This window comes from Mytilus edulis, chromosome 1 (assembly GCF_963676685.1).
Source record: "Mytilus edulis chromosome 1, xbMytEdul2.2, whole genome shotgun sequence".
Taxonomy (NCBI): domain Eukaryota; kingdom Metazoa; phylum Mollusca; class Bivalvia; order Mytilida; family Mytilidae; genus Mytilus; species Mytilus edulis.
Window position 1 is genome coordinate 113654021 of NC_092344.1, and position 72089 is coordinate 113726109.

General features: G+C 31.4%; 2 protein-coding genes and 1 long non-coding RNA gene across 3 annotated transcripts; 2 read left to right on the top strand and 1 right to left on the bottom strand.

Annotated features, from left to right (window-relative positions):
• Positions 1-10049: 10049 nt before the first annotated feature.
• Positions 10050-59240, bottom strand: LOC139500374 (prostaglandin E2 receptor EP3 subtype-like). Its single transcript, XM_071289120.1, has 2 exons — positions 58226-59240; positions 10050-11596 (listed from the first exon to the last, which is right to left on the bottom strand). The coding sequence occupies exons 1-2, from the start codon at positions 59081-59083 to the stop codon at positions 11339-11341; spliced, it is 1116 nt and encodes a 371-aa protein (XP_071145221.1). The 5' UTR covers positions 59084-59240; the 3' UTR covers positions 10050-11338.
• LOC139500380 (uncharacterized) lies at positions 24184-31251 on the top strand. The gene is made up of 2 exons (XR_011658302.1): positions 24184-25665; positions 30396-31251. It is a non-coding gene; the product is annotated as an uncharacterized lncRNA (long non-coding RNA).
• Positions 59241-67644: 8404 nt separating the features above from the next.
• LOC139500311 (uncharacterized) lies at positions 67645-68199 on the top strand. Its single transcript, XM_071289082.1, has one exon. The coding sequence runs from the start codon at positions 67645-67647 to the stop codon at positions 68197-68199; it is 555 nt and encodes a 184-aa protein (XP_071145183.1).
• Positions 68200-72089: the final 3890 nt, after the last annotated feature.

A 72089-nucleotide genomic window follows, 5' to 3' on the forward strand; every position in this document is an offset into this window, starting at 1 on the left:
TATTTTAATAATGGATCAATTCGCATTGGAGTAAAATTATAAAATACTTCAAATACATACAATACAATGTTTTATAACGTAACGGTACCCACATTGCACCGAGTACCCAAATTGCACCTATTTAGCAAAACTAGCAGCGAAAATCTTACAAGATTTTCTAGAGACTAAACAATTTGTTTTTTATGATTTGATACTAAGCACATCATTCAACATAGGGAAAACTATTTAGATATGCACAAAACGTTCACAGTATCTATCAACAGATGAAGTATTTACTGAAAAAGCAAAATGTACTGAAACGTCGCCATGCGACGTCATCAAAACGTCATCTTTTTAAAATGAGCAAATACAATATGTTACAAGTATCCATTTAAAAAATAATGAAGAGTAAGCATGGACTAATATCCAATTGTTCAAAATATTTAAAGAAATTAAACAAAAGCTCTGTTATTAGACTTTTGACTATGTGAATTTAAGCATGGAAGCAATTTGGGTACTCCTAATTTCAGAATCATTGATGGTTTGGAGGTCAGTTTAGACCAATTTTTCTATGATTCCATATGAAATAAAAATCAAATTGGTGTGCCTTTATAATAAAGAAGGATAGGGCTACAAAATAAACACATAATGGACATTTTTGTCTTCATCATAAAAAAACGTAGATGAAAAAACTGTCAAAATAGGTGCAATTTGGGTACCGTCACGTTAGATTTTGAAACGGATATATTTGTCATAATTATCATACTTATGAATGTTTTTAATGCAGACCTCAAATAACTTTTGTAAATTATTAATATCTTGTTGAATATCAATTTTATGAACTAATTTATCTGGTTTACAGATATGATACAAGATAGATATTTGTTGTATCCATGAAAATATTGTTCTAGGTTGATTCAATGTATAAGGTCAATATCGAAAATTATCGAGCAAGTTGGTAAACTTGGCCTGTTTTCCTAACATCATACCGTAAAACAGACGGGAACAATAGATTTGAACAGTAAGATTCATTAACATAACCAAATCGATTTGTGTTTTTCGTCGAATTTGCGAGAATAGGCGAGAATCTTTTGGGTAGTCGAAAATAAACTGACAACGCCATGGCCAAAAATGAAAAAGACAAACAGACAATAGCACACACAACATAGAAAACTAAAGAATAACTGAATTTTTCGAAAAACTAAGGATTTTCTTATCCCAGGAATAAATTACCTTAGCCGTATTTGCACAACTTTTTTTGGAATTTTGGGTCCTCAATGCAACTTTGTACTTGTTTGGCTATACAACTATTTTGATCTGAGCGTCACTATTGAGTCTTGTGTAGACGAAACGCGCGTCTGGCGTATTAAATTATAATCCTGGTACCTTTGATAACTATATTGATAACTTACTGAATGTTTTCACTTTTCATTTTGATACATTTTAATCCGTTTTGCCTGTTATTGAAGAGGATTTTGTTTGGTCATTTTTATCAAATAGGAAATTTAAATGCTTTGCGTTTCATGTAGATTTTGTTTGAAAAATAAAATGTCAGATTACAAAAACTAGTAAAAAAACGACAATTGCAGCACTCATGGTTGTATCATGGCGGCTACTATTGTATTGGTGGAGGAAGCCAAAGTATCCATAGAGAACAAGCGACCATCGAAAAGAAAACAGGCAACTCTGGTCACTTAAAATCAGAGTTTAATGCAACTGCAACATTTGAGGTCCGAGCTTACAATCTCAGTGTTAATATGCTTTTGATCGATACTGTTCATGAACTACCATGCTTTCCTGTATAAAGAACACAATTTACCATGACTTATATTTGGCCACGAGCATCACTGAAGAGACATGTATTGTCGAAATGCGCATCTGGTGCAAGAAAATTGATACCGTTAATTTTATTTTAACTGCAGCTTTACGGATTTTGCATTCCATTTTTTCTCCGAAAAGTTTGGTGTGCAAATTATATATGCTCGCAAGTTGATGAGACTGAAATTAAGATGATAACGGAAATTAGCATTGCGTCTCTATTGATGACTCACGATCTGTAGGAATGGACAAAACATGTCATCAATGTTGTTAAAATGTTTGGTACGATACTATTACAGAGTTATTGCACTTATATCGTAAATTGTATAAAATGAAATATACTGCTCGGGGATATCAATGCAATAATCATATAATACCCTGCAAGGATATCAGTATAACAATATATATGTAGAACATTGTATTTACAATCATTTTATACAAAATTGTCAGGGTAACAATGAGAGGAGTATACATAAAATTGTTTTAAGCATGTTTCGTTTTTGTTTGAATTTGTCAACTTCTTAATCCTCAACTACTGTACAGGCACATCTCTAGGAAATACACAACAAATAAAAAATATAAATATAAAATTGTGTGATTTGTTCCAAATGTGATAGCTTTAATCATTTTTTCTTTGAATGTAAATGGGTAAAAACATCTTGGTCAATAATTTATGAAATAATTATGTATTTTAATATTGATCAACAGGTATTCTGTCTTTAAAATCTTGTACTTGGATATAAAATTAAAGATGTGGAATATAATCCACTTAATCATGTCATAACAATGATTTGTTTTGTCATTTATAAATGTTTTTATTTATCAGAAAAGAGAACTAAATTTGTTCTAAAAATTGAAATTGAAACACAAATGTTATATCATTCAGATAGTCTTTTTTTGAGAAAATTTCAGAGGAAAATATCAAAATTTGATTATATTTATTGTTTTATGAGAATTATACCTTGAATAATACTAAAGTATCTAAATAACAAAGAATCAATCAATCAATAATTTAACAAATCAGGGGTAAATAGTTCCTTCTTTGATCTCTTCTATATACTTCATTTTTACTTGCCTAAAATATTCGATTATTCTTAGTTTAAAAATTTACACATTTGATAAGTGACTTGATGACTGTAATAAATTACTCACCATTTCATGAATTATTTGTCAAGCCATGATGCCATCCATGCTTGATTTTTTATATCAAAACAAATGTTTTTATTTCTTTCTTATATGATTGTTTGTATATGATCTAGGATCACTGAATAATGTATATGTATTGTGTGCTCGTATGAAAACTTTGTAAATTGCAACTAACACATATAAATATAAGATATATTTTGCTTATCAAATCCCCCTGGTTTCATTAGCAATTAATAACACAGGGAGGAACCTTAGCGTCATTGTTGTAGCGCTAATGGACATTGTTCACAACCAGAAGTGAAATAAAATATTCATAGTTGAAAAAAACAGAAAAAAACGAAAACTCTTTGCTTTTAATTGCATAATTGTTCATCAGATAATCTGCAAAAGTCTTGTTGTTATGTTGCTGAATGTGAGGTGTAATTTGTGTTTACAAAATACTCCAAGGTAAATTGAAAAAGAGAGTGGAACATAAAATTTGAAAACATCAAACGTTACATTTGATCAACAAACGGAGCGAATGACAACAATTGTTTTAAAGACCGTCAGCAATGAAGAACACCGCACAGAGAGTTATCAAAATCAAATTCAAAACAATTTAAACAAGAGGACTAACAGCTTAATTTAAGTACAAAACAATAGACAAAAAACAAATATGATACCCATAAATAAACGGTGACCACTTAATCACAGGGTCCTGTATAGGCATATTCAGAATGTGGTGATGTTCTACAAGTTTGCTGCCATCAAATTCCCCCTCTCCCTTTACGGGCAAATTTTCTGTCTCAAGCTTGAACAAAACGAATAAAGAATCATGTATCGTAAACTAAAATATCAATCTGTTCACTTCCGATATCAAATTTATGTAGCGTAAAATAGGCATTTACTGTCAGAGAAAAACATGACCAAGAGACACTATAGATAGCGACCAATTATTAGACCGTGAATGTACATATGTATATAACAATAATGTTTAATTTGAATTGATTAACTGAGAATAAAATCTTAATATATACCGTTAAAACAATATCAAAAATGTAATTACATTTTCCAATTGGTGACCTTCCAGAATAAGTTATTTGAATGTTCAATAAGTTTACCCAGATTGGTTAAGATAACTACAGTAAAAATTACCATGTGCATTATAAACTGTCTATTCAATCATTTGAGTCTAAAACGTCATTTTTGAACATATATTGATTAACTGCAAGCAACTCATCTAACAATTGACTTAAAGTCTGAAGATGGCGTACTATTGTTCAGTTATGACTGTTGAATTCAAAATTTGTTTACTAATGTACGATTAGTCCATTTGTTTTAGACTCGTTAGTTCGATTAGTTCGGTTCCTTTTTAAACTTTGTTGTTTGTTTAAACACTAATTTCTGACTTTGTTTTATCCGTTTTAAATACTTTTTGCGATTTATATCTTACCGTTTGAACTTTAACGCCCCCACTAGAGGCTTACAGAACACTACAAAGACAAAATATCATGATATGCAGTTCTTAATCAATATGTTAGAGTGACCTGTGACTATCTTAAAGCCTTCAACAATTTTTCCCTTGGATGCTTTCTTCGATTTATTATCAAATTCTAAAACCGTGTTATAGTTCTAATTATTAGAATCAATGAGCAGTTATCGGTTTACATGTTCTGGTAAAAGTTTAATGTACCTCTTACCATGAATCAAGATATGTTAAGTGTAGGAACTCTGGAGAAAATATCGTTAAAATGTCAGATATCAATTAGTTTTCATATTTATTCAGAATATACAACTACACTGTTTTATTGAGAAATCATTCTAGGGGAACGGAAACGTTATTCTTTTTTATTTAGAATATATAGTTACCATGTTTCCAACACATGTAAACATTAAATACATCTGAAACGTTATTTCTTTTATTCCATTAGCCTTCTGTCGTCTCCGTTACGTAAATAGTCTCGTTTTGTCGAGTTTATTGTCTATAACGAACAAAATGTATATGCGTATGTTCACTATAACTGCTATATAGGAATACGGCTTGTCATTACAGTATAGATATACAGACGCATCAATGCTACCAGGCTTATAATGAAAGAGCCAGAACTATGGTAGTGAAATGTATGAACTAGAAAACAGGCAATGGCTTCTGCATTACATGTTTTAAAAAATGGTTATATCAAATGTATGAATATGTTGAGCTTTCTTCAAGTCAAATCATCAAACTTTATTAATAAAGGACATTTATAGATGTCAAATGGTTTTTAATTCAAAGACAGGAAATAGTATAATACATATGAAATAAACAATATGAACAAATTGACTTTCATCAAAAAGTAACCTCTATAAAATTTGCACATGGTATTTTTAACAAATTGTTTCCTTAAACAATCTTCAAATGATTATTGTTCTTTTGGATAAGGGGTTTGATAGCCGTTTTGTAATCTTTTCCTGTAGTTTTGTTAACAGTTTCTTTATAATTATAACATATCTCTGTCTACAAGTCGTAAAACGTTATTGGGTTATTGAGGTTTTTTTTCCCTTCAAATGTCCTGTACCAAGTCAAAAAAATGGCCATTGTTACATTATAGTTTTGTTCTATGCGTGTGACATTTTAGTGTTGTGTTTCTGTTGTGTCATAGTTCTTCTCTTATATTTGATGTGTTTCCCTCAGTTTTAGTTTGTAACCCGAATTTGCTTTTTCTAAATCGATTTATGAATTTTGAACAGCGGTATACTACTGTTGCCTTTATTAAAATGACCTGCATTTACATCAAACTACCTCTGGAAATAAATTACCTGAAATCTTTTTGAATGTCTAAATAAAAAAGAAAATCTTATTGAGCGTATAATTTAATAAAATTAGAAGGATCGTGTGTAATATTGTAGCATTGAATCCATTAACCACTTGTTGATTGAAACCCTTAAGATTTATATATCCGGCAAAGACCAAATTTGCAAGCAAGTAAAACGTGTTTAAGATTAAACTCATAAATCCTGGTTAAATATTTGAGTCATAGTGAGTGAAAGTACCATTCCTTCTGGTTTATTTCTACTGATACATAGAACCAATTACTACTTCTAGTTAAAGTTATTGATAACAGTCACAGTGAAAATCATAGCAATATACTTACTTAGAACATCAATAAATTAATTACGTGGTAAAATCCAAGATACCTTAAGTATGTGTTACTCCATGATGAATGAGTATTACATGTACTTCTAATCAGTTGTGATATTTGCTAAATACATATAAGTGGTGCATTCTTTTTCGTGCGATGTTACTACTCTTATCAATACAGACACATTAAAAAATCAGATTTGGTCATATTTCGATAAATTTATATTGGATAAATACATTTGGGTGTTGAGTTTTTATCTGATATCTTTACAGACTTACTACGATTATTGATAAAAGTAAAACAAAACAATTCGCAGTGTACACTTTACACAAACATAGTCTTATGTTGATTATCTTTTTGTTCAAGATGTCTCTTCATTCATTTTTAGGCGGAAAACATTTAAAGCCCACTCATGATGAAGTAATAACAGTACAAAGACTCTCGGGAATTTAAGGTTACTACAGCTTTTTTACATATACAATAACATATGTACTTTTTAGATGAAAGGCCCCATTTGGAATTAGGCGGAAGTACATCAATTCCTTAATTTGATATTTATGTTTCACTTCAACTGTAAAATATCTGTTATTGATTACTATTGTTTACATACTTGATGTATTTAATACACAGATGACATTTCAGATGAACTCGAGGGAATGAGAATATAATTTCCTATTTAATAAAAGTGAAAAATTAACAGTTTCATTATATATTTATTTTGGTAGCTCGTATAATTGGAGCAATATTCAAAACAAAATAAAATTTATTAAAAACAGACCAAATTCTTATGATGCATAAAATATCATTTGAAAAGGGAATATTATAAACCTTTCAATTTTTTCTGTGAATCACCGAATATTCAACTTATGCTTCTTTTAGGTATTAATTGTCTACAAATTAGTGGTATCGACCTAATTTTATAATGTGGAAAAAAAATCTTTTTAAAAAAATTACTTGCAACTGACGCGCTTTTCTAGATATTCTTAGTCATATACGTTTAAAAATCAAAATTTGAAAGCCAAGGAAGTACCGAAACACGTAGAGAGCTATACAATAAGTATCATTATGGTGCTTGTCAAAATAATATATAACAAATATCTGTAATTTTACAAATTTCAAACTGTCTGATTGAATTTTTCGTTAAGCATTGTAGGGTCTTTCAAAACGTAAACCTTAATAAACAAATGATACGCCTTTTAATGACTTGTACATGATTGGATAATCTATATTGCTAAGTAATATTATTTTGAAAACAAATAGTTCTTACTATACATCAAAAATGAATAATCATAAATAGTTCTCTTTACATAAATTTATTTCTAGTTTGTAAACATTAATATATATATTTATTAAGTTATCCATCAAGTCTTTATTTGTATCGTATTTCAAAATAGGTATCAGTAAAGCAATATATTTCCATAGGAATATTCTACCTGACGTGTTTTTCATCATCGTGCTTGTTATTAAGAGCTGTGTAAATGTACAGGATTGATACCGACTACAGAGCGCACAAAAAGTGCTCTTGAAATAAGTTTATCATTTTTTATAGTTCCCTTGATCAAATCCGACAAGTTTGAATAAAAAGGAAGTATTATGAAAAGGAAAGCCGACGTTACATATGAATTGTGTTGATTTTACGGTTTTGTCATAGTTTGAAAAAAAAGTGTTATCTTTTTTCTCATGTTTAGTTAAGATATCCGCTATATACATTGGCAATATTACTAATCAACTATATATGTCGTTTCAAGGTTCAATCCACCGTTTTCTCCATAATGCCTGTACCAAGTCAGGATTATGACTGTTGTTTTCCTTTCGTCACATGTGTTTAAACTAATGAATTCGCCATGTTATGAAGGACTTTCCGTTTAAATTTCCCTTGTTGTTGGTTACTTTTGTTATTATGCTTTTTCCAGGATTGAAATTTAGCATTATCAAAAATATTAAGAGCATTTTTTTAAATTTTTTTCGAGTCATGAATTTGTTTATTGAAACCAATTAATGGCAGCTACTAGTGTGTTTGATTGTAGTTTCCAGTAACTAGTAATCTTTACGTTGAATGAAAATTTAACATTCTCCGAAAAATTGAATGGAATTAAAGCCGCTAACTCTATTTTGCAAGACCTGCATACATGATGGATCATGATGAGTTTCCAATTTTCGCTTTTTAAAATAACCAACCAGGTCAAACCAGGGTCTTTAGTTGAAAAACTTATCACAAATTATCGTGATGAGTAGATAATTTCATTGTGACTTCAAATATTCCAGGAAAAAGCACTTCTTGGTAAAATATAGTGCCCCTGGCTATGTAACATAAAAACTGCTTATCATTTTTGAATGCGTATGATGTTCCTTGGTTATATTTTAAGTGGTTCGTGTTGCCTAGTGTTATCCTGGATTTGTTTTCGCTTTATCGATTATTAAAGATCGGTATGCTACTGTTGCCTTTATTCAGTCCAATATGTTGTATTTGTGTAACCTTATTTGTCATTGTCAGTGTAGTTGTAAGCGTTTTGTCTTACATTTGTATAAACATCTATCAGTTTCTATGGGGTTGCTATGAATCATGGTGTATAAAACAAGTGCTGTTTGATTCCTGGTCATTGCACAATGATTGATAAAGTTTTAAAACTCTAACTCAAGTCATCATTTGATGTTAAATTTGACAAAACCCTAAACCATACAGCACGAAATCAACTGAAACAAGGGAAATGGTAAAACATAAAACAACTAGACCGAAATTAATTCAAACACAAAGTGTAAAAACATAGAATCCCAATAAATAGATTTAAGAAAATAGTTTCAATAACAGTTTATCAAACTATTCTGATTATCTTTATCACAGAGAGAAATTTGCATTTAGATAAAGATAAATAAATTCTATCTCGTCTAGTTTTACAATGACTTATTATATACTAAATTAAAACCCAAGTAATCCAATTTACCTTAAAATCTGCATTGAAACTTCCTTCAATATGAATCAAACTTAAGTTAAGACATACATGTATATAGCTTTTCCTGTGAGGTATCTTGTAATGTTTTACACTTAAAGTATTTTGGCCCAGTAAGGACATCGGTTGTTGTCTTCTCTTTGGTCGGGTTGTCGTCTCTTTGATATATTCCCCATTCCTATTCTCAATTTTATTTAATTGCTCAATGCTCTTCAACTTTATAATTGTTTGGCTGTTTAACTGTTTTGATATGAGCGTCAGTGATGAGTCTTATGAAGATGAAACGCGCGTCTGGTACCTTTGATAACTATAAAGTATATTTTATTCTGTTATTGCATCCGCTTGCGGATAAACTATTCAGATTTGACAGGCTAAGATAAGTGGCACATGCTTATTTTAAATGTATGACCATTATGAACTGACCCTTGGATTTCGGTTGCAATGTTATGTTTACATCATTTTCTTTATCATTTTATAACTTATTTCGACAGTCCTCAATTCAGTTATGTAGACATGAGAAATATACACAAAGAGTAATATTACACACACTGCATTAATTGTTCAACTATTTAGAAATTATATGTTAACCACTGTTGTGCCAAAGCTATTAAACTTAATTTTCTTTCGTGATAGAAGTAATTACGTTGTTTAATGCAAATAGTTTGCATAATTCCCGCAATATTTTTGTAACGATTTTACCGGGAGTTCGTAGCACATTTTATGTTGTCATTCGCGACTCAGATGTTATGCGGAGTAATTTTCATAGGAACCGCATAACAAATCATTTACGTTAAAGTTGTATGGAATTACCTTTTACACATTCATTTATAACGATGATCTTTCATAATTGTAGTCTTTTACTACACAGCGTCTATGTCTACATTGTAACCGTTAACCGGAAGTAGGGAATATCTATTTTTGTGTATTCACTTTGTAAACTAAATCGACTATAAGAGTTTAAAATTTGGATTGCAAACGATCAGCTGCTTTTAAAAACGAACTTCAAAATATATATCACTTCACAGATTAGTTATTTAATAGGTAATTGAACACAGTGTTAGAGAATATTTAACTACTATTTATTGTAAATTGCAATACATTTCACATTTATTTCTGTTATAATAAACGGAATATATTTTACACCAGTTTTCATTCATTGATTTGAAATTGGTAAACTTAATAAACAGTCGGCGCTACAACCACTTAATTAAGGTGGTACCCAACACCTTGACTAATATCAATTTGGCTCGTTTAATTTTCATGAAATTTTGACAAAATGTTTACTTTGACCCTTTAACAAAAATTGTAAAATTTTAAAAATTTGATCAAACCACTTTATCAGAAAATTGCATTGTTTATATAGCAGTTTGATAAACACTTATTTTGATCATTGAGAAGCCTAATATTTTCTAAAACAATACAACGTGATTAAAACGTTTAGCTGATTTTTAAAGAGACATCTCCCTGTAGTGTTAGGTACCACCTTAAGGGAGTTCGCTTCTCAGTTTCAAAATAAATAACTTTTCAAAACACTAGTTTATATATTGATAGGGGATTGATAAAGGAATTCAAAGAGCAAAAAAAATATAGGTCACCGTGCTTGTTTTCGAGATAATAGCCATTCAAATTTTTGCGGGAAAATATTCTCTCTTCAGTTTTCATAGCTTTATCATTGACAAGTTGAAATTTTCAAAAACAGTTAAAAAATAATTAAAATTCTATTATCTGACAAAAATCTCAAAACATGACAAGCGAACTTTCTTCACTGGCGATAATCTTATTGAAAAAATTTCATCACAGCTACCAAAATCTTGTTTGATATGGATTGCTGCATTCTCTATAAACAACTGATTAAGCCAGATATCAAATTGAAATAACTTGTTTATTCAGTCAACAATGTATACGTTTGTTGAGTGTGTTGAAAATGACCTTTTCAACACTTCCGATAAGAACCGGTCCTTTTTTCTATTTTGAATTCGAGCAAAACATAAAAAGATTTATTCGTTTCAATCTGTTGTTTTTGTCATTGTTCTTTTCTTATATAAATAAATTAGTCATTCATATCTTGTAATGCTCAATAATGACACACGTTTGATAAGGTTATTGTCCACATTGCACTAACAGTTTTAAATTAAATTAAATGTGTTAATAATTTTAATAATTGAAATATCCTTCCAAGTTTTTCATTTGCACTTCTGTGCATTAATATCTCATAGAAATGCCTTATCGGTTACAACTCAGACAAAACGATGTTAGAACTATCTCGTCAATATATGTGCAAGTCCAGCTTGGAATGAGAGATGAACTAATTCTAAGTAAACAGGGAACATTACACATATGAATATGTTACAATCCGGATTGAGATATGGAATGAGACTCTAAACTTGTATGTAAACAAGGAGCTTTGATAAAGTTTAGATTGTTACATTTGCAGTGTCTGTCTTTAGTACTGATACAAAACTTTTGAAATTTCATTAAGTTTTCCTTTCGTAACAGAATATAAACCCATGGGTCTATTATTTGGTTCAGTGACACTATCCTGATTATAATCAATTCTGTTTGTCCATTCCAATGCACTCCACTCTGTCGGACGTAGATATATACCTAAAAAATAGTACAGAGATTTGATTCAATGCAATATTTATATGTAGACTCATGGGTAGATGTATACCTGAAAAACAATACAGAGGATTTGAATCAATACAACAACTTACGTATAAATTAAAATCACAAAAATACTGAACTCCGGGGAAAATTCAAAAACGGAAGGTCCCTAATCAAATGTCAATATCAAATGATAAAACACATCAAACGAATGGACAACATCTGTCATATTCCTGACTTAGTACAGGCATTTGAAATGTAGACAATGTATATGATTTGTTATCTATAATGTGGATTGGTTCTAATGAATGACTATTTTTTGCAAATTTGAAAATAAGGTAAATGAGATCTGTACAACATCCAATGTTGGTTTGTTTAGTGCGAGGTATCTTGTGAGTGTTGTTTTGAATGAGGCTATCTTATCCATCTGAATATGTAATCATTAATACTAATTTTCTTTGGTGTGAATACAATGGCAAAAACTTACAAATTAATGTGAAATTGAAATTTCCTGACAAACGGAACACTGCATTATACAGGATCTGCCAAGTATTTCAGAAGTTTCGTTGATCGTCAATTTGATGACAAAAGGTTTCAGTAATGTTGCATTAAATCATACTGAATGGCTTGCATAAGGCGTGATTACTTCACAATTCTAAAGATTTACTTTTAAAGTGGTCAATTCTAATAAACTGACTTTTCTGTAGTTGTACCAAAAAGGGAGGGACATTTATTTGGTGAGGTTACCATTCACATTGATACCTTCTTTATTTACATTTAAACAGAAGAGAGAAATAACATAAAACATATTTAAATTCCCTAAAACCACCTTTTAAGAATCTGTGTATTACATCTGTGTCTTATAAGAATCACATTAAGCCTACCATACAGGTCAATGTTTAAATGTAAAAAGGGGCCCTTTATAGCTTGTTGTTCGGTGTGAGCCAAGGCTCCGTGTTGAAGGCCGTACTTTAACCTATAATGGTTTACTTTTTAATTTGTTTTTTGTATGGAGAGTTGTCTCATTGGCACTCACACCACATCTTCCTATATCTATACACTTTAGACCTCTAGGGCTCTTTGCTATTTGACCTTGGTTATCACGACGTCATATTACTATGTGTATTTGTAGCTGAAAATGTCTTATTGATATATAATATCTAATAAGATTAAGATTATGCGTATGTGGTTTTCCTTTGAGTAATTCTATATCAAAGTCGGCTTTCTTATTAGTTCCTGTATTTTAGACTCAAAGTTCTTATCAGTCCCTTCATTTTAGAGTCGGTTAGTTAGAACCTCCATTTAAAAATTGATTTTGCCTATTTATAAAAATATTATATTCGTAAGAAGATACAATTATTAGTCAGATGCAAAATAGTACTCGTTTTTTTATTTAGACTTTATTAATTACTCTGTATTAAAAAAAAAATCATGGATGAACCGAAACGTTATCCTGTTGTCTCAGACACTAGATATAGAGTAAATGGTCTTGTTTTGTCGAGTTTATTTTCCGTTACGAAGCAAATGTATGTTTCTACAATTATCTACTGATAAAAAGACTTGTCATTATAGCTTAGACGTAAACAATCATCAAAGCAAACAGGTCTATAATAAATAAGTCATAACTGTGCTAGTTGAAAGTATGAACTAGAAAACCTACAGTGTCGTGTGCTTTACATCAAAGATATTAAATGTTGGGAGATATTGTGATTGTTAGAGTGACATAATCAAGCTATTATGAAAGAGACATTTATAGACTGATCAATTGGTTTGAATTTGAATACATGAAAAAGTACATTTTATGGAATAACAAATATTAATTTGAACGAATTGACATTCAAGGAAGAGTGGAATGAAAAAGTGTACACTTTGAAATTTAAGCATCTGCTTTTTTAACGTATCACTGTTCTTTAGAAAAAATTAATACTAATGTTATAAAATGGTGTCTAGAACAATGAAAGACTAAGGTCACAAGTCCCTTAACTATTATTAAGTAGCTATTTCTACCAGTCGTAATGCAGAAGTTAATTAGTGGGTGTTTATGGACATGGATTCATACCAAACTATTATCAGTAAAAAGGTATTTGGGCTCTCTCTATATATCTAAAATAAAATTAGCAATATATCATAGTAGTCATATAATACAATACAATTGGCCTGAGTACCCTGTAGCATCAAGCATTTAAACTTGTTTATTGAAATCTGTCAGATATATATCTAGTCAAGACTTAATTTGCATACAAAGTATCTTTTTTTAAAACCAAAACCATACCAAAACCATACCAAAACCATATTCAAGTAAAGTAATTACACCATTCCTTCTGATTCTATTTTTCTTGAAATAGTAAAAATGACTTCTCTCTCTTTTCATTCAAATCTTAAATACGTGAATAATTCTAAAAAAACACTTTAAATTGACTTCGAACAATAATAAATCAATGATTTCGTGATAGCTCAGATACCATTAGTGTGTCTTATATGATGAATGAGTATTCCGTGTACTTCTAGTCAACAACTATTCTTATACAATATGTAAGGTGTGATTTCTTTTCCGTTTTGTATACTCTAACATGTCTGCTACACTAAAAATTGTCTGCAGATATGGTGGCATATTGATATACTTATATTGGATATACGCATTTCAAGTGTGAAGCATTTATCTAACATTTTCACAAAAATGACATATAAATAAAGCATCTCTTGTTGAGTTCATAAAAACATGTTTTATTCAAATTTAGACGGACAGTATTCAAAATTCACTGATGAAAGGATAAACAGATAGATACTTTATTCTATAAAAACTATTAATCAACTTATAAGACCACAAAAGCTTTTAGGATTTTTCAAGTTGCAATATAAGTAATACATATACAATAACATATATACTTTTTAGATGAAAGTCCCATTTGGCATTAAGTAATAACTACATCAATTCTTTAGTTTGATATTTATGTTTCACTACAGCTGTGAAATGTCTGTCATTGATTACTGTTTCTGCATACTTAAACCATTAAACACACAAATGATATTTTAGTTGGTCACGAGGGTAAACAAACCTAATTTGCCTTTGCATTAAGTGGAACAATAACAGTTTCATCATATTTTATACATTGGAGCAGTATTCAGAATGTAATAAAATCAAATAAAACCCTATCGACTCATTATGTTAAACAAATTTATTGTTATATCATTAGGAGATTATTTTTCATAAAACATGCTACAGCCGAAAATTGGAGTGAAAGAAGGAATTTCTTCTACAACGGTTGATATTTGTGTTTATTTTTGATAATGCATTAAGTATTCAGTATATGCGAGAAACAGTTTTTGTAGGATATTAGTGCATATTGCTTCCCTGTACATGGTATATAACGTCGTTTGTTTGGAACTGGTGAACAGAAAAACTAGCTGTTCCGATTTAATCTACGACTCTTAAAGATCAAATGCTTTTAAACCAATTCTCATTATTTAAACTTGACATAACAACTTAAAGTTTTGAAACTAAGTTTTGAAATCCCTCAGCCAAAGTCATCCTGAAATGGAATTGGTTATCTTTTTGTATATTGTAATTTTATATATCTTTACAACTGTTTCCGGTACTGATACATTTTTGGCTTAAATTAAAACGTGTTGTTTCTATTTCATTCAGTCCTTACGGTATCTGTTCACGTTTGAGGGGATAGATGCGTTCGGCATATTCAACAAATTTGGATTATTTAGTGAGAAGATATCATCTTTTTTGCAGGACGTTCAGTAGGAAGATAATGCTTTCTTATCTTGATTCTTCTTGAGAAATATCTGTTTATAGTCAGCCTCATATGAATAAAAGAAACAAGTCGGCAAGACTCTCTTATATATTATCTCGTGGGATTTTGTCTATGTGTGTTACATTTTAGTGTTATGTCGTTGTTCTCCTCTTATATTTAATGCGTTTCCCTCGGTTTGAGTTTGTTATCCCGATTTTGTTTTTTGTCCATGGATTTATGAGTTTTGAACAGCGGTATACTACTGTTGCCTTATTTATTTAAGTACATTTTATATATTCTGTCTTTCTCAAGTGTTATTAATGACGTGTTTTAAAGTAATCTGTTCAAATCGCTTTCAAAATTAATGTTTCCTATTTCCTCATTATTTTTTTTATTAGGAAACCCATATTAAGTAGAAAAATGCAAGTGTCAGTAGTGCCAAATAATGTGGATATCCGCAAAACCTCAAACAACCTACACTTGTTTAAACTGCATATAAATAACAACTAGTTCAATAAATTAAGGTTTAGGTTAGATTTAGTGTCTACCACTTTCTTGGATTGTGAAATAGCAAAAACTAATCGGTCTCGATTTCAAATGAAATATGCAAATTTGGAGTGATGAATATAGTTCACTTGATAGACTTTCATTTTATTTGAACTGATAAAACAAAGTTTTGTGTTATTTTTTTATTATTATGATTAATTCAAAATCAAAACTCAACTATCAATTGAATCAGAAATAGTTCTACCTTTTATTATGATGTGTTGTAATTTTACCTTAAGTCAGATAACCCCAAGGTTTTGTTTAATTTTCTGAAAGTATGAATTAACTTGTTTTATTTTCTTTCTATGACAAAAAATACTTTTCCCATGATTAATCTATGTTAAATCTTTAAATTTTACACAATATGTAGTTTGAAAAAGATATAACATAGAAACAAACCAGTCTAATGATAATTGAAGAGTTGTTAACTTAAGATATAACATAGACACAAGCCAGTCTAAGGAAGATTCTAGATTGTCTGAAATTTTATTACATTTTTGAAAATCAATCGATTGTTATTGAGAAACAATGAATAATTATACATAAAACAATAAAATCACGTGGGAATAGAACGTAAAACCTAGCTTCACATATATCTTATCACATTCAAAACTTATAAATTCATTAACAAGAATTTATTGCTTAAAATGTTTTGATTTAGAACAAATTATCTGTTAAAAGCACGGTTTAACTATCTTCCGTATCTGTCATATTCTCTTCGCCTGTGGTGTTAAAAGTCACAAAATATTTGTCTGTTTGGCGTAGAAGATGTTAAGGATGGTCATTATAATCGTCAAAGGAAAACTTAACTTCAATTACTCTGGCACAGGATATAATTTCAATCAATTTAAGTCGAAACGTTAAAAGCGTCGGCAATAATATTAATTAATGCCGATGCAAAAAGACAACAGTGAATACTGATTCAACATTAGACACAGAGACTGTCAGAATTATGAAGTATTATGGGTTCTACCTTCTTAGTTTTAATGGTATTAACGTCATCTTATAGCGGATCAACTATTCTTTGAGAGAATTTGTAACATTTTATTTATATCAGTAAGATCAAAATTATTTCTCGTAGATCTGGCCTTGCGGTCATAAAACTTTCGAGTCAGTTTTTTGTACTCATACTCGAAAATAAACCAATCAAAATAACACTTAGAAAAACACTTTTTTCGAAAAGATATCCTGTGTTAGAGTATCTACAATTTAGTTGAACTTTTTTTTAACATATTTAGACCAGGCAAATGACCATCACTAACTTAACGCTATTGATTGATATTGAACATATATGCGGCATACTTTTTTTAGTTTTCTATAAATACATGTACTTGAGCCAAAAACTCCTTAAACTATTCAGAAAATACTGGCAGGTTATTCGTATGCAAAGATGTTAAGGGAGTCTGTAGTCTCCTAAAAGAACTTGCGTTCATGTAAAAAACGAAACTTTTCCTAAAAAAGTGAACTTTAGTTTTCAAGTTGTAAATTTTCCAACATTAATATAATAATAATCGTAGAACCTCTATATGTATATATATCTAATGATTTGAAACGGTATTCGAGACAATGTTTTCCTACCATAATATTGATGACAGAAGCTTGCCAGAAATAAAGCTAGGCAATGCATATGAGTATCCGTCCCTGTGACACTAAAAACGCTTTAATGAATAAGGTTCCAACTCTCTCACCTTATTTGACCCTAGAAAAAATGGTCTTTTTCATTATGTCCATTCTTGGTCATGTTCCTCCTTAAAATTATTCGTCCTCTGTTATCAAATCTTTGGCGATGAGCGTTTCTGATAAAGCTCAATCTAGAAAGCGTTTTGGACGCACCAAATTTATAAATGTTATCTATTTGATCAACTTAGTCTTAGTTTCCACACGATCAAGTTAAAGTAACAGTTCCTATGGTAAAACGGGAACGTTTAACCTTAATTTTACAGATTCACATTTAAAATCAAAACACAACATTGAAATCATAAAGTTTTAAAAAGGAGTTTGCTATTAGCGATTACTAAGGTGAGAAGCCTACATGTTGGTCTTGCAACATTCATGTGTTGCTTAAATATATTTCAATGGTATTTTGATTGATAGTTGCCTCATTGGCATTTATACCGCATATCCTACTTGTGTACTACTTTAAATGTCCGTGCAATTTCAGTAATGATAGAAGAGCTCATATAGCGAATAATTATTTGGTAAATAAAAGGTCTGGTATGTGTCAAACTGTTTTGCTGAAACATCTGTCTTTTGAAATATTTAAGAATTATAAAACAGTATGACATTAATAAACGTTCGTTTTTTTATGGGATTTTGTCTCAATACATATGTGTCTACCATTGATTACTTACTTACATTAATTATATTCACTAGTGACTTCCTATCTCTTTTTTATTTCCCTACACATTTCACAACTTGTCTTATACAATCGTTCAATCAATTCGTTAGGAGATAATTTCGTCTAAGATAAATTAGTGTGTGGGTGAGGAAAATTAGCAAGACACTATTTATATATACACTAAATAAACCTTCTAGGAAACATAATACAATGTTTTGCCTCAGGAAAAAAGGACATCAGAAGTCCTTGCTACATAAAAATGAAATATCTGAAGTTCATGGCGATAAAAAATGTAAAATGTGTTTTGGACTTTTTTTATACCATGATCAAATACTCATGATACACACATATTCCATTAAAAACACATCATCCCATAGAACGTACGACATTTATGCAGTAAGCTACATGTTATTTTCTGATGAAAAACTGGGATTTCCGCATTGGGTTGAAGACCTATTGGTTGCCTTGTAATGGTTTTTGCTCCTTGCTCGGGTTTACACATTCTCCGTTTCATTACTCAATGATATGATGACATGTAGATCATGATAGACCAACTTGTTCAAATTTGTACCACATTTTTCTATAATTACTTTAAAAAATCGTACACTACTGTTGCCTTTATTAACTTGGTAATGTATTAGAGAATAAAAATGCATTCTCATTTCAAGCACTATATATGTCATGCTAGTAATATCATTCACTTTGGTTGATCGAATCTTTTGACACGTTTAAAGACCAGGTATATTCTGAATAAAAGTGACATATCTTGATTATGCTAAGCTGGATTGTTTCAGAAGATAGGATTTTACAAATGAAGTGATGGTAATACATGTGAATTAAATATGATCTCAACAAAGTATTCCCAGGATTAAGAAGAGTTTTGGGCGCTTGCTAACGTGCTTAACCCCGTCACATTATGTATGTGCCTGTCCCAAGTCAAAAGCCTGTTATTTAGTGGTTATCGTTTTTTGGTGTGATAGATATTTGTTTTTCGTTCTTTATTTTGTACTTAAATTAGTCCGTTAGTTTTCCCGTTTAAATGGTTTTAGATTTGTTATTTCGAGGCCATCTATATTGACTAGGCGGTACGGGTTTTGCTCATTGTTGAAGGCAGTACAGTGACATAAAAGTGTTAGTTTTTTTGTGTCATATGGTTTATGTTTTATTGGCAACACCAACCCAACATGAAACTGGGGAGATATCAAATACTGCGGAAGTGTACGCAGATCTTGCTACACACATGGAACACCGTCGTGTTTCTCATGCAAGTACACACTCAATTATAAAAGTAATTCGGTGATTTTAAATTCAAGGAAAGTATTCATGTCTGTTATACAAGGATTGCTATCATGTAGTAGGTTAATTAATAATCCTGTATTATTCATACACATCCTGTAATATGCAACAATCGCAATGTTATATTGAAAAATCAATTGTGTTCTTTCATCGCTGTGTCCCTTTCATATTAAAAACTATTTAATGAAACCAAATTAATAAATTCTAATTTTGCATATTCTACATTTAAAATCAGGTAAAAAATTATTGATACTTGTAATATGACCATTAAATACAGCCTTTATAATTGCGGGAATTAGTATATATTTCATTGGTGTTTCCCACTTTGCTTAAATTGTCCCACTTAATGGGAGAAGTATTATTATTGCATTTTATTGCAAATGAAATCGATATTCTGGAGTAGTAATACCTCTTTTGATAAACAGAATTAATGCATTCAACGTTCTGAAATAATACTTCCAGGAAATAAAAAGGTTACAAAACACAGCTAAGTACTTAGCCTTTCGGTAACATTCCCAGCATTTACAGGACTCATTTCTATTCAATTTGGACATAACCTGACAAGGATGTCGTATTAAAGAAAATTGTCGATAAATGTCTTTGATTACGAATGAAGTTAATCAATTTCTTATCATTGTCTGACAGATATGGTGCAAAATCATGTTATCAAAAATAGCACAAAATGTAAAAAAAACCGTCACATTACTGTTAAATATTAATGACCAAAAATATCAAAAGTGTTCCATTTTTGGCGCTTCTGTCTTCATTATTTTAATGTATTGTAAACATATTGATGTCATAAACCGTGTCTCGTCGACCTTCAAACATTAATATGAAACGTCTAAGAAACATTCAGGTGCCAATAAGATGTTGCAGGAAAGAAATCGAAGTTAACACTTGCAAGGATCTTTAATATCATAAGTTTTACTTTTCAACCGTACTTTGTCAATTTTACAATGTAAGTTAAATCATCATCAGACTCAATTGTATCTCTTTGATATCCTTTATGAAAAAAATAATTGAACGAATGCGATCAACTATCATTTAATTTTGAAATATTCAGTAAGTGAAAATCATTTTTATTTAGAAAATAAATGATAATAAAAAGTTTCTCTATTCCTTATTTGTAGTAAGTTGTGTTATTTGTCTGTGATGGTTGATTACAAAGTCTGGCAACTGGATTCAAATTATTGTTAAATTAGCAATTTGTCTATGTGGGTTGCTCGACGAGTTTTTTCTATGTAACTGAAGTGTAAACAACTGTCATATATGTGGAAGCTTTTCAAGATGTCTACGCTCGATTACATTTACTAACATGCATTTAATTCATTTGTGACTTTCTATCTCTTATACAACCGTTCAATCAAGCCATAAAACGATATTTTTGTCTTCATGTAAAAATTGTGTTTGGGTAATGCATTAGCAAGCACACTATGTATATAATATCTATATATACACTTAATAAACCTTTAAAAATCACACATAGCAATTTGTTGTGCGAGGAAAAACATCTGAAGGCTACAGGCAATTGAAATATCTAAGAATCATTAAGCAAAATGCTGAGCATATACTCATAAACAAATCATATTCCATGGGAAGTAGAAAGCTTCATTTTCTTTAAGTAAATTTATTGGGGTGTAACAGCATTGAGCGAAGTGCATTTTGTATGAAGCGCTAAAGCGTTTTATTCTGAAAATATCCGCACGATCAACGCTTTTACATAGACGATAATAGTGTATTAACTTGACAGATCAACAATTTAAGGATGAGGTATTAGAAACAGGGAAATTCGAGGCTCTGTCGAGCTTTTCCCCCGTTTTGGGTCGAATCCGTTTATCGTTGATCTCTTAAGTCAATACACTATTATTATCTTTATACTGCAATCTAGAAAAAAACAACATTTTCAATTATTGTTTATTTTGTTATTGTTATTTATTTGATTTGAATATTGGGAAAAATCCCCTTTTTAAAAGGCCTCACATATGGCGGCGAAATATATAACACAATGAAATCTACATTACCCATTGAAACCAATCGATGATGAACGGATTTGCTTTAGTATGGACTGAAATATCAACAATAAGCTTAAAACATAATTATTTACAGGTTTTAAACAAAAACCCAACAAGTGAAATATGCTTTTCAAACAATTGTCAAAGAAATAAGCTTGAATTGTTCCACTCTTTGTTGTATACATTATAAACAAGGACAGGTTGAAACGGTCGTCGTTATAGTTCGGCTGTACTATTCAAATATCCATGAAGAAAAGTGATATCGGGTCAGTGACTGTATATGACATAGAAATATACAGTCAACGCATTTTGGTTGCTCAAATATAACGAGAACAGTATAAAATCCTATGAAATTACTTAAACAAATCATTCAATACTTATATTTACACTTGTTCGCTATGATCATGAGAACACTATTACTATAAATATTTTCATTTATTTACCCGTGCTCTTTATTTTAGAAGCTCGTGGTGCCAGTATGAATATTACAATTTATTTTGAAATGAAAATTAATTCCAGAATGACGCTGAATCCAACCAAAATAGCGTATAAATATGAAACATTCATCTTATGTAATTTTTTTGGATGAAACGGGATTTTCACACTTGCTTGAAGACCTATTACTGCCCGTGTGTTGTGTGTCGCTCTATAGTCGGGTTTGGTTCACTAAGACACATTCCCCATGTCCATTCTTAATTGTATGATGACTGTGAGACCAACTTGTTTAAGTTTTACAACAATCTCTATAATTACAAAAAAAAAAGTCATTACTTCAAGGCGAATTTATTACAGATTTATTCATATTTCAAACACTATCTTATATTTGTAATATCTGCTATATTGGTTGATCGAATGATCCGAGGGCGGAAATGTATAGACACAGTGAAAGGAATTAAGACAATAGTTCCATCTTTAAATAGAAGACAGAAGGAATATACAGAAGAGATTGTTCAGCTCATGCGTATAACTGACAAGGACATTATAAAAACCGCCGATGGAAAGAAAAAAAATAATCAAAAGGATGCATAAAAACCCCACATAGATTTTATAACGGAACAACACTGTTGCGTCGCCACCACAGGCGTGTATCTCCAGTCAGCGCATTGACCACTTATAGGACGACGACATATCAAGGTGTATATATATAAATATATACTTCTAAAAGGGGTTCGATCTGTTGTTATAACTCTAACTGTTAAGGCTTTACAGAGACATAAAACTAATAAAAGTTCACACCCTGTTTATTCTGGTAGTAAGGCACAACATGAATTTATGCAGGATAACAATAGTAAATATTTATACTATAAAGTAGTATGACATTATATAAACAGAACCCAGATAGCAAACATGTGTTGGGCCAATATTGGCATTCTGTTGGCAACATTGTTGGGCCAATGTTGGAAAACTATGTTGGGCCAACGTCATTTTGCTCATCGGCCCTCAGTTGGCCCAACATGTTGGGTCTTTGATGGCCCAACATCAGTATGCCAACAAGGTTAACTATTTGCCAACAGTCTGCCAACAATGTCAACTATTTGCCAACAGTCTACCAACGTCGTCTAGTTTTAGAATTATGTGGGACCAAAGTTGGTCGAACAGCAGTATGCCAACGATGGCTTCAGTCTGTCAAGCATGTTTTTCATGCATTTCATGTGATATATTAAGAAATATTTATCTCTATAGGGAGGACAATCTCGGCTGTCATGTGGAGAGTGTGATATTACACTCGTGTCAAATGAGCAGCTGAGTTCAGTTGATCAGTTTCACAACTTGCAGAAACTATATTCAAATTTTATTTGTTTTTTGGGGCTGGTTATAAGTATTTTTTGTTTGTGCATAATATTATTTAATCATTAAGATAAATACAGTTAAATGACTACACAGATTTGAAAATATTAGATAAAGAGAATGAAGAGCACATTTTTTGGTTTGCACTTTGAAATAATATCTAAAAAAAAAATAAAAAATCTGTGGTATAATACGGGGAGATAAGAACTTAATACGTTGGCATATTGTTGGCACAATGTTGGTTCATATTTCAATATTGTCATGAAATATCAATGATATGTTTTTTTTTTTTTATAAATATACTGTTTTAAAAACTTTTGAATTATTCAAAATACTAAGAATTTTCTAGCTCTTGGCACAGACGGTTTAAAATAATCCTATTTGGGAAGACTTTATTATTTGATTTTTTACTAAGTCCTCAATGCCCTTCAAACACAATCTATATTCTACGATAACATAGAATCATTCAAATAAAGTTCGAATAAAATTGGTTCAGTAGTTTCAGTCAGAAGATCTTACACTGAACCAATGGATAACGTAAGTCAAATATCGTTGGGCAAGCTACTTTAAAAATAACAGTTGGTAAGAAAATGTTGGGCCAACATTGGGCCAATAACACCAAAATGACAGTTGGTGGAAAGTCGTTGGGCCAACAAGGGGCCAATAGTGTCAAAATAACTGTTGGCTGAGTTTTGTTGGGCCAACAAGGGGCCAATAGTGTCAAAATAACTGTTGGCTGAGTTTTGTTGGGCCAACGTCGGTTTCTTGTTGTGCTGCCACCGCCAACTATTTACCAACTGTGCCAACCAATCACCAATGTTGGCCCAACAAAGTATTGCTATCTGGGAAGAAGTCCCAAGAGGATACATAAAACTTAAAAAGGTATGAGATTTATCAATCTCATAGTTAATTTGCTATATTTCCGGTGAGGTGCATAAACACCTGAGGTTCAATTGCCCCTAAGGTTTAGGTTACAGTATATAAATGAGGTGCGGTTGCACCAAGGTTCAGTTACACCCAAAGTTCCTGTGCACCCGAGGTTCAAGTGACAGTATAAAAACGAGGTGCTGTTGCACCAAGGTTTACAATTTAGTAATAAAGGGTCATCTCTTATCCAGGTGCATTGCCTTAGCAATGTATATAATTTTGCCGTATACGGTGCAGATACATCGAAAATAGATGTGGTGCGCCAAATCCAAACTTGGAAGCACCGCTAAATTTGAGTACCGCTATAAACGGTTTAAATGCAGTAAACGAATCAGTTGATTGGTAAAATCATCTAAATATAAAATGTAATTTATATTCATAACTTTTCTCTAACGGACCAATAAACGGAACTATTAAATAAATACTAATGCACCCGGTGCAATTTACAGTTTGACTCCCGGTGCCAACAAAGTAAAAGAATGGTTTCTTTTAATAGAAACACTCAAATAAAGATACCTAAAAAGGCATAATTATATTAAACTATTACGCAAACGTACCATCGCTACATCTGAAGAAATATTCTGCTGCGACATTATAAGAAATACTTTAAAAGTTAAACTTTAAGCGACTAAAATGAACGTGTCTCAAGAAAGTGAACTGAGAAGAATGACGTCACGAGTACGCTGACGTCGCTTTATATATAGAATAATATTAACCAATCAAATAATTCGGTTTGCGATCTCCGGGCAAACGTGCTCATTTGCGCAAAGATGGTGGTTCTAAGTATCCTCCGGGCACTTATGCACAATATTACAGATAATTCAGACTTCACAAAGGATTCACACCTAACTAGATGGATAAATAAATGTATTACAAAGTTAGTAATGCAGGATAAAAGTCGTGACATAATATAAAGTAAGTGAAATTCCCAGTGGAAGTGGTTCGTGTCCCGACAAAAATGGACATTCTGAACGACAAGTTAAAAGTGAAAGTAGACTAAAAACTACAATATGAGAGCTAATACATATATAAATAAGTATGCAAACTTTATGGAAGGACACAATTCTATGATTCCTACAACATCAAGTCATAATAATAACATAAAAAGCGTAAACTACTAATTTTGGAGTCCCTTCAACATGCATAAACGACATGTAAACAATCAATTTCCGGTGACATTCCAGAAATGTACTTTAACATCAGATGTAAACAAACGGATAAATAACAATGGAACCAGATGGGATTTAACAGGGGTGTGAATAACGAAATATCTAAACAACAATAAATAATAACAATATAACATTTGAGACCATGTTAACTTATTTATGGATCATAAAAGGACATAATAAGGAACCAATTTCTGGCCGGCACAACACTGCCCCCTCCTTAGTATGGATTGGTCTCCAATTGGATGGTAAGGTAAGATAAAAATATATTAACATCTATATCAAGCCTCAGCGCTTACTATTAATTAAAAAAAATATGTACATTATTTTTCAACCATACAATAAGTTAAAGAATATCTACAATCACAAATTATCAGATCTCTGTACTTGTTATGACTAACAAGTAGAATATATTAAATTCTATTTTATACATATATACATTTGCCTATAGCCATTTATAATGTTTTCTCAAACTTGAAAACCCGATAAAGGTATTCACTTATACACAAAAATAAAAATGTAACTGTAACTGTACATGCTGTATGCTCAGTCGCACACACATACAGTACTACCTGTGACATTATCTTATCCATGCTGGCCATAAAAGTTATGTCCACCATGGTGGCCCTATATGTCCATCATTATACCCCCTATTGCTTAATTAATACACAAGGTATTAATCAAAAACTAGTAAAGGATAAAGGTAAATCTTGACTGCATTGAAGCGTTAAAATTATATAACTTACAGGTCATGTGTCTCAGGTAAAATATACATGTATGTGTGTTGAAATTTAATTACTGTGATTATGACAAGAAAATTAAAAAATAAAATGAAATAATATAACTAGTTGAATAAATAGCTGATTTTTTTTTTAATTTGACTCATGAATATTTGTTTTGACATTTTACCTTTTTAATAAATTTAAGTCATTTTTTACATGTACTTTATGGTGAGTGAAGAATAAATGAATATCATCTTCTAATATAATGCAAACTTTCCTAATGCCTGCCTTTTTCTATTGAAAAGTCGATCTCAAATTAGTTTTCTTAAATCAAAATGATTTATACTTAAATCATAGTAGATATATACTTATCTGCATTCAATACTGTTTTACAAATGTTAAAGATTGTCTTTAGAACTTATTCTAAATAAAATTTAGGCAATTCCTTATTTCTCTATTGAATAAATATATTCAAAATATTCATTAATTCAACAAAATTTGATAATATTTGTATTGTCATATAAACATATGGTAAAAAAAAAAAAAAAAAAAAAACCCCAATCATAATGCAAAGAATTAACAATTCTATAAGAAATTAAAACACATCGATTTTTTTAGGTTTCTGCCCTCAGTTCTAATAATGACTATTTTATAAGGGAGCCAATATTTTCAACATATTGATGTAATAAAGGTTTAGCATTTCTTTCACTTTTTGCTCTTGGGTAAGAGACAATATTATGAGAAGGTGAACAATTTTCAAATAGATTATCTCAAGTTGTTTTGTTAATTTTACAATTAAGGAAGGAGTGGTCTTCATTGTCCAGCAAGTGGCACAGTTTACATATTCTATCTTTATAAGGAATTTTATATTGTCCACTATTTTCTATTTCTAAAATTTTATGACCACTAACTCTCTATGTGACACATTTCAGTATACAGTTTTTACCAAAGTTTTTATTCTTAAATCTATTTTCAAAAATGTTCTTATATTTTTCTCTAAATTGATTTTTCATTCAAGTCCCTGAAATTGTTAACTTTATCTAAAAGGCCTGGGTTTAGGGAAATATTTGCAAATATATACCAAGAATATGTATTATACCAGTCCAGCACTTCAAACAATATAAATGTACACAGAAAAAAATGACCATAAAAGTGTAACCATCTATATACGTGTATTTTGTCAAATCGTGGCTTTTAACTGACAGATATTAGCCAAACTGAAGATGTCATATTTAATAAGTTCACATTTGTTTCAAAAAGGCAAAGCAAGACAGTTTTTTTCTTTAGATATTTTTTTTGAAAAAAAGTCTCTTCAACATGTCCATTATGTTAACTCCTGATTTCAGATTTAAAAAAAAAATAGACAAAAATAGTTTTTTCCCATTAAAAACGTATAATGATATTTGTAGTTTTCCTGAATAATAATCGATGTTAAAAACATTTATTATAAGAGGATTGATATTGTCTGATCATTTTATTTTGTTAAGTAACAGGCTTGCTAAAAACTACTTTCTTCATGGTTTCTTTAAAAATATCATTTGCTTGATTATTAGTTATTATTAGTGATAATTCATTGAATAATGCAAATAAACAATTAAATACAATGAACATCATGTACATTAATTTATTTTTTTACTTTTAAAAAAATTTAATTAAAGTCTGTTGTCTTTCAAATGCTAGTCAATAAGTTTATCTTTGACATTTTTGTCTATTTGCTTCTGAAGATTCTTACTAAGAAGACATTAAAAGAATAAGAAACAAAATCATACAAAAATGAATAAAAACAAATAAAAAAATAAATTTGAATAAATTTAAAAGACAGAAAAATCAAAAATAATATTTAATTAACAAAGACTAAAACAAACATTTTCAAAAAAAGGTGAAATGTCAATTTTGAAAAAAAACCTAAGTTACCTGTACAGGTAAATTTTAAAGAAAACCAACCCTGATTGATTACAACAGGTAACATTATTAGATAAAACATCAACCTATGTTTTATGACCCCAATAAATGGCCAACATCTCAAGATTGAATACCCCAATAAATGGCCACCATTGGATGTTGACCATGCAAGAGGGTGGACATAATTAAGAGAATGTCACAGGCTGTACTGTAGTCTATCACTATCACACATACTCATGCGCAATAATTATTATTTACAATATATACATACCAGTACCATTAAATTACCTAACATTTAACTTCCTAACCTATTTTACTCTATTAACAACATAACCAATTAATTATATTAAAAAAAAAACATTACAATATATTAAATGTTTACAATATTTTCTAATTAACTTTTATACATGAATAGAAAAACAACAACACATTATCAGTCCATAAAGTTCCTTTCTTCCAAGTCTTCTCTTGTCTTCTCATTCCGGGTCTTCTTAGTCTAGGCCAGTAGGGTTTTAGTGAGATCACAAGTTGATCACATAGAGTGGTACTCTCTTGTACCGCAATTTGAAATTATAAGCCATGTACACCTGTTGTACATAATCCTGATGAAATTGATGTGGTCACTCATGAAGAATGAAAAATATGTGAATATTAAGACATTAATATTGAACTTATGGTTTCTTTAAATAACATACATAAATTGCCTACATGTAGCTATAGACCAATATATGATTAGTTTTAAGTTTATGCATTCCACGAGCACATTCTCTACAGTGGATGCTTCTATAAACTCAAATTGCTGTTAGTAATAACAAGCAATTACCAATCATTGGTTTCTATGTTTACATCAATCATGTGTTGAATGATCTACATTCAAAATTATGTTAAAACCAAAGTTAATATAATAAACTTGATATATAGTTGCCAGAATTTAATGCTGTGCAACAATACATCATACATAGAACATAAAATCATCAAATGCTAGAACAACCATGATTGTACCGTCTAAGAGAGCATTCTCTACATTAGAGGTTTCCACAATCATTATTTCTTTAGTTAAAAAGAAATATTGTATTTCTACTTTAGTTTAGTTCTTTGAGCATTTATTTTAAGCCATGTTGGGGCATTGCTGTCAGTGTACATCTGTACTTTATCCGGATGTTTCGCATGTTGAATGATCCAAATTCAAAATTATGTTAAATCCAAAGTTACTATAACGAGTTGATTATAAGTTGCAAAAATTTAATGTTGTGCAGCAATGCATCATACATGAAACATAAAAAATCATATGCCAGAACAAATATGATTGTACCGTCTAAGAGAGCATTCTCTACATTAGAGGCTTCCACAATCATTATTTCTTTCATTAAAAAGAAATATTGTATTTCTACTTTAGTTTTATTCTTTGAGCATTAATTTTAAACCATGTTTCCGCATTGCTGCTAGGGTACATCTTTCATTTACCATAATGAACTACTTTTGGATTGGTCTAAGGGAAATAACTCCATTTCAAGGTAGACTAAGAGACCTGTCTTGTTAACTATTTTTGAAACTGCACTAACCATGCCAGTTTCAATCTTCATAAGAGAATCAACAATCTTTGGTAGGGACAATAACATCAACTTCAGGAGGTACAACAACATCATGAGCTACAGCAATCCTACATATAGTAGGTTGCATATTTTCAGTAAAATGGTAACACGGTATCAGGTCACCATTTATAGACAAACAACTTTCATTTAACAAAACATTACAGTTATTAGGGGTAAGAAAATCTAACCCTAAAATTCCATCATTATGTATATCAGCAATCAAAACTTCATGATTTATGATATGGCTTCCAATTTTTATTTCCACAGTAAATTTTCCAATAAATGCGGAAGTTTCTCCAGTAGCAGTAACTAAATTTAAAGTAACTGGAGTAACTAAGTTCTGAGATGAGAGGGGGAGCTTCTCAAAAATCTTTCTATTAATTACAGTGACACTTGCGCCAGTGTCAACCAACATATTTACAGGAAAGTCCTGTATCTTTGTTGAAACAAATAAACCCTCATCTCCGAACTTAGACACATTAAGTGCAACTATCCTGGGCCCTGACTCATTTGTCTCACACCGGCCCCCGTGTTTGACAAGTCCCGGTTTCCCGAGTATCCCTGCCCATAATTATGAGCGGTATTGCCATTTTGGTCATTGCGACCATTTTGGTTCCTGCTATTGTTATTAGTTTGACCATTATAACTATTGTTCCTATTATTATTTCCAGAGCCATTGTTATTATTCCTATTCTGATAATTACCCTTATTTTGGTAATTACTTGACCATTGTTTATTATTGCTATAATTGTCATTTGTTTTTCCAGGTTGAGAACTCTGAGCTGATTTGACCACTTGCTTGATGTCATTCGTCAAAGACTTCATTTCCTGGCGGAAACCATCCATGAAAGTCTTTGTAAAGGACTCAGGATCATTAAGACAAGCTGACTCATTTGTAGCTACTGCATTTATTGGGTGACCACGATACCGATTGGTCTTCTGTTTATCTGCAACTCTATAGGCCTCAAGCTGTAGTGCCAAAATTTCAGCTTCAGCAATGTCTTTGCTCTGAGCCTCTCTTATTCTGAGCCTCATATCTGACTCCGGCAAAGCATCTATAAAGTGATCCTTTGCCAAAGTAAAGATAAGCGCTGGTGGCGCATTTGGATACGCTTGACGAGTGAGCTTCTTAATGGATTGTGCCAGTTCAGATATAGACTCTTCCTTACGTTTGACACGTGTCTGTAAATTGGCTTTGAAAATCTCAGCTCGGTTCATTGATCCAAACCTTAAATTGAGGATCTGAACCAAGCTTTGATAATCTTTCCTTTCCATTGGGGAAAGTTCAGACAACAAGGTTCTGGCATCACCTTTGAGGCTACCAGCTAAATACAGGGATTTAGTGACATAATTCCACGCGTTCAACTCTGCTAATATCTCAAATTGAGACAGATAATCGTCAAGATCTTCGGTACCGTCATAATATTGCGGTTTCATTTTAATGGACCCATTGATATTTGATTTGGACGTTTGGTTCTGATGTGGAGTACGTACCCCGGAATTTGATCTACCAGCTACCAAACTGGATACTCCAGGAGCCAGTGTGGATGGACCAGACCATCTGTTAGCAGTTTCTAAATTATCATTGTTATTATTGTTAAATAAAACATTTTGGGTGGAAAACATATTGTTAGAGCTAGTTGCCTGCTCTAAATATTGAGATGTACGTTCACCTTGCATGTGTGGGTTAAATGTACTGCCATTGCAATCAGTTATTCGTTGGTCAAAATCAACCGACGAATTCCTGTTCACATGAGTTTGATCACCTGACCCCAAACTGGGAACATGAGGTGGGGTGACCTGAGCACGTAAAGCTGCAATATCTCGGTCAACTTTATCCATGGCCTTGTTGGTCATATGCTGCATTTCTTCTTTGGTATTCTTAAACATTTGGTCTATTTGATGAAGAAAGTCATCAAATTTGTTTTGCATTAGTCTCTCTACATTACTATAGTTTGGTGTAGAAGCACTGGCAGAAGGAGTGCAAGTAACTTCATCAACAACATGCATGTCCATTAAATTAGATGGACAGCTCATATCTTGATCAAATTCAATCAAAGAGTCTGAGATTCTGTTATTAAACATAATTTCTGAATCATCCATTGTAAATATTATTCACAAAAATCTATCAATTTCAATAGTAACCAGTTGGTAAAAATTTAATCACCACAATCAAAACAGTGGGTCAAAAATGTAAATACATTAAAGGGGAGATAACTCAGTTAGTTATAAATCCCACCGAGGATGCCAAATATGTTGCGTCGCCACCACAGGCGTGTATCTCCAGTCAGCGCATTGACCACTTATAGGACGACGACATATCAAGGTGTATATATATAAATATATACTTCTAAAAGGGGTTCGATCTGTTGTTATAACTCTAACTGTTAAGGCTTTACAGAGACATAAAACTAATAAAAGTTCACACCCTGTTTATTCTGGTAGTAAGGCACAACATGAATTTATGCAGGATAACAATAGTAAATATTTATACTATAAAGTAGTATGACATTATATAAACAGAAGAAGTCCCAAGAGGATACATAAAACTTAAAAAGGTATGAGATTTATCAATCTCATAGTTAATTTGCTATATTTCCGGTGAGGTGCATAAACACCTGAGGTTCAATTGCCCCTAAGGTTTAGGTTACAGTATATAAATGAGGTGCGGTTGCACCAAGGTTCAGTTACACCCAAAGTTCCTGTGCACCCGAGGTTCAAGTGACAGTATAAAAACGAGGTGCTGTTGCACCAAGGTTTACAATTTAGTAATAAAGGGTCATCTCTTATCCAGGTGCATTGCCTTAGCAATGTATATAATTTTGCCGTATACGGTGCAGATACATCGAAAATAGATGTGGTGCGCCAAATCCAAACTTGGAAGCACCGCTAAATTTGAGTACCGCTATAAACGGTTTAAATGCAGTAAACGAATCAGTTGATTGGTAAAATCATCTAAATATAAAATGTAATTTATATTCATAACTTTTCTCTAACGGACCAATAAACGGAACTATTAAATAAATACTAATGCACCCGGTGCAATTTACAGTTTGACTCCCGGTGCCAACAAAGTAAAAGAATGGTTTCTTTTAATAGAAACACTCAAATAAAGATACCTAAAAAGGCATAATTATATTAAACTATTACGCAAACGTACCATCGCTACATCTGAAGAAATATTCTGCTGCGACATTATAAGAAATACTTTAAAAGTTAAACTTTAAGCGACTAAAATGAACGTGTCTCAAGAAAGTGAACTGAGAAGAATGACGTCACGAGTACGCTGACGTCGCTTTATATATAGAATAATATTAACCAATCAAATAATTCGGTTTGCGATCTCCGGGCAAACGTGCTCATTTGCGCAAAGATGGTGGTTCTAAGTATCCTCCGGGCACTTATGCACAATATTACAGATAATTCAGACTTCACAAAGGATTCACACCTAACTAGATGGATAAATAAATGTATTACAAAGTTAGTAATGCAGGATAAAAGTCGTGACATAATATAAAGTAAGTGAAATTCCCAGTGGAAGTGGTTCGTGTCCCGACAAAAATGGACATTCTGAACGACAAGTTAAAAGTGAAAGTAGACTAAAAACTACAATATGAGAGCTAATACATATATAAATAAGTATGCAAACTTTATGGAAGGACACAATTCTATGATTCCTACAACATCAAGTCATAATAATAACATAAAAAGCGTAAACTACTAATTTTGGAGTCCCTTCAACATGCATAAACGACATGTAAACAATCAATTTCCGGTGACATTCCAGAAATGTACTTTAACATCAGATGTAAACAAACGGATAAATAACAATGGAACCAGATGGGATTTAACAGGGGTGTGAATAACGAAATATCTAAACAACAATAAATAATAACAATATAACATTTGAGACCATGTTAACTTATTTATGGATCATAAAAGGACATAATAAGGAACCAATTTCTGGCCGGCACAACAACACTAACCCTGCATGAAACTTGGAAGATATCTAGTGCTTTGGGTGTAATCTCGGTGATAGCACTAATTCCGAGATTTCACATGCGAAGAAAAGAATTTGAAGAACTCATTATGTAGAAGATTAATAAAAACTCCAGTTTTATTCATACACATATCCCTTTTTGTTGTAAACTTTGTATTTACATTGTATCTTTGATCACATTTATTCTTTCATTCTGTTAATTTGTGATACTGCGTTTTTTATTGAGTTAAGCCATTCAAATTGATATTGTATAGTGTGTCTTTCAATGCAGTGATGTATCACTATTGTTTCATATAAGGGGGAAGGTTTGGTACCATTGAAACGTTCAATACCGCTTCAATTGTTTGCACCTGTCCTAAGTCAGGAATCTGATGACCAGAAGTTGTCGTGTGTTTATGTGGTTTATAAGTGCTTCTCGATTCTTATATAGATACATGTCAAACCGTTGGTTTTCCCGTTTGAATGGTTTTACACTAGTCATTTTGGGGGCACTTAATCGATTGCTGTTCGGTGTGAGCCAAGGCTACATGTTGAATACCGTACCTTGACCTATACCTATAATGGTTTACTTTTACAAATTGTGAATTGGATGGAGAGTTGTCTCATTGGCACTCATACCACATCTACCTATATCTACATCCTGTTATATGTAATATCCATAATAATGTTAAATAAGATGTGTTCTTTCATCGCGCAAATGATTTTAACCAAATTGTTTTGTCCTTTTCGTATTAACGACAGTTTTCTGAAACCAAATCAATCATTTATAATTTTATATATTCTAGCTTAAAAATCAAGTGGAAATTATTGATACTAGGAATATGACCATTAAATACAACTTTCATAATTGCGGGGATTAGTATATATTTCATTGGTGTCTCCCACTTTGCTTAAATTGTCACAATTAGTGGGAGTAGTATTATCATTGATTATCAACTATGTTTTCTCCTTGACATAATCAAGAATGTATCATATCTTCATTTGACATTCTTTTTAATTGAAAAATAACGGTAACACGGAGCCTCACCTCACACCGAACAGCAAGCTATCAAGGACCCTAAAATGACTAGTGTAAAAAAATTCAAACAGAAAAAAAACAATGGGCTTATCTATGTAAAAATGAGAACGAGAAACACTTAATAACCTCAACAACAAATGACAATCACGGAAGTTAAAAAAAAGGGGGAAAAGGAACCAAGAGAATACCAAACACCATAAGTCGAAAAACTCCATTGAAAAAAATGAATAAAATAAACAACAGGTTATAAGAAAATTTCACAAAATACTAACGATTTGTCAACATGAAGCTTTAACAATTTTAGAAGATTATTCAGGGATGATTATTTTTATTCATTTCAAACCATGATTGCTACCAAAGGAAATATCGAGTACATACTTTAATCCTTCTTACGAAACCGATATCCACAGTTTCGAGTAAATTTTATCAAACATGATCATTCTGTGAACATGACAGTAAATTGAATTATCAACTACTACGGTTTGACTTGTTGTTATGTTTTCTACAAGTAATACATATATATTTCTAAAAGCTTCTAATACATTTAATATATGCTTCAACTTCTGTACATCGAATTGTGTGTACTTTTTAATACAAGTAGTCTAGTTTACAATTAGGACACCTGATTTTCAAGAACCACGCATGAATTAGTATCCATGTTAAATTAAATTATTTTACCATTTTGTAAAATTGCAATATTTCAATACATCGCAATTAACTTACGGATACATTTGTTGGCATTGATAAGTTCGTTTATACAAATAGAAACGATAGTCATTAATAGTAATTATCATTTTTGTAACATAATACAATTATTGAGGAACTGCATTTTGTTTGGAATTTATGTTTGTAAAGAAATGCTAACTTTGTAAACCACATCTAATTGCTATAACTAATTATTTCAATAAATATTAATAATTTGTCATTTAAAAAATACTTTGTTTTTGTTTACTTAATCATCTGTATGATTAGAATTAGAAATTGCTTTTAAAAGAATGTGTAACCATTCCATCGTAAATCGAAGTCTTATAATTTGCCTTTAATTGAGGAAAAGGACTTGATAATTAACAGATGTTAAAGAACTTTTTTTTATTGATATATATTGTTGTTCTTTTTTCCAACCATCTAGGTCACATCGTATTATGTACATCACCACGTCATTGAGAAAATTATTACTTACAACTATTTATTAAAAAATGTTGTATCTTAAGCGAGGACCGTGATAAATAAAATTCTCAACAAACAAATCTAAGACAAAATACAAAAAAAAGAGATAAAACACATTATCTAACTACATATAACAAAACTAATGAACTCAAAGTCAATTCAAAAAGGAAAACGTCCAAAAAAACCAGACACAATCAAAGGTTATCAAAAGGAACGAGTGAAAACATACTCTTCATTTTCCGGACTTGGTACTGACACTTTCCGAATAAAATTGTGATTTAAGGTAGGTCCAGATGTCCCCCTATATTAGATTTTGAAATAGCAGATAACTAGTTTAAAAGAGGGACGAAAGATACCAAAGGGACAGTCAAACTCATAAATCCAAAACAAACCGACAACGACATGGCTAAAAATGAAAAAGACAAACAAACAACAGCACACACGACACAACATAGAAAAGTAAAGAATAAACACGAACCCCACCAAAAAACTAGGGGTGATCTCAGGTGCTATGGAAGGGTAAGCAGATCCTGCTCCACGTGCGGCACCCGTCGTGTTGCTTATGTGATAACAAATCCGGTAAAAAGTCTAATTCGGTAGGTCACATTCATGAAAGGGAAGGGGATTGTAGTTACGACGCAAGGAACATATCCGATATCATTTGTGAAACGGTTATTCCATAACGGTCAACCAACTCGTGATGGCGTCCGTAAAATTTACGAAGGGATGATTTCAACTTCACCATTTGGAACTCTTGGTTTAATAGCTTCCTTGTGAGCAGCAACCCTCTATCAAGAAAATCATGATAGGAAATGCAAGCACGGGAATATCGTATCAATTGGGAGGTATATACCCCGTAAGATGCGTAAATTTGTACCATTAGCGTTACGTTTCATTACAATAATGCGCGCGAAAGGACGGGAGTTTACATAATATTACGTTCTAAAGTTTCTTGACTCATATCTTGATGTGCCAGGTCAATTATAAAACGTTTTTGTATTTGATAGTATACGGACAAGCGCGGTTAAACAAAAGCGTTTGCAGTTTATAGTAAATACCATATAAATCACTGAACCCGATTGTTCTCGATGACTATTATTGTTTCTAACAAATTCGTTGAAAGCTTTTTCGATTTTTTTAATCAACGAAAGTTTCAAATTCTGGCACTTCATTTGTTATCTGTGATTGGGATTTTTGTCAGTGTTATCATTAATTCTCTTTCCTGGAACTTGAACTCTAATATGAAACTTTTGAATTTTCAAATAATTTCATACTATGATTAAAAAACTTTATTTTGTACATGAGCTGAATTCAGGTATTCCGAAAAGGTAAACTTCCTACTAATCTGCAACCAGATTGCATACGTACACGAAACGCTCGTTGATAAGAAACATCCGGTGTTGTAAATTGGAAATTAAGATTAAAATATCAAAAAGAATAACTGAAATAAAAGAAAATCTCTCGAAACAAACATTCAACATTGGTTTCTGAATAAGATTTTGTGGATTTAATATTTCAAAACACCCCACATGTCTTTGAACTTTACTTTACAGATTATGTTATATTGCTTATAATGACATAAGCAACTGAACAAAATTTATCTGTTAATCTGTTATCGGTAGAAGTATAGATGATAATTTGATCACATGGACTGAGGAAAAAGGTTGTAAAAATATCCGTTGTCATCTGAGAAACATATGTTTCGCACCAGCCGATCGAGCAATTCTTGCTGACGTCTTTATTTTTTCACAGTAGAATATAAAACAAATACTAGTCTTTGAATATTGTATCATATGAAATGCATTATAAATATATTTTATACAGATTTGCTGCTAAATAAAATGAAATTCAAACTGTACCAAGTGCACTCTTAGATCATTTTTGTGTCATTCATTTTAAAAAGTAAAATCACAAAAATACTGAACTCAGAGGAAAATCTAATCGGAAAGTACATAATCACTTGTCAAAATCAAATGACAAAACACATCATAAACGAATGGACAAGAACTGTGATATTCCTGACTTGGTACATGCATTTTCAAATGTAGAAAATGTTAATCAGCCCTCGAGATGTCATCTTTGTTATGTTAACGTCGAAGTGCTGTCCATTTGAAAACATCTCATTCAAAAAAAATGTACTTAATGCATATGTATCCTTATTGTAAATTAATGTAATAAATTATAAAGCAGGTGTAGCTTTATCTGTTATATCTTTATTTCAAATTTCAAGTCATGGGAGGTTAATACCATCGACAGCAGTTATTGTTCGGTCAATTATCATCATCCTAACAACACAAGTACAAAACAAATAGGGTCAACATTATATCTTTAATAAAACGCAAGTTCCCATTCAAATTGTCAATATCTGCCAGCAAAGTTAAGTGCCAACAAAATAAACCTGAACTTGTAGATAGTTTGATATCTGTTAATATCTTAAACATCTCCCTTTCAATTTCGATCTTTGAGAACTAATATACATGATACAAAGACGAACACAAGCGCAGTCGTAAAAAACAATTAAGTATCAAAGGATTCTCGCAGTCCCTGATATCAATCAAAGTACCTATCCAGCTTGTATTAAATGTGTCGCCCTACGTTTTAATGTAAACGGCTGTTATTCAGCATCGATTTCAAACAGTTTGTCAAAAAGTAAAGAAAGACGTGCTCTTATGCAACGCCCAAATTCAAATCATACTAACCATAAATGCAGACATTTAGAATCGAATCAAATTGGTTTTTTGGGTTGCTATTTTTGGCTTTTAACTAATTCGTTCACGGTTATTCTTTATATTTGTGATAAAACATTTTTTTTTCTAACATTTTTCATATTAATTTATCTGTTGTAATCGTTAGTAACATAAATATTTCATTGAAATCTATAATATCTATGCAAATATGGGCATACCAAACTAACACTTAAATTTTAATACCAAACCGTGAACAGTTTGACCACTTTGAAAGTTCTATTTAGTGATAAAGTTGGTCAGAACAATTCAAATGCGCTTGAAACAACACAATCTAAAGCTGAACAATTTAAATGATAAAGTTAGTCAAAACAACTCAAATGCGCTTGAAACAACACCATCTAAAGCTGAACAATTTAAAAACTCGTTCTTCGTTCAGATTGTATTCCATTTGAACCAGCTGGAATATCATATAGTGAGTTAGTCGAGACCTTCAATTCAGCTCTTCAACACCTTCAAATAGGTGGTTTCTATCCCGTCCAGTAAAAATCAGAATCTTCAACTCCAGTGTATTAATACAGATACCAAATTTCCAAAGACAACGATTGTCAATGACCTTATATTTAATAAAAGTAGAGTTGAGGTGAATTTTCCTAAAGATGTAGTGAACAAAAGTATTATAACTAATTTGATTAGTATAAACAGTTTGAAGCTATTGTTAGTGAGATAGCGTTATGTCTTGTATGATTTTTGATTTTAGTTTCTTGTGTATAATTGAACTGAACTAGTATACATATTTGTTTAGGGGTCAGATGAAGGACGCCTCCGGGTGCGGGAGTTTCTTGTTGCATTAAAGATCCATTGGTGGACTTCAGTTGTTGTCTGGTCGGGTTGTTGTCTCTTTGACACATTCCCTATTTCCATTCTCATATTAAATATTCTGTTTGGTTATTCTTATTGATCTAACAGTTGTCTAGGAACTTGACGTCACAATAAATGAAAAAAAGAAAATAATTATATAAATTTTTGACTATTTGAAGAAATAATTTTACGAATGAAAGAAAAATGCGATAATTAAATTATCTTTTTATTTCGCTATTCACACTATTTCTATAATATAAGAAGATGTGATGTTTTTGTCAAATAAGACAACTGTCAGGTCATACATATATGAACCTATTTCAACAATTGATAATTAGGAATCGCAAAATAATATTAAAACTATGATGCATACTGAAAAACCAGCATATAGGATTACCTGAAAATGTGACCATTTGTTTTGGTAATTTTGAATAGACAGACAAAATATTACAGTAATTCTTTATAATTTAATTCAAATTAGCAATTTAAAGGAGTAAATTTTGAAGGAAAAAACCCCAATTGACGTCAAGGTGTCAAGCTGAAAAACAAAACAGTTTAGATAGTCAGAAGACGTGTAACAACCAAAGTTATAAAGCATAATGCTATAAGCTTGGCAGGTTGATATAGATAATTCTATACATCTCCTATGTTACATGACAAGTCTTATGTCATCGATTGGTAATCCTCTTAGCATTAAAATAGATTAAACATGTGTAAAAAGTAAAATAACAAACATACAGAACTTTGACGAAAATTCTAAACGGAAAGTTCCTACGCATATTACAAAACCAAAAGCTCAAACAATCAAAAGAATGGATAATAACTGTCGTAATCCTGACTGGGTACAGGAATTTCCTAGTGTAGAAAATGATGGAAATAACCCGTTTCATGTCGTCGTTAATATTTGATAGCAAGTTAGAGGATTTTTGAATTTGGTCCGGATTCATAGTGCATTTTATTGTAAGAATGACAAATGAACGTTATATCTACAGAGGTAATAGATGTGAAATCACGTAAACTGTTGCAGTTCAATGAGTTTTGTAAAATTTAATCCTGATAAATAAAAAAAATAGAAACAAGCATAGTGCATTTAACTAGTTGCAAATCTAAAACGTTTAAAGACTCAGTGTGTTTACCTTGATGTAAAACATATTGTAAAATGATATAAAACACTACTTAGCAAAACTAAATTTCCATTAAAGATGACACATGTGTTATAAATGTTAAATACAATCGTAAATACCAATGGAATAGTTGAACTGTTTTTAATCATTGCAAATATATATTGATTTATATATTCTATGTAATAAAAGACAACGTTTTATTTCAAGTTTCTGAACGTATACTCCACAAAGTGTGTCTGCACGAATGATATTATTAAAGTACATCCAATCTTTGAAAAGTGTTTAATTCTTAAACTTGCTTTTGAAATTAATACCTATAAAAAGTGTTGAACAACTAAAAGTAAGTGTTTATTATATGTAAATGCACAAGAAGATCAATAACTTGTTACCACGCGCATTTACTTTAAGAGGTACTATAGATTCATTGTAAGTTGTTTATTTCTATATCTTCTACACGCAAACACCTTTGAATTGTCTATTAGATTTCAAACTATTATGGCATACCAATTTGTCTGTGTCCGTGTCAATCTTTCTACAAATAGCTGTTTTTACGTTGCTTTTAAAAGGAGCACTAGCTATCTAGCTATTCATGTTCACCGATTTTAATCAAATTCTAATATTTGATTATTAACAATGTAAAACATTTATCCAAAACTATTAAAAGTCTAAAAAGTCTAAAATAAACAATTCAAAGGGCACAGGCATGAAAAAACGTAGCTTCGTTTCGTGTGTAAATCAATATAGACGCCATCTAATTAACTATCGAGTTGATCCCTCAAGTCATCCGATGACCATATAAGTGTTGTAAACATAAATATGGATATGAATAGATTAAGCAAACTCGTGCTGTTAGATTTTTCTAGGTCTATTCAATTTCATATATTTGATGAAAAAAAAATGTTGATCATCGTTTTTACCTGACTGTATAAGAATGAGTGTTTGTTGATCGAATCAATCAATCAAATGAAACACATTTGTTTCACTTTCAATGTTGACATTCTTTTCCTTTAAATAACTTACCACATACAATTTACTCCGTAATTCATATAGCTAAGGGTTTAAATTGAGGTTCACATGAATACGGATTTAATGGGGTCAAATTATTCACTTGCAAATAAATAATTCATAAACAATGTTTTTTAGCTTATTTCGACAAAATTGAACCATACTGGCTGCTAAAAACGAATTATTATATCACTATTAGCATTTCATTATGATTGAGCGAAAAAAATAATATATTGGATTTTTTATGTATCTCGTAGCTAGTGCCCCTTATAGTCAAATATTTAGTTCCGCGATATTTGTCAAAACGATCTGATTTCACTTAATTTCTGTATTACTATATATGCTTTTCGAAGTGTCGTTGCATGTTATTCTTATATTGTTTTCCTGTTTGTGTAGTTTTGTAAAATCGCTACCGATTTAACATTTATGAGACAAAAAATACAAAATTGTCCTTGCAGATTCAGCTAAAAGTACACTTTCTTGGAAACTACTGTTGACCAATTAACAAAAATAATTTGTACAAAACAATATATATCATATTTAAAGGTTGTCTGTTTGTTTACCTCAAATCCTTTGGGTACCATTGTCTATTTCGTTAATCGGTTTGATCAATATCATTATTGTAATGATTACACAGTGATAAATAAACTCATAGATACCAGGACTAAATTTAGAATTTACGCCAGACTATGGAACGCCACAGCTGTCTTATTTGGAACTCTGATATTACTTTATGTTATTTTATTATTACTAAATGATATTTTGTCTTTACTTAATATGGTTTTGACATTACGCAATGATGTTTTAATATAACTCAATATGGAATAGTTATTACTTAAGGATATTTCGATATTACACGATATGGTTTCGTATTGACTTGATATAGTTTTGTCATTACTCAATATGGTGTTGTCATTACTCGATGTGGTTTCACCATTATTTGATATGGTTACGTCATTAGTCAATGTGGGTTTAACATTACTTGATGTGTTTGTGACTTAACGTAATGTAGTTGTTTCATGACATGATGTGGTTTTGTTATTTCGTAATGATGGTTTGTCTATTCTTTATATGGTTTTAACATTACGCAATGATGTTTCAAAATTTAACGATTTTACACTACTTGATGTGTTTGTTTCATTATTTGATGTGGTCTTGTCATTCTTTGAAGTGGTCCTGTCATTCTTTGATGTGGTTATCCCATTACTTGATGAGGTAAACCCACGTGACCAATTCGGACAAACCAGGGTTGAGTTCAATATCGTAGCAGCTACGTAGCGGCTACGTAGCTGCTATCAATATCTATGTAACAACTAGTCTATAGCTACACGTTCAATGGTAAAATCTACGTAGCACTACGTAGCTACTACGATATTGAACGCAGCCGTGTTATATCTTTAGATAGATTTCCATGTTGTATGTGTCTTGAATGCGTGTGGCCATCCATCTAATCATTGTTCAAATTAAATTTTTGGGTTACTGTTTGAGTTAAACTTTGAGTTAGTTTTGGAATTCAAGTCATGCTTAGATTTAAAGTTCTAGTTAGCATTGAGTTTCGAGATGGACTTCAGAGTTTGAGTCACATTTAAAGGCAGAGTTCTAGTTACAACTTTGAATTTGAGTCACTTCTTGAGGTAGAGTTTGAGTAAGATTCGAATTTAAGTCTCATGTAGATTAATTAATATGTCTTTTTGAGTTCGTAATTAAATTTTCTATCGCGGAACAAGGGCTTTTGCTCGGGCTTCGGAAAAGAGGGCTCCGGGATATGCGTACTAAGTAAACAATGTTGAAGTATACAAAACGCAACATATGAGTAGAAATAAAGTTAGATGTGGTGTGATTGCCAATGAGACAACTATCCATAAAGGCAATCGTACAGCCTTCAACACTCCGTATAGTCAGCTACAAAAGGCCCGGCACACTGCTATGTGAAAAAAATCTATTTTTTAACAGATTTCAATATGTCGTTTGTTTACAGTATTTCGGGCATTATTGGGATATCCCCAAACCACTTGGTCCTGTTATTTGATCCGAAGTTCTCAAATAGAAGTAGTTTTATAATAAATTTGTAAAATATTCCACGGAACGCTGTGTCTCGCCTAATATTGCTGCTTTCAGTGTAAAATCGTAATGTTGATCGGCTGTAGATTCATCGGTCAAAAAAAATAAAAAAAAAAATTTCTGTAGATGCTTTTTCTTGATATTGAGGAAAAAAATTCTTTACAAGTTTTAAAACACTTCATGGAGGTAATAAATTTATCAAGTCAAAACAGTTTAATTCGGTTTTATTTAACTAAAACAAAACTGTATGGTTTTCAACAATGAGCAAAACCCATACCCCATAGTAAGCTATAAAAGTCTCGACATGACGCCAATTTCGACGACGTTGTTGTGTCTCACTGCCGCTACATTGAAGTCGCAGGCTCGACACAAATCAAATGACTAATACATTTTTGTTAACAAATGAGACACTTCAAATCAAGTCACACTTAAGTCACATGAAAATAGGGGAGGGGGCTCTGACTAAGCGACAAACTAAGCATTAATAATTCAAATAAGAATTCTCCGATTTGTTTTTAAGCGTGAATGATCATTTGAACATATATGCGAATATAAATCTTTTACTTTTGATCAATTGAATTCTCTGATCTACCTCACACTTATTGAAAAATAAACTTTTTGGAATATCTGTTTCACATGTGACGACGAACATGTTCCAGTTATCGTAACCATAATACCTTCATCTTTTACTCGAATATGAAATTCCAAATAAAACCAAATCAATCGGTTTGTAATTTCGCCAATAACACGACGAGTGCCACACATTGAGCAGAGTCTCCTTACCTTTCTGGGGAACCCGAGATCACCCCGATGGATTTAAATTACCTAGTCATACCGATCTATTGATTCAGCCGATTGAAACTGTTCTTTAACTTTACCGCAACTGAAAGTTTGGGGCATAGTGTTTAATCTTTGTCCGGCCGTCTGTCTTTCCGTCCCATTATGGGTATATAGTTATTCCGTATATCTCCTCCAACAGTTTGAATCCCAGGAAGTTTTCTCTTTACTGTTTGTTTGTACATATATTGAAGGTGTGCTGCATGTGGTCAGGGTTTAATTTTTATAAATATGTGCTCTTTTGGGAGAAAGTTTGTCATTTTTGGGAAAATTTACTTGCATACGTAGGGCGTTTCCAGATAACTCCTACAATTTTAATGCTAAGAATTTATCACTCTGCTAGCTGTTTGTACATGTATTAAAGGTTTGCGTTTGGTCAGGGTTTTTTCTTTTTATTATTTTTCTTCTTTTGGAAAAAAATTGAACTTTGTCCTTTTTGGGGTATAAGCGAATATAATGAGCGGAGTGCGGGGGCATCACTTTGTCTAGTTTACATTTTTATTCTTCTCGTGATGTGCTGTTACACTACTGTTACAGTCCGATGTTCGCTCACAAACATGTTAAAATCCTCCACGTGCACTTTCTTTAGGTACAGGTACCTGCCCCAAGTCAGGAGCATGAAGTTCAATTGTTGTCGTTGTATACATATGTGTTTAATTTGTTTTGTAAAATAGACCGTTTGTTTTTTCGGTTTTTTTTCCTTCACAAAGTGCATGGTGGCCTCTTGTAGATGACTATACGGAGTGTGAAAGGCTGTACGGTTGCCTATATATGATTTCTTATATCCACTGCATTTCAACTCTGGTGGATAGTTGTCTCAATTGCAATCACACCACATCGAACTTTATTTCAACTCCTATGTTGCGTTTTGTATACTACAACATTGTTTATTTAGTATGCATATCCCGGAGCCCTCTTTTCGGAAGCCCTAGCAAAAGCCCTTGTTCACGATAGAAAATTTAATTACGAAATCATAAAGACATATAAAAGAGCTAAACATTTCAACTCGAAATCTTAATTAATTCAAATGAGACTGAAATTCGAATCTTACTCAAACTCTACCTCAAGAAGTGACTCAAATTCAAAGTTGTAACTATAGAACTCTGCCTTTAAATGTTACTCAAACTCGAAGTCCATCTCGAAACGCAATGCTAACTAGAACTTTAATTCTAAGCATGACTTGAATTCGAAAACTAACTCAAAGTGTAACTCAAATTGTAACCCGAAATTTGAATTTGAACACTAATTAGATGGATGGCCACACGCATTCAAGGCACATACAACATGGAAATCTATCTAAATATAGGAACAGTTTTTTCCGAATTGGTCACGTGGTTTTACCTCATCAAGTAATGGGATAACCACATCAAAGAATGACAGGACCACATCAAAGAATGACAAGACCACATCAAATAATGAAACAAACACATCAACATGATCAAGTAGTGTTAAATCGTCAAATTTTGAAACATCATTGCATAATGTTAAAACCATATAAAGAATAGACAAATTATAATTACGAAATAACAAAACCACATCATGTCATGAAACAACTACTTTACGTTAAGTCACAAACACATCAAGTAATGTTAAACCCACATTGACTAATGACATAACCATATCAAATAATGGTGAAACCACATCGAGTAATGACAAAACAATATTGAGTAATGACAAAACTATATCAAGTCAATACGAAACCATATCGTGTAATATAGAAATATCATTACGTAATGACTATTTCATATTGAGTTATATTAAAATATCATTACGTAATGTCAAAACCATATTAAGTAAAGATAAAATACCATTAAGTAATAATAAAACAACATAAAGTAATATCAGAGTTCCACATAAGATAGCTATGGCGTTCCATACCAGACGCGCGTTTCTATTATACAAGACTCATCAGTGACGCTCGAATCCTCAAAAGGTAATCTTTTCCTGAGGTAGAAAATCTTAGAACTTCAAAATTCAAAAGTTTTGTAAACATTAATTCATAAATATACCACATGAATGATAGTTTATAAAGCATACAAGTGATGACTACTGGGCTGGTGATACCCCCTCCCCCCCCCCCCCCCCCCCCGGTGAATTAAAACTCCACCAGCAGTGATAATGATGACAATACTAATATGAATTAGGTGAACTAAAGACAGTAACGCACTATTTCGTGTATCATATCACATTACCGGTATGTTATTTGAAATAAGAAAAAAATACATAAAGAGGATTAGAGAAATGACATAAAAGTTGGACAATACAACATATCCAACCACACCAACATTCGGCTCGTGGGCTATACTGGAGATTATCGATCAAATTTGTATTAAATTCAGTTTCAAGGCAATGTTTAGCGAAGTTTTGTTATGACTTTGATTGTGTAATTTCGTCGGTATAGTCGTCAAGTGGCATCATTTTTATATATAAGTGATACCAATATAATTTTTTTTCTGCGTAAGACTTAAAACCTTAGAAAGCTATTGAAGAAAAACGAGGATTTTTTTTCCCTTTATTGAAATGTGTTGCTTCGTAGTTTTTTTCTTATTAAATGTGATTTGACATTTCTGAACTAGAGACAAGCATATATATAAAAAGAAGATGTGGTATGTTGCCAATGAAACAACTCTCCACAAGAGATCAACATGAAACAGATATTAACAGCAATAGGTCATCGTACGGTCTTCAACCTGGGACAGTGTTATAACAGTACAACATAGGAACGAACAGTTGAAAAAGGCTTAACTCATCAGATGGACAAAAATCCAAGTGGACGTGGCTGGGTATATGAATATTTTAGAATTCGATCATTGTATAATAATGTCACTGGAGTTTAATGGACTGGCATTATCTTCTTGAAGATTCATATCTGTTCTTATAAATTTTAGACGAGCAATTCAACTTTACTCAAAAGATGTGACTTGTATCATATATCAAACTTTTTAAACAAGTACTCCTTATTTTTCTACGTGAATAATTTTTATCAATTAGCTGCATTGTTACATGTATAATATAATAATCGTAAAATTACAGATGTTGACATCTTATTTCCGAGTTTACTTAGTCCTAAGTCATACATAAAAGTGCAGGTACTAAGTGCTTTCTGCAACTTTATGTTTAACATTTGTTATGATTCTTCTAAAGTACATATATCATGTATTAAGAATATAGCTGCAACCTGTTAATTTTTTACAATTCACAACGATACAGCTGTCAAAAAGAAATGTATTTGAATAGAACGAGACATGATTATGTAATACTGACTTTGAAATAACAGAAGTAAAATCCTGTTGATCGTTGAATTATACGTAAAATCGAATTCGAAAGTGTGAGATGAGTAACATATTACTCATGCGCGAGCGTGAATATGAAAAGGACATGAACAGCCAAAATAATCTAAATGTGCAGTTCCAAGATTGGAAACGTTAGTTTATATATATTAACATTATTTAAAAACGGAAAAATGACAGTCACATCTATAAATCATGCAAAAACTAATGCACCTGCTACTGAGCTAAATGACTTACAAGAAAAATAACTGCATTGATTTTCAAATATGTATTTGACTATGACAAAACATATTGTTTTCAGATGAATTGTAAGTTTATTATCTAAAATCGTCCTAATTGTCTAGTTATGAAAAGTGCATTGATTAAGGAAGCAGTAGAGGTACTTTCTTGGTTTTTTTAAATCGAACAAGAAAATTCTTCTCCCTTCAAAAGATAATAGAACGGAACATTTACAATCCATTCGATAGAGCAAAATATAGTATGTGTTTGTCAAAGTGAATCGGGTCGTATACATATGGAAAGCGTTTGACAATAATACGTCATTCTCAATTCTATGGCTCGCATTTTCTATTTCCATAGGGTTCCGGTAAATAAATCTGTTTAATTTATACTGTGTTCTTATCATGTGTTTTGTAAGACTACTGAGAAAGAATATTCCATTTCTAGGCTGAATACTAAAGACGCGAATCAGCATTTGTATTTCGTCATTATATCTCTTGCTACATATTATATATATAAAACTTATTTTTTTTTTCAAGAAAACAAATATAAGAAGACTGTTTCTCGCCTGCCTCTCTGGAAAATATAGAAAGCAATATTTAGTTCTATTTTTCAAGTCATAAACCTACTCTTAAATCGTAATGAAGTTTGTTGTTTAATAATTTGGTGTAGATTGAAACTCTAGAAAGTCGGTTTGTTTTACTATATCATTGTTTGCTTCTCATTGGCGAATACTCCTACTGCTAGTCATAAAAGGTATTATTTTTAATCAGTAATATAAAATGACACATTCGCTGACATTAATTTATTTTGAAAATGAGAATGTTTGCCGACACACAGATTTTGTAAATTTACTGGGATTCTACAAAACCATTACTAAATTAATCCAAAACAAATGAAACTATACCAATTATTGCGTATACTGGCATGGTTTTCAAATGTTTGAAATGCTACTTAAAAAGATGTGATCGATATCTTTGAAAGTCTCCAAATTTTGATTTATGAAGTTCAAAGTTTCATGACGTCACGATACATGGATATTCGTAAAAGTTTAGATTGCACGAACGATATCACTCGAGTACGTTATCCAAGAAATTATTAGTTATTAATCGATTCTTTCTTATTTAATACATGATTTGCTATTAAGTTAAAATTACTTTTGTGTAACTCTTATCTATACATCATGTTGAACAACAATCAAGTTAGTGTTTATTATATCTTAATGTCAGTTAACTTGTAATCACACGCCTATACTTAGACTGCTAATTTATATTCATCGTAAGTGGTTTATTCCTGTAGCTACTTTAGTCACAATTGAATTGTCTCTCACTTTTAAGAGATGTTTCGACACAACAAAGGCCTTCCTCGTCAGTGTCAATCTGTTTGCTATACGCATGTTTACACTAACAAAGTCCATTTTTGTACCAATATATTTGTCAATACGAAATTGTTTCATACTATTCGTAAGTAACCATCTATTATAAATATCGTTCCACATATCATCATACGTTTATAAGGTTTGCCTGTTTGTGTTGTGTTGTCAAATATATTGTGATACAAACATTTTTAAGTTAGAACATCGTTGTGTCAAAGTCAAAGGGACCGGTAAACGTATTCGAGTTATCCGAGGATCGACTCATCCGAGGTCGAGTGTGTCGTCCAAAAATTGGAGTGAATAAAATACGGTATGAGATTTGTGAAACTGGATACTCTTATCAATGTGCCCTTTCTCGATATGACACTTAATTATTGTGTATTGAATCTCCATCTTTTGTCCTTCATGATATAATTAAACACACAAATACAAATACAAATCATGCACAAATATATTCAACAGTCTATACAAGTATTTACTTAGGTCTCAATTTGGAAATAACTCGCGGAGCGAAATTAGTTATGAACGGAATCTGATGAAGTCCTCTGATTGAAATTAAACTAACATGTGTTTAACATTATTGTTTAAATACTTTAATTTCTTGTAGATAATGAGTTTTAATTATAACGATTCATTTAATCTCGGCTTTGGTCATTTAAATTTCGTTCGTTTCTATCTCATTTGCAATATGTTCAACACACTATCGTTCCGTTTGAACAATCAACAAAAGTGTTAGTTACCGTCCAAATAAACATGTCATTTGTCAGTTATACAAACAAGCATGTTTACTCAGCTTTAATCTCTTTTGAAAATTATTAAGAAATCTGATCTTTCGAAAATTCTTACATTCGAACTTCGAGAAATCGGTGTCAATTTACATTAATTTTACATCGATGGTACTATAGAATTTGTTCGATCTAACCGAGTATTTGAATCAATTGAGGTCGACTCTTCAGATATCATTATGCATTTCTCAAACGGGAATTTTACATGAACCAAGAAATTACTTCGGCTCATTTGAGTTACCGACACAACGAGGTTCGATTATACTAAAACATAATTTTACTTGTCAGATTCAGCTATAAGTATACTTTCTTGGATATTTGGGTAGCATTCCGATTCTATCAAATGTGATGAAACATAATATATATTATAAAATTGTCTGTTTGTTTACCTGGAATCCTTTGGGCCTATTGTCTATTTTGTAAATCAGTTTTGTCAATACAATGATAATGGTTATACCGTCATTATTTCTCATGATACATATATGGGTCGTTTTCAAAAAATGTCGAATTTTCAGTACACCCATGCTAACTTTTTTATTTCTAATGGAAATTTCAGTTGTAATGGTTTAAATGAAAGCTTGTCGGATTTGTGATTCAGAACATTAATAATAAACACACCTTACATCTATTTTGATAAGATTAAACTGCATTTAAGACTCATTTTGGGGGTATTTGTCTGCGTACAGTGTCAGAAATACACATTTCAAATGATTTTTTTGCGATTTTCTGATCGCCTTGATATCTGCAAAAGGGACTTTTTAAGAACGTTTAATATTACTCTAACGAAAAATCGTAGCTTCTACATCATTGTATGTAACATATTATCTACAAACTAAATTGAATCTGCGTACAGGAGGTTCATGTCTTTCCTGTTACCGCTACTTAAATCAGCCGTGAAATTATTCTCCCTATGAATATTGAATCAGTCGGTGTTGATCTCAAAAGTGCAAAGTAATCTTTACATTTAAAACGCCTCTTTTCTTGAACGAAAGTGTAGAGAAAAGAAATTTCAAGACATTTAGTGAAAAAAATATAGCGTACTTTTTTTCATGTCTATGCTGTTACCACCAATTTTGATTAAATACACCAACAGTATACTTGTAAAAAGTGCAATAACGTGTTGGAAACCAAATTCACAATAGAAAAACAGAATCACTTCACCAAAGGGAGTAGTTACGTCACAACAGCAATCAAAAACGAAGAAATTTGTCTATCCTGTTATGTCTATCCTGTTACTATGGTTGCTATGGTTACAGTAACAGGATAGACAATTGTAGACAAAAACGTCGTTAATTTTTTTATCTTAACATATAGGTGCAAAACGAATGAAATATTTCGTTGTTTGAAGTCATCTTAAGGTTATAACGTATTAATCTTCCCAATTAAGCATTCGCAGGTGCAATACTGATATCGGTAACAGGATAGACAAAAAGGTAACAGGATAGACTTTTATATAGTAATATATCAGAAACGTACGTTCCTGTTACCAATGAAATATAGAGAAAAGTAAACTAACTTATGAGGGATTTACTTGATGTTGGGTTTATTTGAAAGGGTGAAAAAATGCCGAACAATATAAATTGCTATCTTAGACTTGCATTACTGGTGGTAATTTTTACAACCTTTGAAAACCAATTTTTAGAGGCATTTTTCAGTACAACCTGTTAAATTGGCAAATAATCTATTATATTACAGAATGAATATATATAGAAGTTTATTCTCTTGAAAACCATCTAATTGTCTACGTAAAACAAGCTTAACATTTTATCTAAACCTTTTCTTAATAACCCAAAATTTCTTTTGAAAATGGTAACAGGATAGACAAAATAATGTACCACCGATCAAAAAATGTTTCAACATATTTTTGTATGACATCATTAAGATTGCATCTTTTAATATGTTGTTCTTAAAGTACTGTTTGTTTTGATTTGCTTATGTAGAGGGTTGTTTGAATAAGTATCTTTTAATAATTTTTTCAATTTCAAAATTCGACATTTTTTGAAAATGACCCACATGATCCTAGAATATTACGTATATTTTTTCATGAAGCCTAGTACTTCTTTACAGAAATAAGAATATATGGCATCATTGTCATTGAGACAACTCTCTCCCAAAGACCAAATGACGATCTTAGTTAGAAAATATAGGTAAGTGTACGTCTTTAACAATGACATATCGCATGCAAACTATAAAAGGTCTCGAAGACAGATTTAAACAATTCAAATGAGAAAACTAACAATATGATTCATGTAGGCAGAATAAAGATAAATGAATATGATATCCAGTCACAAACAACAACAACAACTAAATTACAGGCTCGGCTACTGTTATTCATCAAAGGTCTGTGTTTGGTCATTCGCACAAAAAGACAAAAGTCAATTGAATATATTTTAAAACTAATAGCGTATACCGGTAGAAATATTTTATATTTTACAAGCAATTTACAAACCTATTGATCAAAGTAAACAACCACAGAAGAACTAATATTAGTTAAAGCGTATACTAACCACTGCAATTCGAACGAGGTAAAATCTAAAACACATCTGCTACTTTATTTTATGAGAATTAATTTGTCGTTCCGACTTGTTTTTAATAATTTCGCTGGTGAATTGCATGTGTTTTGATCATGTAATAATATCATTCAATATTTCATTTACAAAATTCATAACGTGTATTATATGTACATGTATGTAAGTGTCATGCTGACCATTAAGGACCCTTAGTTTAAATAATAAATGTTCTTCTTTTTATGCTATCAAAATTTTGATCTACAGTATTATGCATTAGGTTTATATATAAGGGACACAAATAGCATAGTAGTTCTGCGCTAGACAAAATTCAATTGAATACTAGTAGGCAGAACAACTGTGGTTATTAGTCTCCTTTATCGGAATTTGGTGCTTAGTAACTTGCTAAGCGAGAAACATTATTGAACAATTATAATATAATATAATTTTCCTATTTTTTTAGGAATTGTATCACTGTACGATCATGTGGTTGGCGTTTGAAGGATTGGTCTTATCAGCTAAGGTCCTTACGATATATATTTTTAGTATTTATGGAAAAGCAATTAACTTGTTCTCAAATATTGCTAGTGGCTGGTAAACAGTTTTACTCAGTTTTCAACGTGAATGATTACATATACATGAACTAGTTTCTGTCAATTCACTACATTTTTACTTATATAATACGTGTAATGTAACACGATGTTCACATCTATATATGAAGATTATAATAACACTTAATTCTTAGTCATACATGAAATTACATGTACTAAATTATCATCTTCTGTTCATTTATTATAATCCTTCAAAAGTACATAAATATTGTAATAAGACTCATAGTCAGCATCTGTTCATTATTTGTTTTAGATTTACAGTACAGCTGGCGAAACGAAATTTACTTGAAAAGAAAAATATATTATTACGTAATATAAACATTTGATAACTATATCAGTACAAACAACTAAAGTGTTAGGAATACTTTTCTACATGTAACATTCAAACCGAAAGATAATGTATACATAAAACACGTGCGCGTGAACACGAACAGAAAAAAAACATTTTTTTTTCAATTTCAAGATTTGAAACAAAGTTTATGTAGAGTTTTTATATAGTGGGGATAACTACAGTGACATATTTAATTCCTGTGCATTCCTGGTCGAATCATGTTTCATACAAAAAACAAATGAAAAATATAACTCATCCATATTGATATTCAAACAAAAAAATTATATATTTTGTTAAAATCAAAACATATTTTTCTTGGATGAATGTAAGTAACTAATCTGGAACCATTGTAATTACATTGTTTAATAGCGGCATTCATTAAGTAAGTGGTTACTGTACTATGTACATGATGTATGGATTTGTTTCTAACATTTTTTTTTACAAAAAGATTTTTATTTTGAAATCAAACTGTGACAAAGAAATATCGTTCTTTCTCCTAAAGATAATAGAACTAACAATTTACAATCCATTGTTTAGTGCAAAATAGATTATTTGTTCTTCAACGTGAAATGGGACGACGTCTATATATTATGTTTGATAACAATAACGTGAATCGCATTTAGTCGATTTACATTGAGTCCCTGTAGGACAACTGTTTATTTTGTAAATCTGTTTTATATATACTATGGTATCATTTGTAATACTACCGAGAAAGAATATTGCCTGTAGGACAACTTGTTATTTATCTGATAATTAAAGACGCGTATCAGTATTTGTATATAGTTATTATGATGGGAAAATAATTTTCATGAATATATACATTTCCGGGTAAACTTATTGATCCTTTCGATAAATTTATTCTAAAAGGTTACCACCTTAACACTTTAATTTGATCTTTGAATATTATTTTTATTGGTATTAATACTGATTTAGTAATCAATGTAAGTATTGTTTTATAAACATATGAATATATGGCTCTGTAATCCGTCGATGCCTTTATTTTATCATTGTAAAAGGTCATTTTTTTCTCTGACTGTTAATGACGTGAAAAGTATAGCTAGCTTAAAAACTAGGTTTAATCCACCATTTTCGACATATGTTAATGCCTGTACCAAGTCAGAAATAGGATAGTTGTTATCCAACCGTTAACTTTCGATTTTTCCAATTGACTACGGACTTCCCGTTTTGAAATTTCATCGGAGTTCGGTATTTTTGTTATTTTACTTTATACTAAATCCATTGGATGATTGCTGTGTACTGGTTGATATTTCAGTCTGAGATAGATAATATTTTGTCATTGGCTTCAAACTAGCTGTCAGAGACTGTGAGTACTCTCAGATCTGAAGTGTCATTTTGTTGTGGGGATGTATAAGTACATTGTCAGGTTCAATCTGAGTTTTATTACTTGTTTTTGTGCTTTGTGTCGATCTGATGAGTAAAGCCCTTTTCAACTGATGTTTATATAGATATAAGAATATGTGGTATCAGTGCCAATCAGACAACTCTACATCCAAGTCACAATTTGTAAAAGTAAACCATTATAGGTCAAAGGACGGTGACCTATAGTTGTTAATTTCTGTGTAATTTTGGTCTCTTATGAAGAGTTGTCTCATTGGCAATCATACCACATCTTCTTTTTTTATATTCAACATGGAGCCTTGGCTACTCACACTTACGAGCCAAAAAGGACCAAAGGATTACTAGTTTAATCATTGGCGACAACCGCTACAATTAATCGTATATGGTTTGCTCTTGATCAGCAACAAAATGTCAGAAGACAATAATACATTTTTAAATCGACAGCGTTTGCAGGCACAAAGTTCATTTAGTTTTACCGTAATTTCACAAACCTATTGATAAGGGAATCCACTACCAAGGAACCAATATTAGTTTTATCGTATTTAATGGCAAAATTGTCAACTGTTTGACTGCATGGTATAAAACTTTAGTATGATCGATGCAAAATTTAACCAACCCTTTTTTTTGCTCATTAGATTTGTCAAAGCAGTAAAAACATAGGCAATTAAGAAAATTCAAAAACCACACCGACATGGCAAAAAATATAACATAAAAGATAAAGTACAACTTTTTTTCGCAAGGTGCTTTTTCTTTTTGTCTTTTAGAAGGTTCTGAATGAATTCTGTTTCATACGAGTACAAAAACAAATCCGTCAGTAGAAGTGCACAATGAGTAACCATTGGAATACCGACTGTCTGTTGAAATATAAATCCTCCAAACTCAACAAATATAAAGTAGATCAAAAAGTCCAGCATTTTGATAATATAATCTTCAGTATATTTTCTGGTAGATTCAGTGTGATTCTTCAAAAATATGAATTATTTTAACCCAAAACAAGAAATTTGTATCTACGATTCCCATTTTTATAGAAAAAGCTCTGTTTAATGAGATGGTGAAGTCGACCTTTCAACTGAGCATGGGAAATAGTAGTGTAAAGCGTAGAAAAATCAAAAGTCTTTATGTTGCTGCAAAATTGCAAAGATTGTGATCGAAGATTAAGCAGTAGATCTTTCGAATTTCATAAAAGACAAAGCACATTTGAAAAAAGAAAAAAATGTTAGAAATTTTATATAATCATAATTATCAGAATAACAAGATCTCCAATCTGACAACATGGCCAAAATTTTCAGTCTACACCTTTGACGAGTTATTGCCCTTAAATGACAAGTTTTACTAAATGTTTGCAGTCTTTTACAATAATAACTGAACAGACAAACACAAAGTTGAGTAACAAAAATGATCAGCAAAAGAAGATCTACAAATGATTCAAACTGGTCGAATCTGCTAGTTAACTCCATAATGAGGATTTTGTTTGCCTATTATTTTTAAAAGAGGGACGAAAGACACGGATAAATAGAAATTACAAGAACAAAAATGAAATGTAGGCAAGATCTGCAAATAGATCTACGAAGATGAAATTGTCTTTATAAAGACGTTAGTGACAACAAATGACTATAGTGTTTTAGGTAGAAGGTAAAGAGAGAATGAAAACAAGAAAGAAAAAGAAGTAAATTGAAGCAACTTAAGGCTAACAAGTTAATTATCATTGAAAAAAAACAAGTTACAATTTGGATAAACGTACAAACTGAAAGATAAAAATTTCATATGCAATCACACCACATCTTACTATATCTACTCAAGAATAAATTCAGCAATACTGTAACAAAAAGGAGACCATACACATCAGCAGCATAAAATACAGGTCGTATGTTTAAGAAGGTTCAATCGTAACTTAATTGAATATCATCTGAATGCTTAATCATGTTAAAGCCGACGAAAGTCAATTTCCCTAGGCTTCTGTTCTTATTTCATTTTTTTTTTCAGAGAATACAACGCTTTATCGCAGAAATCCAAGCAAAACAAAAGCAGAAGTTCAAACGCATGTCCGAAGTATTTCTCTTCTTCATTTTCTAGCCGATATGATTGATAAAAAAAGGTTGCCCTGAATATTTATACAGTTAGGTAGCCTTCTTACTTTAACCCAAAGACGACGATTTTCCTATTTACTGTCCATTTATATATAGTTTTAAACGTAGTAAATTTTTTTCCTACTTGACATGCTAGAGTAACGTTTATTAGGAACATCAAATGATTATAAGTACTTCCATTATGATATTATCACAACCCATACAATGAGTTTGTAATACAACGTATGGATTCATTTGCAAACGTTGGATCTCAAATAATAATTATAAATTCATTATGAACATAAAAAATGGAAAAATGCGAGTTAGTTGGACCAGTACAGATCTGATGATAAGATGATATTATTTCATTAAATTTTTATAGATTAATATATGTTCTGCTTTGGCATGATGCCTAGTTTCATATAGATACAATCAATCTTATGAAAAACAAAATGATAGAATGTGCAAAATAATGAGTCGAAATACAGACAATGCTAATGTTATGTTCTTTGATACTTTTTTTATAAGGTTTTGATGATTTTTTATGGCTGGTTATCATTATGAAACTTAATTCTACTTTTGGGGGTTAGGAAGTTGGTCTATTTTGAAGCCGTTTAAGAGTGAGTTGAAAACATATCACTTTCCAGATGTCTGGTTATATATATTTTTTTTAAAACATTTTCGTATTTATTTTTCTCATAATTGGTCGCATTGTGTCGTAGCAACCGTAATCCTTAAAAGTGCCCGTCAATGCAGTAATTATGTTAAGTTAAGAAGGTATATAACATAAGCTTATGTTTTTTCTCAGAATTTTTATCGAATGCTTTACTTATTTTACTTTTATTTCCTACACAAATTTGTTTGTCAACAGGAATATTGGATATCATTTTGAGTTGAAGATATCATTAACCAAAATAGAGCCCAGTATTGTTCTCATTATCATGGCTCACGCGACACGGAGTACGAGTAAATGATATAAAATGGTGTGAAAAACTTGGTTATTTTTTACTTTTGTTTGTCCAAATTATTTAACAACAGTTGCACATACAACATATATTTTGGGTTTTGCAAACAAAGACAATAAGAAAAAAAAACTAAAAAGAAAACCCTTACCCAGAAAAAGAACACAAGTGTGTACCCGACAAAATAAGATGTTACTTTTATATCTTTAATTTATTAAAGTATTTGGTCTTTTGGAGTTGTTAAATACAAATCGACTAATGAGTAAGATTTTCCATTTGTTGTCTTTCGTCTACCTTTTAAATAATAATAATAAAAGTAAGATAATGATACCTACCATGAAAGGGGTCCAACAAGCACTGAAGACAACAAATATAGCCACTAGAAATATTATGATGTATAAATCGTTTTTCTTCCTGCTACTTTTTACACTGGATATACTAGTTTTGCGTCCGTTAGCATATGCCCATTCTAAAGATTCGTTTTTCAGAAATGCTATAACCAGTGTATTACAAACGGCCATTATTAGTATGACTATTAATATAGTCGAGGCGTACATAATACAGAAAGCTTTGTCCACTATTTCTTCCGAATGAATTTTGAAAAAACACCATGTCCCTGGAAACTGTACCTGATTATGTCCGAATCCTATGATAGGAGAAACCCCAACAAGAATTGAAAATAGACAAATGAATACCAAAATGTAATTAATTCGTCTTGGAATGTTTTTAATTTCCTTCGTGTAAAAATATGGAAAGTAAACGGCCATCAGGCGGTCAACCGACATGGCACCCGCAATTAGGACAGTTGCCACTCCAGAAAACGCCATCTGGAAACCATAGAAGTTGCAAAGTGGTTGACCTCCTATCCACTGCCTGTTATTTACATAAGTATACAGAGTGATAGGGGAGGTCAGTAAAATCCCTAATAAGTCTGTGATAGCCAACAAAAACACATATCTATAAAAAGCCTTCCATTTGTGACTTGGTGAAGACCTCCATATAACTATTATAGCAAATATATTCCCAACTACTCCAATGGAAAACATGGTAGCTGATGACACTGGTGTAGCCTTGGCAAAAACATTTTCGGCTGAAATATTACTATTATTTGTAGTCATCCTTGTCAAGTAACTATGATTCTGAAATTCATTTAAAAGTAAAGAGTTGTTATCAAACTCTGTATTTCTGTTCATGTTTCTAGGTATGAGTTTCACTAAATGACTGAAAGATCAATAGCAGTAACTTTTGTAGTTACAACAATACAGTGGATATCCAACTATGTAAAACGATCGACTGACACAACATTCACTATAATATTGACTAAAGTTATGAATTAGTTGTATATCATCCAGGTAAAACCTTTAATATTCACAGAAAGATATTAAATAATCATGGTAATATTAGCTGGACAATTATACTAGTGCAAAAATTAAATATTGATTTTGTATGGAGGAATAAGAAACAGCTGATCCTAAATTACTCCGAAATCTTCTTGAATCTCCTCATAAAATACTGAGATCAGGAAAGCACGAGACATGTCATCAATAGAATAACGTAATTAGAAATTTCAAGCTTGTAAAGAAATCTCTTACTTAAGATAAAAATCTCCAATTAAGATTGGTCAGATAAGAGCTGTTTGTATCATTTCGTTTTTTTTTTCATCAGGATTTTCATGTGAACAAATAGATTGTTAATTGCAAATTATACTGGGTAACCTTGCAATTTGTATCGTAGGGCGAAAAGGAGATATTTGATTTTTCTACATATCTTGTAAACTTTCAAGATTGAAATAACTTGAAAATTCAAACGTCAATGTTGTCCTTTATCAGTCTTATATATAACGTTCTGATGGTTTTAACACAGCTTTTTTTCAAATCCTTCTATTACAAAACATAAGAATAGAATAGGATATGAAGACTCAGTTTGTATCAATTATACATAAACCGAATGAATAACTATATCAAATGAAAGAAACACTTAATAAAATTTATGTGTCTGGAGGGTCAACTTCGAATCACATCGAGTTTAGAAAATTTCAATTGGTTTTAAAAAGACCATCACAGATCAGACATAAACTATGGCAAGCCGTTTTACTATTTATTCTAACTTTAAAATATCTAATAAATTATATAAGATATCCTATTTAGTTTCTATGATATCTTATATGGTTTATAAGATATTTTATATAGTTTATAAGATACCTTATTAAGTTATAAGATATCTTGACGTACGGTATAGTTTATAAGTTATATTATATAGTTTATAAGAAATCTTATATATTATATGACATAACATGATGATATATATCTTATATATTATATAGTATATGAAATATATTATATAAAATTTCACAACGCTTTAGATATCTTTAATTTAGAAAAATAGTAAAACGGCTTGTCATTATTAACACAAATTTCGTAATAAACAAAACGTCAAGAAATACGACTAATGTCAGCCCTTATAAAATTCCTGAATTATAAACGTCAAAGGCATCAAGTGATTAGAGAAGAGGATAATGGTTATATTTTCCTTTAATTTCAATATTCATTGAAAGCTTTTCTTTCAGTCAGTGTTTTATTAAGTATTTTGACTTTTATTAAATGTTTTATTTTGTGTTTAGATTTTCATTAATTATTCAATTAAGTGTTTTGACTATTATTAAGAGTTAAATAATGTGTTTTACTTTCATTTAGTGTTTTTTGACTTTTATGACTTTTGTTATGTGCTTTGATTATCTTGTCTTTTATTAAGTGTTTGACTTCCTGTAAGTGTCTTGACTTTCATGAAGTGTTTTGAATTTGTTTTAAGTGTATTGACAATCATGAGGTGTTTTAAGTTTCATTAAGTTTTGACATTAAAATGTTTGACCTCCATTAAATGTTTTGACTTGTATTCATGTTTTGATTTTCATTGAGTGTTTCATCAAGTGTTTTGACTTTCCTGACTCTCATTCAATTTTTTCATTATTTATTTTGATTTAACTTGACTTTTGACTTTCATTAGGTGGTTTGACTTTAATAAAGTGTTTTGACTATTCTTAAATATTTGAACTTTCATTAGGTGTGTTGACTTTCTTTAAGAGTTTCTATTAAGTGTTTTGACTATGTTTTCGTTTAAACATAATAGTAACATTTGCTTTTGGTTTTTAATCGATGTGTACAATAAATATGTTCATTGTAGGTGAAGACGTTCTTGTAGTTGGGATAGCTGAGTACAATTCCTTGTAAAAAAATCACAACATCATATCTTTTAAACTGTATAGATCTGAGTCAACGCTGTATGTACAAGTATTGGTCAGTTACTCAGAACATGTCATCGGAAAATCAAAAGTACTTAACAATCTTCGCATTTACTAGGACACATTATCGGTATGAACAAGCAAAAGTGCAATTTTCAAACCCCATATTACACAGTTCGTTTACCTGCATTAAAAATATACAAATTAAAAATGCATACAGTAAATTTATTCTTGTTCTTTTTGTATCAGAACGTTATACAGCCGTCTACATCATGCAAGCTTCCTTTATAAATTGATGACAACAACAAAAAACAGTTAATGTGCCTATTCAATTACAATAATGACATTTGTATCTGTATTAAAATGACACAAATTGTACAAAAACAAAGTAACCTCTTTTGAGGATAGACATGGATCGTAAATGAAATATTCAAAGTTTACATAAGTCAATTGAGAAGGCAATTGCAATGATAATATTTGGATCAAAGCCCAGTTAAATTGGACATGTATCAAATGCTGTTAAAAGGCATCACAACCTTACAGTGACAAGAGTTCACAAATTCAGATATTATCTCAATAGAAACTGGCAAAATAAAACATTAATTAGAATGATTACATAACATAGTTATCAAATACCACTCTACAAAACATTGTGTTATTAATTGGTGATGTTATCAGTATTGTATATATTTTACTGTTTGAAATGTTCAGTTGCACTAAGCTAGGTAAAGGGTACGGTACAAACCAACCTTATTTGAAAACCTACAAGCTATAATTTTCCATAATTAGAGAATAACCCTTTTTATGAAAATCTGGAAAATTGTGCGAATAAAGTATCTCGATAAAACAATTATAATTTATTGTTTGAGAGTTGTATGTGTTGAAAACAAAACCGCAATTATTTGATTAACTGTATCATCTGTACAACAGAATATGCGCCGCTGAAGTGTAAGTAGTTTTCTTGTAACTCGTTTCTATTGTTAAGGCTGATGAAAGGTACGAATCTTTATTTGATTTAAAATATCGAAGAATTTTGATACATTTTGACCATGTGTTCCGAATTTATACTATTAATACAAATAATTGGTGTGCTCATATAAACGATAAAGATATACCGAACTCGTACATTTGACGATGTTAGGGAGGTAGATGACACGATTTGTTTTCTGAAAAATATGGACCTGCTTTACGCTAGCTAGCTTTCACATTTAACGCAATATATAAATTTTTAATCCAAAATCCCTTATTCACAAAATTATTGAGAGATGCTCATTGTAATAGAGTACATGCAATCTTGTTTAGATACACTTTCTGAAATTCATACAGTGGTAAAAGAAGAGTTGCCTAGAAAAAGATGTTCTTTAATTAATAAGAGATGTGAAAAGAGACCATCAGCATATAGGTTAAGTCACGAAAAAGGTGCATTTAGCTTTACAATCTGACGTGCGTGGTGGCATTAATATTTAAGTCGGTGTTAAACTAGCCTTGTAATTAGATATCAAAATAATACAGCAAGCCATTAGAATAGGTTTATTGATATTTCACATTAGTTACCTAGACAACGTCTTAAGAAATGACAAAAAACAAGATATACAAATTCCCTGTTATTGACACCAAATGACAGCCATCATTATAGTAACTTACATTTTATTATATTTTAAGCTTGTAAATTTATTCCCTTGTGTATCTAAAATCCATATACATTATTAATAACTACTATAAATTGTAGAAGTGTTGTTTTTTAATCGTGCATTTTCTTGTTTTTTGGAAAAACTTGATTTGGAAAAACTTGATTTGGAAAAATTAGGACATAATTCTTTTAAATCTGTCACTGTTGTGTTTAGCATATTAATACAAAACATATCTTTTTATAGAGTTCACTACGCAAGCCCTAACAGTACAAAACGCATTGGTTTTTTTTCAATCCTACATTCCTAGATTGTTTATCAGAAATCTATATAAAAAAATAGACTCATTTGAGTAAACCTCCAAATCGCTCTATTCCATGAGATATCGAATAGTTTGTCTCATATTTCGATTTTATAGGAATTTCTATTGTGTTAACCGATATTTTGAATTGCTTGTCCTCATTGTTAATACAAAGAAATCTTGATATCTTGATGCACATATGATTAAAATAGCAACTACTACAACAAGCTCTGTTGCTAGCTATTGTATAATATGAAAATACAATTATTGATTTAAAGATATTTGCTGTTATATTATTTCGGAAATAGTTTTAAGTGATGGAATATATCAAACTCAGGGAACGCCCCAATTTCTTCAGGAATATCACAGTTGTACCTTCGTTGGATGTGTTTGAATTTGGATTTTGCTATTTGGTTTGGGACTTTCCCTTTGAATTCTCCTCGGAGTTCAGTATTTTTGGGATTTTACTTTTTGTATGTGTTTGCTGTTCTTTTGTGTTTTTTTTTTAATTTCATAAGCTCGTCAACGTTTGTATAATGTATTTGATTTCCAAATATATTGGCAGTGAACATCACTGATGAGATAATAATTGTCGAAATGCGAATCTAGAGTGATAAAATTTGTATTGTTTATTGTATTTCTACAAGTTTTCGATACCCCTGCAGGTTGCATGTTTGTTCCTGATATCATCGCCAGCACAGCAGTCAGTCGTCCATAAAGAATGAAAAAACGGGATAATAAATATTTCATAGGTTCTTTTTGAAATATATGATTTTATGTTAAATATTGGAATTTATCTCCATCATTCATTCCTTAGTTTCCTTGTAAATGGTATTTGTTTTTACTAATTTTCTATGGGTATCCCACATTGATTGTCGAACTGCTCATGAAGTGCAGTTAAATTGTGACCGTTCTTAATCTTATATCGGTCGATAACTCTGATCGTGGACTGTTCAAGTTGTCCCCGTTAGTATCACTAGCCAAGTATTATTGTTCATGTGCACAGACATGACAATGCGGATATAACATTGGAAACTTTGGTTATACTTTCAGTTTTATTAGCTCTTCCATGTTTATATTAGTTTTTTTAAATTTTTAAATATTGTGGTATCACACATCTCTGAAAAGAAGCTAGGCGAATTCAGTAAATGTGTTGCCATTGTGTTAATAAACATCCTGGGGTTATCTTATTGTCTTTAACAATTGACGATTGTCTCTACCATATGTCAAGTTCTTTATCGCCAAGAGCCTGAACAGTATGTGAAGTTCTTTGGTTTTTTGTAATTAAAGTTTTAGACAAACAAATCTATATCTCGATTAACTCAATCATTATCTTACAAGAACATTCAAGCATTGTTTTTTTTTTACAAGATTTACGTTTAATGTATCAAGATTTCGTCAATATCTTTGAAAAAAGAAATTCGAAATCCTTGTATGTCTCGACTTGCTTTATTTTTATGACTGCTGGTCTTTTGTTGTTCACTGTGAACTAAACAATTGTAGCATTTAAAATCCAAACTTCATTCATTAAGTTTACTTACACTTTGTGGATCACATTCTTCTTATAGTGTAACTACATGTTATTCGGTCAGTTAAATGCTTGAGATCAACCAACAGTAATTGGATGATGCCCTTAAGTTTGGAAAAAAAGTTGTTTGAATTCGGTATGTTTAAATTTTGTTTGAATTGAAAGTTATTTGGAATATTTTTTTAAAAGAAATAGATGCTTATTTTTGTAGAACGTACGTTTTATAAGTTGAAATTGTCAATTAATCGTAGTTATCTCGATAAACAAATCATGAATGTAATTGATGTAAAATAAAAATGATGCAGTAATCATTGTTGAATGATGCCAAAACAATGTTTTAAGACTTTACTACATTTTGCCAAAACTAAGATAGAGTTAACTCACACTATGTGAAATGACTTTAAATTAATTAATGGCTTCATTTAGATTTTGATGTTCTTATTTAGACAATTGTGTAGTGATGAATTCATAAACAGGGTGCCAAACTTAAGTAAAATGTGTGCATGCAGTCACATATCTGACCACATAATGCATTAAGTAATACCTATCTTGAAATTGTATCAATAAAGAGAGAAAAAAGTGACCAAATCATCATTAAACTAATGGAAGTTTAGATTACAACAATCTCTTAGAATCTCTGACAGAATTGACCGAACTATTTGATTTTGCTTCTATTTGTCAACTTTTTCAATCAGGCAAAACGTCCTATATATGGGGAACTGCATTTCGAGCAAATAAGTTTTTTGTCAGGATAAGAAGAAATAAATCTAAAATGGACCCATAGATTTACAGTGGAATGTAACCATAACCACACATACTATATTCTTTAATTTATTAATTCGGATATTTTTAACTTATATATCAATATAAATTTTTATATGGTCTGTTTTCTTACCAAAACTTAAATTGCTGTCGTTAAATGATGTAATGGTGACTGCATGTGTTATCGGAGAAGCATCAACAAATTGTTATTTTCGCTTAGAATTACACTTTAACGGCGTTGTGTCAACTGACTACCGAATTCTGTCATGGGGTACTTGCATGTGCCTGTTTGCAGTTTCTAGAGTTTAGTTATATAATATGTTATCCAATAAACCTGTTCAGTTATTTTTTTAATGTTCCGTCAATGCTCAAAATGTCGTAATAGGATGCAAAATCTCTCGATGTCTTCTTTTAGTGTTTTTCGTTTGGTTGACCGTTGTTTCTTTTGTTCAGTATAATGGATTTTTATGCGACTGTCATACACGTTATAGGTTAAGCTAGCTATTAAACCAGGTTAAATGCACCATTTTCTACATAAGGCATCCGACATAATCTGCATCCAGAAACATTGGTTGTATGAATTTCAAAAACAAGTTTTAGGGCCTGTGTTACCTAATATGGACATGCACATAAGTTGCAGTGACTTCAATGAGGAAATTGATAACTTTAAACTGCCAAGAGGAAAAGGGGGTGTTGCAATAGCTTGGAAAAATCATCTGACGCCATATGTCCAATATATACAATCTAGAAACAACAGGATAATAGAAGTCAAATTAAAATCTCCGTTTAACCTATGCATTATCTGTGTCTATATGCCTACCAACAGCTCTGGAGACTCGTATTTGGAATACACGGAATGTCTCGATATCATTAGCTCCATCTTTTCTACATACTCTGCAAACGGTAGAATAATCATAGCGGGATATTTCAATTGAACACTAAAGCCTCCGAGAAAGTATAATAAACATGACAGACTGCTACAAGCATTTGTTCAGAAAATGAGCTTGAAACAGAGCTAGACTGATAGGTCAACTTTCTTCCACCATTCTGGAATGTCTTGTTCTCAAATAGACTATATTCTAGACAATACCACCTCTTCAATCATCTCTAGCTATAAAACACATGATAGATGTCCATCAAATTCGTCAAGTCATGTGTCTGTCAGTGCAAAAATCGAAATAAAAGCTAAAGTGTAACAAAGTCTAGTCAAACCGAACTCTGCAAGGCAAATCAAATTTCAAAGGAAAGATTTAGTCTCCTTTAGTTCATTCATAAATAAAGAGCATAGTCAATACAACATAGAAAAACATTCTCTAGAAGAAAACATTCAATTTTTGTGCAACTGTTTGAAAAAACCGTTCCTTCTTAATCATCAAACTGAAAGGTACTAAATTCATAGCTTCTCCAACAACCCCCAGCCTTCTTCAAATCTGTATGGAAAAGTATCTACTTTGGAAATCAAGTGGTAAACATGATGACCACTTCAAGTCGGACAAAATTTTGGCTCAACGCAACCTAAGGAAACAAATGAGGAGAGAACAATACTTAGATAGAGCCCATTTTTACAAAGAAGTAATGGACAATCCAAGCAACGAAATGTTCCATAGGCTAATTCGTCGTAACATAGGCAACAGAAACAAGAACTCAATGTGCATCGTGAAGAATGGTGAACTTCAGTACTCTCCCGTGGACCAAACGCAAAGCTTCTCAAAATATGAGGACCTGGCACTCCCCAAAGACAAAGGATGCGACCCTGATTTTCTAGACCTATGTCCCGCATAAAATCATCGAACACTTGTGCGAACAGGAAAATCTTACAACCGAATTCAGCACTCAAAATATCTGCCATGCCATTAAACAGCTTCATTCTGGCAAGGCAACAGATAAGTAGGTCTCGCTGCTGAACATTTTAAAATTTATCCAGCAAAAATTACACAATTTCTTACAGATTGTTTTAATACTATCATGAAAGATAAACTTATTCCACATATATCTAAATCTTGCATTGTAATACCTGTGTTGAAAAAGGGAAAAATCCAATGATGATGGACAACTACAGGGGAAATGCCGTCACACCTGTTGTGTCAAAGCTCTTTGAATGTACCATACTGCCATCTCTGACTCAAAACTTTAAACAATTAACCCTTCAATTTGGTTTTACAAAGGGCATGTCTATGCTTATGGCTGGGCTGATTATATCTGAGGCTAGAACAGAAGTTTAACATCGTACACTTGCACCTTTGTACCTAATTACTGTTGACAGTCGGAAAGCATTTGATGTAGTGGATCATATTATAATGCTGGATGAGCTACATGAACACACACAAAACCATTCAATGTGGACAATAGTAAAAAACTTATACAGTGGTCTAGTCTCAAAGGTCAAATGGAAAGGAAACATTGGCAATAGCTTCCAAATTCATCAAGGCGTACGCCAGGGTGGTATCCTCTCTCCATTTATCTACAAAGTATATGTCAACAATCTCCTTGAAGATCTTAAATCACATAGCTTAGGATTTGAAATAGGCACAACATATGTGGGCTGCCCAACATGTGTAGACGATGAAGCCTTCATTAACAACTGCGAACAGGAACTTCAATGTATGTTTACTGTAACTAATCACCATGCCAACCAATCTAGAGTAACTATTAATCTTTCAAAAACAATGGCAGTCATTTTAAACAAACCTAAAAGCATTAACAGATTTGATCTGCAATGGACCTTGGGCAAAATCTATATATATCCATCAGACAATACTACACATCTTGGTCTAATAAGAGCAGAAATAAAGGAAAATGATGTAAACATCGAAGTTGTATCAGCATCGCAAGAAGAACGTGGTATTCCCTGATGAGCACTGGTCTGCATGGCACAAATGTTCTCAACCCGCAAAAATCTTATAAAATTAATCAGAGCATGGAGATTCTACCACTTAACCAGAAAGAAATGGACATCTTGTCACGCTTTCATAAGAAAAATTTAAGAAATTTCCAGTCAATGCCCGCAAGAACAGCTACTGGAGCTGTATATCTCATCTAAGGCGCTCTTCCGATTGAGGCTGAAATCCATAAAAGGCAACTTTCTTTCCTTTATAACATTGTCTCATGCGACATCTCAACAATACTGGATCTGATAGACAGACAACTGATTATGAACAACAAAGCTTCTTCTGTAAGGTCGCAGGTACGTTAGCTATGTATGATTTGCCAAGCATTGATTTATCAAAGCAACAGCCTCCATTCAAACTTAAATGGAAATCGTCAGTAAAAATGGCTCTTCAAAAATATTGGACAAAATTTTTTCTGGGAGAAATAGAATCTAAAACTACTTTGGCACACCTGGATAGAACTCTCTTTAAAATTGGATAAGTACATCCTGTTTGGACCAGCTTATCATCAACAATATCAGATGTTAAAAAAGGAGCAGTAAAAATTCGTCTTTTAACTGAAACATACCTCTTTGAGTCAAATAAACATAAATTTTGTGGTGGAAACGAGTCTTCCTTATGACGATTGTGTGGAACATCAAATAAGGACATAACACACTTTTTACTTCTCTGTCCTGCATTACATCAGCAAAGAAAAGCATTATTTTATATTCTAAAGGCCTTAGTGATCTCTATGATTGGCAGGTCAGGATGGACTGAAAGATTTAAAAATCAAGTAGAAATCGTTAAAATGATTATTGACAGTACGTGTATATTGCCTGATATTATATATATAGACAAATGTATTTTAATTAGACATTCATCAGTGGGAATAATTGCATAATATTGAAGTGTGAGTTTTGTCTATTGCTTTTTATAAGCATTTTATAAAATTGTTGGCTATTATTTTTCATTGTTGTTTTGTTCTGTATATGTTTTTTATATGTATTCATGTGTTTCAGCGATGATCCTTTTGTACTGGATTATATACTGAAAACCGATTTCGACAAGATACAGAAAATGTCTACCGATATGTATTATAAGTTGCATACCGAGAGAACTTGTATTCTGCAGAAATTGTGAATCCGTCCAATGAACTGTATATAAAGTTAAAACAATATATATTGAACATGTGTGATATGAGCGGTTTGTACATATGTGATAAGGTAGAGGCAGGGGTGTCCCCTTTATTTTTATTGTGTAAAGCTTAAGTGATCCTGTCCAGTTTTTATTTGTTTTTTTATTTCCTTTTATATTTTAATCCGTGAACTTTGGATTTTAATGTATATAATTTTAATTTACTAGAAACTTTTATGTGTGCGACAAACTTTTATAACTCCTCCTCTGGAAATAATTCCAATGAGAAGGTGTTCCATAATTGGAATTAAATACGTATAGAAGAAAAAGAAGAAGAAGAAGAAGAAGAAGAAGAAATGATTCTACCAGGTTAGGAATACGACAGTTGTCATTCATTTGTTTGTTTGCTGTTTTTGAGCTTTCAGTTTTGTCATTTTAAGGAGGACATTCCGTTTTGAATTTTACTTGGGGTTCGGTATTTTAATTTGTTATTTTACATTTTGGTTACTGCTTGAAATCACTTCTATGCATATGCATGCATACTATACTCATTAAAAGTTATGTAATCGCCTTTTGTTTCATATCTTTAACCATTTTGTACAAGAAAACATTCAAGATGAAATTGCAAATTAAATATAGACTTTCCCATCTGAAAAATAAATTACATCAAATAATTCCATTTTCAATTTAAAAAAACAACTCGTCTTGGGAAAGAATGTGCCTATAAACTACCACTGAAGTTTATTTCAAGTAAAATGTGAATTGATGTGACAATGCAATGCACGGATATTGGAAAAAAAAGTATATGTAAACAAACATATTTGATTACAAGAATGTTGACAAGAAAAGCTTTGTCGTATAAATTCAAATTGCATTCGGAGCTATTCTTGGATGTTATCAAGTAAAAACTGGATTGACATTCCGTTTTTAAATGCATCAATATTACGCCTTCATCGAATTATCGAAGCTCCTTTCGAGTGTTTTGTTTTCTATAATTTTTATATTGAATTTCTATGTGGTAAACAGAATGTTAAATGATCGAAAGTGAATGCACTTCGTCTATTTGTACAATCAATGTCTTTCTTTTTGAACTGTGAGTACCATCCACCACACAAGCACGCCTACCTCTGCTACAAACTTTGACATATTTTAATAATAATCAATTATTCTGGTATTAAACGGGTAAATACCGTTAAAAAAAAATTGGGGGAAACTACTTTATCTATATATTAAGCAAAAAAGTATATGACAGGTTAATGTATTTTATAGTATTTAATAAGAACAGAGACGTATGCACGTCTCTGATAAGAACTTGGCAAAGGATTGGTGTTGTTTTTAATAATCTGCTGGTTATTTGGCTTATCTTCGTTTAGCTCCATTATTGACACAGTGAGATATATAAAACATGACGCTTTTTCTATTGAAAATATTCATTTAAAATTAAGATGATTTAATGGAACTCGATTATGTCCCGTCCTCGTGATAACGTTTGAGACTTAGCAAGGATCAGGGAAAAGAAGACAATTTCCTTAAAGAATTTGAATATTGTAAAGTTGGCGATGCAATGTAAATTGTTTTGAAATTAAACTATCTCAATCACTTATTCTTGTCATATATGATTATAATTAAGTTGAAAAAATTTTAAACGGTTGCAAAGCATCTCATAATATTAGTTAAAGATCACACCACAAGGATGATGATCGGTGTTCTTTTAAAAATCGAAGGTTAAAGGTTTTTTTTATGACAAACTAATGCTTTTGCCTTCTTAGTATTATGAATGTTGTACTTTTTTTAGTTATGGTTATTAATTACTTCGAATCCTGTTCCGTACTGAGAATATGATAATGTGATAATGTGAAATAGACAATGGAGTGTAAGGATTTTGTCCAGAGCAGTACTTCCAGTAGATTTAATATGGGTTTACAGTAAATTTAACATCTGAAATCTTATTTTAGATGATATAAACGAAATGCAGAAAGCTTTGATGCTGAGTTTAATTGGGGACTGCATACTTTTCCATAGGTTAACAAGTTTTCTTCTTTAAAACTAATTAAATTCAACTTATGAATAAGGTTATGTGATTACCAGCTGACTTCCAACCGTCAATGTTTATGTATAGTAACCTATTAATTAAAAAAAAAACAGGTAAATTTAGAACAGAATCTACAGAAATATAGAGACAGGAAATAATATTATCAATTAGACTTCTATTTATTAGTACGATATGGTTATACGTTATCGTACAGCCTTCGAGACAGAGAAAACCCGTGCCAGTAACGTAGGCTGTAAAAGGCTCTAGGCAAACAAAATTTACAATGAAAATAAGAAAAAGAAATATGAAAAGTACCTCAATGAACAAAACACAGTTATGGGAAACAATGACAACCACTGTATTGAAGGTGACTTCTTTTGCAAATGCCCCTAAAAGATTTGTCCGGAGTGATATGTTTACATAATCTTTCAATCAGTTTAATTGAGGTCTGGAGCTGGCATGTCAGTTAATTGGTAGTAGTCTGTTGTTATTTATGTATTATTGTCATTTCATTTTTTTCTTTTGTCACATCTTCTGACATCGGACTCGGACTTCTCTTGAATTGAATTTTAATGTGCGTATTGTTATGAGTTTACTTTTCTACATTGGCTAGAGGTATAGGGAGAGGGTTGAGATCTCATAAACATGTTTAACCCCGACGCAATTTTGCGACTGTCCCAAGTCAGGAGCCTCTGGCCATTGTTAG

Bases quoted from the DNA above. Each gene is read 5' to 3' on its own strand.
- LOC139500311 (XM_071289082.1), top strand. From the start codon at position 67,645: ATGCTGGATGAGCTACATGAACACACACAAAACCATTCAATGTGGACA.
- LOC139500374 (XM_071289120.1), bottom strand. From the start codon at position 59,083: ATGAACAGAAATACAGAGTTTGATAACAACTCTTTACTTTTAAATGAA. The intron at 11,597-58,225 runs GTAGGTATCATT...ACTATTTTTTAG, and splicing joins CTTGTTGGACCCCTTTCATG to GTATATATCTACGTCCGACA.